Source organism: Pan paniscus, chromosome 11 (genome assembly GCF_029289425.2).
Source record: "Pan paniscus chromosome 11, NHGRI_mPanPan1-v2.0_pri, whole genome shotgun sequence".
NCBI classification, from domain to species: domain Eukaryota; kingdom Metazoa; phylum Chordata; class Mammalia; order Primates; family Hominidae; genus Pan; species Pan paniscus.
Genome location: NC_073260.2, coordinates 92,013,574 through 92,077,419, shown reverse-complemented (window position 1 = coordinate 92,077,419; position 63,846 = coordinate 92,013,574). Strand labels below are relative to the sequence as shown.

The 63,846-nt window shown below is 40.8% G+C and overlaps 3 protein-coding genes and 1 pseudogene across 6 annotated transcripts; 1 reads left to right on the top strand and 3 right to left on the bottom strand.

Moving 5' to 3' along the window:
• Positions 1-3,191: 3,191 nt before the first annotated feature.
• On the bottom strand, positions 3,192-15,184 carry TOPORS (TOP1 binding arginine/serine rich protein, E3 ubiquitin ligase). The gene is made up of 3 exons (XM_003830102.5): positions 14,845-15,184; positions 13,183-13,377; positions 3,192-6,748 (listed from the first exon to the last, which is right to left on the bottom strand). The coding sequence occupies exons 1-3, from the start codon at positions 14,845-14,847 to the stop codon at positions 3,809-3,811; spliced, it is 3,138 nt and encodes a 1,045-aa protein (XP_003830150.3). The 5' UTR covers positions 14,848-15,184; the 3' UTR covers positions 3,192-3,808.
• SMIM27 (small integral membrane protein 27) lies at positions 13,491-15,418 on the top strand. Of its 2 annotated transcripts, XM_055092063.3 has the most exons (3): positions 13,491-14,560; positions 14,645-14,890; positions 15,212-15,418. In XM_055092063.3, the coding sequence occupies exons 2-3, from the start codon at positions 14,846-14,848 to the stop codon at positions 15,332-15,334; spliced, it is 168 nt and encodes a 55-aa protein (XP_054948038.1). In that variant the 5' UTR covers positions 13,491-14,560; positions 14,645-14,845; the 3' UTR covers positions 15,335-15,418. The 2 variants fall into 2 exon arrangements, with proteins under 2 accessions (XP_054948038.1, XP_034823181.1); XM_034967290.4 differs by having other exon boundaries at positions 13,491-14,890.
• Positions 15,419-16,169: 751 nt separating this feature from the next.
• Positions 16,170-37,897, bottom strand: NDUFB6 (NADH:ubiquinone oxidoreductase subunit B6). 3 transcript variants are annotated; one of them, XM_003830104.4, is made up of 4 exons: positions 35,331-37,897; positions 33,410-33,502; positions 21,323-21,367; positions 16,170-16,351 (listed from the first exon to the last, which is right to left on the bottom strand). In XM_003830104.4, exons 1-4 carry the CDS (start codon positions 35,508-35,510, stop codon positions 16,283-16,285), a joined length of 387 nt encoding a protein of 128 aa, XP_003830152.1. In that variant the 5' UTR covers positions 35,511-37,897; the 3' UTR covers positions 16,170-16,282. The 3 variants fall into 3 exon arrangements, with proteins under 3 accessions (XP_003830152.1, XP_003830154.1, XP_034823180.1); XM_003830106.4 differs by lacking the exon at positions 21,323-21,367 and having other exon boundaries at positions 35,331-35,639; XM_034967289.3 differs by lacking the exon at positions 33,410-33,502 and having other exon boundaries at positions 35,331-35,638.
• LOC103783548 (DNA fragmentation factor subunit beta-like) lies at positions 21,378-29,789 on the bottom strand (annotated as a pseudogene).
• Positions 37,898-63,846: the final 25,949 nt, after the last annotated feature.

The following is a 63,846-nucleotide window of genomic DNA, read 5'->3' as shown; positions in this document are numbered from 1 at the left end:
CTTTGTTTCATTAGCCAACCTTTCCTTCTCAAGGGGCTCTCTTCCAAAAAAGGTTCCTCTCTCCCTCCCATTTTAAGTTTCAAAACAAAAACAAAGCATATCCTTTTTATTTTATACCCCTCTAAACTCTATGCTCTTCTAAAGGTGCATCCACACTGAATGCTGAGGAAATCAAGGGTTTTGACACAGGAAAACTCCTCCCTCTCCACTTCCCATTCCTTGCCCCTGTTGGTGGGAATACTGGGAGTGGCAACAGCCTAAACCAGATCACACTTGGGTTCCAGCACCCCAAAGCACCTTCCAAAAATTTTTCTGCATCCAGAGATGTGCTACTGGCTTGCTCAGCATGTCTACATCCTGCACTGGCAGGGGACTGCAATTATTCTTCACAAGGGAAGAATTCCCAGCCAGTGTGGGTTGTCAGCCTGCCTCCTGTAAACCCCTTTGTACACACTGCCCATCTTTACTACAGACTGGATGAGTTAGTGAGGCCTTTTAGATTGGCTAGCCTAGAAATTGGGGAAGATTGAACTCCACTACTTGGACTAGGAGGTAAAAAGTAGTAACAAATTTTCGTGTTGTGAACCTCAGGATCATGATCATGAGTAAGGAAGCATGAATGGTTTAGTTACATTTCTTACATAGATTAAATGACAAGTCACTACACTGAGAACCTGAGGTAAAATAAAATGGCATGGACACTGAATTCAGATGAACATATTAAAAGAATATACTATTATTCTAAAAGTTTATAGATAGTGGAGCTTCTTGAAAGCAGGCCTTAGCCCATTTTCAAATTCTCCAGGTCCCATTCATTCACCCAGTGTTTTAAGCATGTTGGTTATCAAGTAGTGAAGGAGTCTAGCAGTACACTGATACATAGTTTCACAGAACTTTCAGACTAGTGGGAGATAAGGCATTTAGTAATCAACTGCTAATTGTGATGAGTGGTCTGAAGGAGCCTGGAGTTGTTTGAAGCAGTTTTGGGGAGGTGGGAAGAGGGCACACTTTTAACAGAAATCTAGTTTAGCCAGGGTGGAGTTCAGTTTCCAGCAGAAACTGCCATGAATGAAAGCTCTCATGTAGTACGGAGCAGCACCTCCATAGCCCTGGAGCAGCCTAGCGTGGCATGAGCCCAAATGAAGTGACAGAAATGCTGAAGATGGGCCACAGCCTAATTAGGCAGAAATCTATAAACCACATCAGGCTGTTGGATTTTTTGTCTGCTTTTAATATCCTAAGAAAATAGGAAGCTACTGAAGGATTTTAAGAAGCAGATGAAATGAAAATTTAAAAAGATCGGCAGGGCACGGTGGCTCATGCCTGTAATCCCAGCACTTTGGGAGGCAAAAGCGGGCAGATCACCTGAGGTCAGGGGTTCGAGACCAGCCTGGCCAACACGGTGAGACCCCGTCTCTACTAAAAATACAAAAACTAGCCGGGCGTGGTGGTGGGCACCTGTAATCCCAGCTACTCGGGAAGCTGGGATTGGATAATCACTTGAACCCAGGAGGTGGAGGTTGCGTTGCAGTGAGCCAAGACTGTGCCACTGTACTCCAGCCTGGGCGACAGAGTGAGACTGTCTCAAGAGAAAAAAAAAATCTTTTCAGTGCTGCATCACAAATGGATGGGGGAAAGGAGCAGGTGCAGACCAACAATGAATGCAGGCTGACCCATTATGGTAGCACAGATGAAAGATACTGGCTACCCAGATTGGATGTGAATGGTATAGACACAATAGAAATATCATAAAAATCATTAGTGCCAAGGATTTGGCAGCTGAATGAGGGGGGCTGAAGGACAGGGACGAATCAAGACTTGGCAATTTTTGGCTTGAACACCCAAAAGGATGATGTGCCATGTATTGTTTTCATTAAATGTTTAACGGAAAACATGATGTGAAATTACTATGTGGAATAGTGTTTTTAATACTTAAGAAAAATTACATTGTTAACTACAAAGTAATTTCAAATTTAATGTGTATTTCTTGATCAACTATAGTCTTCCCACAATTTCTCAATGTCTGAGCTTAAAAATTGCCATCAATTTTAGATTCTTCTTAAACAATTTTCTACTGTCCTTAGAATAACGGATTCTAAACATGTCCTACCAAGACTGTTCCCACCCTGTCCTTTGTCTAATCCTGCTTTTAGTTCTTGGAATATGCTAGGCTCTTCATCTGCATTTGGATCCTTTGCCAACAGCAATTCCTCCCCCGTTAATGCTGGCTTGTTTTCTGGATTCAACTATTACGTCCAATCATGATTAGATCCCCATTCACTTGTAAGGGAATTATACTTTCTCCTCAGAGAACGTATGATAGTTTATAATGTTATACTTACATAAATATTTGTCTTAACAGTCCATAAGCACCATGAAGGCAGGGAGCATAACTGCTTTGCTCTATTGATAAAACAGAACCGCCAGGTGCAGTGGCTCATGCCTGTAATCCCAGCACCTTGGGAGGCTGAGGCGGGCGGATCACGGTCAGGGGTTTGAGACCAGTCTGGCCAACATAGTGAAACCCCACCTCTACTAAAAACACAAAAATTAACCGGGCATGGTAGCACGTGCCTGTAGTCCCAGCCACTCCAGAGGCTGAGGCAGGAGAATCACTTGAACCCGGGAGGCAGAGGTTGTGGTGAAGTGAGATTGTACCACTGAACTCCAGCCTAGGCAACAGAGCCAGACTCCAACTCAAAAAAACAAAAAACAAAAAACAAACAAAAAAAAAAAAACCCCAAAACTTAGTGCAGAACCTGCCACATAGTAGGCACTGCAATTTCTACTGAATAAAGAATGAATACGGTAGCAAGGCAAAGGCAAACTGAAGGCTGAATTAAGATTTAACTCAAGCTCCACTGTTCAGTGGCAATCCTACATCAGCATAGATGTAATTTTATCATCCCTAAAACAAGATAAAACATAACCACTTTATATAAAAGAACTACCAATGTAAAAGAAGTATGACAAGAGTTTTTCATGTTTATTTAGCAAGTTAAATGCTGTTTTTACTGATAGAAAGCAAATAAGATACTCCTCAAAATCAAAGAAAATAATTAAAACTGTAAAGTATTTGTTCACCTGAAGTTCAGTATTTATGACATAATTATGCCCTTAGCTACTTTCAAGATTTTAACTTTACTAAAATATACTTAAAAAAAAAAAATACTGCATAGGAAAATGTCTGATTCTTGTTTTAAAGTGTTACTGTTTTATTTTTTTTCTTTTGTTGAATACACATTTGTTTTACTGGCAGTCCAGATAAACAAGTATATAAAGGAAATAGTAAATTTTTATTTTGGCATAAGATAAACTGTGCAGATTAAAATGCCTCAATTTACCCTGAAGAAATGGTTTTGAATCATATAAATTTTTAAGAAGAAAAATAAAGACTGTCCAAAGGGATTCTCCTAGCTTATAACACATTTCCAGAATAACTCTCAAAAAAAAAAATTCAAAAATACTCATTGACTACCTTAAAAATATGTCAATACCGTATGGCTTTATGAAATAACTTCTAAAATTTATATAATTTTTCTTATTTAAAAAGGACCCCAAGTTTTAAATAAGCTGCTAGCAGTATCATTTTCTTCACTTAAAAGTGCATATCTTTGAGGGTGGGACATACATTTTGAACAAATAACGATTTTTACAAATTAACACCAAAAAAAAAAAATCACTTAAAATATTGTAAGGAGGAAGAGAGTTTTCACCAAATGTCATCTTTAAATAGACTGCAGTAGATGACACTCTTCCTTTTTCCTTTTTATAACATCATAATTCTCAATGAAATGCTTTGGCAGTTTTAAGACATATCACAGTCTCTACCAAGACATACTGACATTAATGATGTCCGTGGCGATGGCAACTGCCTTGATGGCTCAGTTTGAATAGACACAATGTTACTGGGCTGGTTCTCCAACTCAGAAACAAAGGTGCTCTCTTCTCTTACATCGAGAGTTTGTTCAACTGAAGCTGCCAGAGGTGGAATATTATCTACAGTTTTGTTGGCATTATTCAAGTTGTTAGTAAGTGTGGCAATATCACATTCCTTGTCCAGCACACCAAATTCAGCTTCTATTGTAACTACATCTTTAGTTTCAAATGGTTCCAAGGAAGGAGCCAAAAACTCATTTTGTAGAGGGTCTTGAGGACCACTATTGTCACATTCTGTATCCTCCTTTACTTCAGAATCCTTATCACTGTCACTGTCAATGGTAATTACAACTGGGGAACGTGAAGCATTATCTCCATGGTGTTTCTTATGCTTCTTCTTATGTTTCTTCTTTTTCTTTTTATGGTGTTTAGTTGTATCAGTAGCTTTTCCTTCATAAACTATCTCTACACTTAGGCTCCGGGTCTTCCTTTTTCTCCTTTTGTGTTTTGTCTCTCTGTCTGATGATCGGCTGTCTGAAAAGGTATCACTCTCATTTTTGTAGTTTCCATCCAATTTTGATGAAGATTTTTGGTAATGACTGTCCTTTGCTTTAGAAGCAAATTCACGAGACGGCTGAGCCACTTCGTTAGTACCCTCCAAATGCCGTGTTTTGTATTTTCGTTTCCCTCCAGGCTTTTCATTTCTCACCCGGTCAGTCCCGGTAGATGCAGTCCTTGATCTGTTACTAGACAGGCTCCTTGATCTGTGCCTTTCATAGTAGTAATACTTCCTCTCACTGTGATTATTTTTTTTCCTAGCATTTGTTCTTTCAGAAAAGGACTGAACTCTAAATTCTGGACTTGAAGACTGTCTAGAATAATGAGCTCTGGACAGAGTCCTCCTCCTGTAAGATGATTCGTACCCATCCCTGTCCTTGTTTCTACTGTAATAAGTATACTCCCATTTGTATCTGCTTCCATAATTATTTCTTAAATAATAACGATCTCTATTTCTGCTCCGTGATCTTCTTTTACCATGATCACTGCTACGAGACCTTGATCTGCTTGTGCTTTCACTACTTAGAGACAGAGTTTGGCTTCTTCTGGACCAACTGCTATCTCTAGTTCTTGATCTCTTTTTGTCTCTTCTCCCTCTAGGTCTGCTACTTTCCCTGCTTCTGGATCGTTTACTTTTCATTCTTTTCTTCCCATGATGCTTTCTATGATTCTTCTGATCATGCCCACTTCTACTCTGAGAACGTGAATCTGAACTTCTTGATCTTCCCCTCTTTCTGTGTCTATGGTTATATGGAGAATATACTCTGTCTCCTCTTACAGATGAGTTCAGGTTTCTGGGAGATGACAATGATGTAGATCGTTTCTCTTCCCTCTTTGATTTGATTCTTGTACTAGAATCACAATGACCTTTATTTATTTGTTCATCCTTTCCAAGGACAGAGTGTGGAGATGAGCATCTGCTAACATCGCTATCACCAGAACTGTAAGATTGCTCCTGTTCTTGTGTCTTCACTGTCTCCATTTTCTCATAAGAACCTAAGTCCTCAGAATCAGAGGACAGTTCAACAAGTTCTGGGGTCCTCTCAGCTAGTGGTTTAACAAACCCAACAATGACACAATTATCTGAAGAATCATCACTGTCATTATTTAGGTCGTCATTGGTTTGTACTCCTTGTATCTGAGATGTGGTTCCTCCTGTGACAAGTTCTTCATCTGAACTGTCAGAAGTATTTAAAAGAGAAGACATAGTAACGTGTACCTGCTCTGAGCTTGAGTAAGATGGTCCTGGAGTTTCATCATCCCATGGTGCCTGACTAACAGTGGCTACATTAATATCCAGCTCTTGGGTCTCAGCCTCATCTGGAGATATTGTTATGACTGAAGAATCAGAATGGCTGCCTTCTTCGTATGAAGGAGCAGGGCAATCATAATTGGCATGCTGGTCAAAGGCTGCCATGTTAAAAGGAGATCGGGCAAAACTGATAAATTCATGTATAAAATGCTCAGTTCGATTAAGTAAAAATGGTCTTAAATCAGACACAAATGCCTGACTCTCCAAGTCATAGCGAGTAACATTACTCATGATAATATGCTGGACAATATTCACTAAAGATCCATGAGCTCCAAAAAGAACTGTAAGTTCACGTTTTAACCAGGGAACTAATCTGTGAAGGCAAGCTGGATTTCTACGGAAAAATTCAGCTGAAATATCCCTGTAGCGGCCACCATCTTCAATATTTCTAACTCGAGCACCAGCACGATAAAGAGTTCGTCTAAAATTAATAATATCTTGTTCTTGAATTTTCCGCAAAGATCTTTCATCTGCCGTAGTTGGCCTCCTTACTGCAATCTGTCTCATAAATTGAGGAATTTCAACATCTCTAGGTCTTGTTGAAATGCCTAATCCTTCAAACAGTACTCCACTATCTGGTGGAGTTGTTGTTCTTCTGTTCACAGGACCACTAGGTGAATAAACAGAAGCATTTCGTTCCCTTGTCATAGTTGTACGGTAGCGAAATCGTCGATCAGGGGTGACAAAAGAACCATTATACGAAGGCCTTAGGACATACTCCTTGAAGTCATCTTCTGCCCTCACAGAATGGAAAATAGAATCAAAGGGCTGTTTACATAGTGGGCATTCAGCTTTGTTTTTTGACCACTCCTGTACACAGCGAAAACAGAACTTATGTAAGCAGCGATCTAAGTAAGACACATTATCAAATCTATCCAAGCATATAGGACACTTAGAATCAGGAGATGCATCAGCTGGTACTGTCTGTTGCAATTTGCTAGTGCCAGCTTTAGGTGAAAAGTTGTCCATTTTAAATTCCTTAGCAGCTGATGCCATTATCTGTAAAAGGGAAAGAAATATATCAGTAACCTGATAATAGAGGAATGACTAAATAGTCTCAACAAAAATGCAAATAAAGACCTTGAAACATATTTTGGTGAAAATACTTAAGTGACCCATTACTTTTGTTTTATTTTATAAAGGGGCACTGTAGCATAGTAATATAGTGCTTAAAGCATAAGCTCTGAAGTCAGATTTCCTAAGACTGAATCCTGATTCCATACTACCAGCGTGACTATGTGCCAGTTAGTATCTCTGTGCTTTAATTTCATCTGCAGGTCAGTGATAACAGAATCTGCCTCACAGGGTTTGTGAAGATGTAAAAAGCCCTTAGAAAAGGCACCTGGTACATAGTAAAGCTCTCAAATATTATGTAACATCCTATTATTCTTTTTAAAAATAATTTGAGAAATATCTGACATATAAAAAAAAAACTACCAAATACCCATGTATCCACCACTTATGTTATGCCCCTTATCTTCCCCTACTATCACTCTCTAGAAAACAAAAAACAAAAACACCACACTCCTCAGTTGATGTTATTTCTATGCATGGCTTTATACCTTTCATATACATATGCCACTAACAATACAGACTACTTATTTATCTGTGACATTTTGTATGTACTTTTCTAAAACAACTTTGGTGACATAACTTACACACCAGAAAGTTCACCTGTTTAAACCAATCCTGTGATTTTTAGTGAAAGATTCTTTTTTCAACCTTAGAAAGCTAATTTTAAAAAGGGAGAGGAAACTTTTAGTGAAGATTAAATCATAAATGAAAAAGCAGCCAAGAGGCAGTGCCTGGCTCACAGTAGGTGCTGAGTAAATGTCAGCTGTTATTATTACTTCACTATTATATTCAGTTAATCACTCATTCCATTCAGCATTCCTAATAAGCCTTCCTTTAGCTTTTTTCTTTAATCCAAAAGTCAGGCCACAGAATATCTTGAAATCATGTTTTTGGTCCCCTTCGCTATTATCCTTTCCCATAAGGATGACTAGAATATTAAAGATTAGTTTGTTTTATCAGTTTACATTGGCTCAAAACTTTGCTAGAGCTGAAATCTAGTATGCGTTTTGGCTTTATCTCATAAACTCCAAAGCTGCATTTTATACTAATCATTTTGAGTATATTGACTATTGGGGAGTCAGGCGCGGTGGCTCATGCCTGTAATCCAGCACTTTGGGAGGCCAAGGCAGGCAGATCACCTGAGGTCAGGAGTTCAAGACCAGCCTGGCCAACGTTGTGAAACCTTGTCTCTACTAAGAATACAAAAATTAGCCAGGCATGGTGGCAGGCACCTGTAATCCCAGCTACTTGGGAGGCTGAGACAGGAGAATCGCTTGAACCCAGGAGGCAGAGGTTGCAGTGAGCTGAGACTGCACCACTGCAGTGGGTGACAAGAGTGAAACTCTGTCTCAAAACAAATAAACAAACAACAACAGAAAACTACTAGGCCCTTGGTTTCCCAGGGCCTAATATTCATCTTCCACCACCTCCTTCATCACAGGAGGTTCCATCACTAGTCAACTGGGGTCAAGTTAATCAAATAACAGAATTGTAATTTTCTAAATAGACTCATTGGCCTTAACAAACTATAAGAAAAACCAATAAACAAAACCCACAACAAAACTCATGACTGAAATACAAGTATTCCACCATAGCTTTCATATTAAACCTGCTCACTTTAGGGCATCTTGGCTTTCTCAGAACCATAACGTAATAGAGAATCAATTAATGCTAAATAAGCGTTTCTTCAGGGGTCCAGGTATGTCTAGTCTTCTATTTACTGGACTGAAAATGCAAAAAAAATCATCACTGTCCTGGAAGGTCTGGAAAAGCAGGATTATAAATACATAATACTGCTTTTTTGTTCATAAACAGTCTAAAACCCTAATACTGCACAATCTTCTCAGCATTTCCCTCTACTTTAACATTTTTTAATCTGCCTACTCAAGAAATTTAAAGAAACACATAAAAATAAAAACCTTTCAGTTCAGAGACTGTGTGTGTGGTAGAGGGAAGGAACAGAGAAAAGTTGGGAGGGAATCAAAGAGGTTATCAAAAGATCTGGACTGAAGACCAGGCTTCACCTAGAACTAGCTCTAGTTAATGTGAAGAAAACCACATTACTCTAGACTTTAGTTTTCTCCTCTATATAATGAAGGGATTACTGGACTTGGAAAAAAGACCCGTGAATTCCAAGTTAATACATTTTATCTTCACTTAGTTCTCTGAAATAGAATTTTAGTGTTTTCTGAACACTTCCAGTTCACATAAAAATTACAGCTGAAAATGAATTTATTAAAGGGAACTATTAGGTAGTAAACTTGAAGTTCAAATAAAATAAAATCTCAACAAAGTATGATTTTTTTAAAAAATGAAACCTTACCCTTCCCTTCTCTAGTTTTATAAGCCTGTTAACCACTTTGACAGTAAAAGGTGAATGAATGACTGGTAATGTCCTCCATAACAGGTTAAAAAATAATAATAAATTAGAATTCATTCTTGTATTTCTACACAGGAATCATTAGCTGAAAAGAATAATCTTAGCCGGGCATGATGGGCACACCTGTAGTCCCAGCTACTCAGGAGGCTGAGGCAAGAGGATTAACTGAGCCTGGGAGGTCCAGGCTGCAGTGAGCCATAATTGCACCACCTCACTCCAGCCTGGGCGACAGAAAGAGACCGTTTCAAAACAAACAAACAAACAAACAAACAGTCTTCATCAGAAACATCAAAGAGGCGGGGCACGGTGGCTCACGCCTGTAATCCCATCACTTTGGGAAGCCAAGGCAGGAGACCCTTGAGGCCAGGAATTTGAGACAGCCTAGGCAACAAAGCGAGATCCAGTCTCTATTTTAAAAAAGAAAGAAACATCAAACAATTGGAATGCATGTAGATCATCAAATAAGTAATTAGCTCTTCAAAATCACCACTAAATACTAAATTAAAATGTTTTTTAAAACGCAAATGAAGTCGAACATATGACCCGGCAATTACACACCTAGATATACCCAAGGGAAACGAAAACTTGTCCACACAAAAAAACTGTATATGAATATTCACAGCAACTTTAGTCATAATATCTCAAAAGGAGAAACTCAAATACCCATCAATTGATTAACAGATTAATAAAATGTGGTCTATCCATACTATGGAATTTTATTTGGCAATAAAAAGGAACAAAGTACTGGTACCATGTTGTAACATGGATGAAACTTTTTATTATGCTAAATGAATGAAAAAAAAATTCACAAGAACCCACATACTGTATGATACCTTTTATATGAAATGTCCAGAATAGGCAAATCTAGAGAGATGAAATGAGGCTGGTGGCTGCTGCTGGGGCAGTAAAGAGGTTTATTTCTGGGGTGATGAAAATGTTCTACAATTAATTATTGTGATGATTGTACAACTCTGTAAACATACTAAAAAATCATTGACTTACAAACTTTAAACGGGTGAACTTTATGGATGGAATGTAATCTTTTATTTTATTTTTTGAGACAGAGTCTTGCTCTGTCGCCCAGGCTGGAGTGCAGTGGCGCGATCGTGGCTCACTGCAAGCTCCGCCTCCCGGGTTCACACCATTCTCCTGCCTCAGCCTTCCCAGTAGTAGCTGGGATTACAGGCGCCCGCCACCACGCTCGGCATTTTTTTTTTTTTTTGTATTTTTAGTAGAGACGGGGTTTCACCGTGTTAGCCAGGATGGTCTCGATCTCCTGACCTTGAGATCCGCCCGTCTCGGCCTCCCAAAGCGCTGGGATTACAGGTGTAAGCTACCGCGCCCAGCCCGGAATGTAATCTTAACAAAGCTGTTTAAAAATACAAATTAAGGCATAAAAACTGGGATGACTAGATACAGATTAAGAGTGGTTGATTTGCTGGCCGGGCGCGGTGGCTCACGCCTGTAATCTCAACCCTTTGGGAGGCTGAGGCGGGCAGATCACCTGAGGTCGGGAGTTCGAGACCAGCCTGACCAACATGGAGAAACCCCGTCTCTACTAAAAATACAAAAATTCGCCGGGCGTAGTGGCGCATGCCTGGAATCCCAGCTACTCGGGAGGCTGAAGCAGGAGAATCGCTTGAACCCCCCGGGAGGCGGAGGTTACAGTGAGCCGAGATTACGCCACTGCACTCCAACCTGGGCAACAAGAGCGAAACTCTGCCTCACACACAAACACACACACACACAAACACACAAGAGTGGCTGATCTGCAAGAGACGTTCTGAATTTAAGTAGCAAAGGTAGACCCGATGAAAAACACAGTGCTTCAGGTTCTGTAAGAAGCCTGTGTTACGGGTTTTCCATCCTAGCACTCTAGGAATTAGGACATTTCCTCACAGGAGACAATCAGTTCCTCCAGTCACACTTCCTAAACTGTCTCCCAAATCCTAAATGAAGTTCACCATCTTTAGTATAAACTGATTAAGCCAAAACTTCCCTTTCCCGAAAAATCCTCAAATCTGGCTTTAACAAGGATAATAACAATTCAGGGAAATTTCGCATAATTAATATGGACACACATCTAGGGAAAATGGATGGGGGAGATAAAGAATCAGGAAGCTCGAATCTACATTTCAGGAGACTGGATATTTGAAAAACTGCACAATGATATAAACGAAGTATAACTGCTCTGTAGAATTAAAGTCAGACTTACTACAAAAGTCATCTATGGCCGGGCGTGGTGGCTCATGCCTGTAATCCCAGCACTTTGGGAGGCCGAGGTGAGCGGATCACAAAGGTCAGGAGATCGAGACCATCCTGGCTAACACGGTGAAACCCTGTCTCTATTAAAAATACAAAAAATTAGCCGGGCGTAGCGACGGGCGCCTGTAGTCCCAGCTACTCGGGAGACTGAGGCAGGGGAATGGCGTGAACCTGGCAGGCGGAGCTTGCAGTGAGCCGAGACTGCGCCACTGCACTCCAGCCTGGGCGAAAGAGCAAGACTCCGTCTCAAAAAAAAAAATCAATAAAAATCAAAAGTCATCTATGGCATACACTGTATATAAAATTTAATCATCTGCTGATTACATTTGCGGGAGTGATGTTAATTCTGCTGCAGAGCCAAGGCTGAGAATCGCCACCACTTAGTAGGTGTGTAACCTGGAGGAAGTTTTTTCTCAAAATCTCACGTTTTCTCAATTCTAAAATGGAATTGAAAAGGTGGTTGTGTGACGGGACATATTTCATAAAAACCCTTAGCACAGTGCTTGGTGCACAGTAAGAACTCAACAGTGTTCTCTATGTTACGTGAACACGAAGTGAATTTCGGTAGCTCATCACCCATAACTGATTATATGGGTCCAGACAGAGGATAGTTTATAACAACAAAATAATCATCATACTTAATATAATTATTATACTTAATATTTCTAGGCAAAGTGACTAAAAAGGGTTCACGAGTAGATGAAATAGAAAGATCACCCAAGTATTAAAAATAAATTGGTTCCTACCTCTCGCCACCTTAAAGAAATCACTGTACCTCTCTGAACTGCATTTAATCAACTCCAAAAGAAGATACAAAAGTCATAGGATCTCAGTAGATCCTATCAAATTTATCCAGATCCTATCAAATTTAATCCAATTCCAGCAAAAAGAATTGGCTGGGAACCGTTCGCCTCTAAAACCACTCATTCCAGACAAGTATGATTGATTTTAGCTGATTGTATAGCTTTCTTTGCATTTCATGGACAAAACCCAGAAAGCTCTCACCACTATTAACTTAAATCTTGGGCAGCTGTTTCTTAATTTATCTTAAATAATCTTGAAAATTACCTATCAAAAGGTCTACTCCGTTTTCCTCTTAAATCACTATGTGGCTCATCTCAGCACTGCCCCCTTCCTGCCTACAATCAGCAACCCATGAGGAAAGCTGCAGTAACTGGATGGATGAACAAGTCACGGGCAATTTCTGCTCAGAATGTTTAACACAACACAGACAAGTCCCACGTCCCAAAGCCACGGTGATAGTCGTTTACTTTGGTTCAGAACTGCCACTAGACTAAGATAAGCACCATGAGCATTACATAACCACAACGAACTTAAATATTGTTATTCCCATTTTACAGACAGGCTCAGGGACTTAAGGGACCTAGGCAAGGTCACATATCCTGTAAGTGGTGACGCCACGATTCAGTCTCATTGCTTTTTTGCTTTTCCCTGAGACCAAGCTCTTTCCAGTACACGGCCAGGCTCGCGCCGCTCGGGAGCGCTTGTGGGAAGCGCAACCCTCGCCTGCCCGCACCAATCCACAGGTGCGCGCAGGAGCCGCTCGGAGGCCCTGGCCCTGGCCCGCCGAGGCCCGGACAGCCCCGCAGGCCATGACCGCAACCCTCGGGTCCCGAGGCGCCGCTCCAGGCGGGAGCGCCAACTCGCACGGCCCTTCCGACCCCCGCGTCCCATTGTTCCGAATCTCACTCACCTCGGAGGATGCCGGCGCAGGCCTGGCTGGGGCGCTCGCCGCGAGCTCCCGGCAGCCCAGAAAGCTAGGTCGGTGACGGCAGGATCCGCGAAGGCGTACCCGGCGACTTCTCCGCCTACCCTCCGAAGCGGGAGCAGGCGGGGGCGCTTCACCCTCCTCGCGAGACAGCGGAGACCCCAGCGGCGGCTGCGACCCCTGTGACGCAAAGGGCTCATCACCAATGGCAGCTCGGAAGCAGGGCAGAGAGCGAGACCCACCCCCCAGCTCCCGCGCATCAAAACACAACACCCGCCTTCACCACGCATGCGCAGCAGATGGACGCCGGCCTCGGGGGCGGGGCTCAGCGCACCGGCCCAAATGCGGCCCCTCCCCCGCCGCTCCAGACCCGGGAGGAGGGCAGCGCGACCCTCCCCATCTTGTTACTGGTACTCAGCCACTGGGGACACTGACTGAATGTTCGCCCCTAACTTACCCGGAAAACACGAGAACTAGTTCGATGTCGTTTCAACCTTACCAAACTCTGCGGAAACTTAGGAAATTATCTTTAGTGTCTAGATAGGGGAATTGTTAGATGGACTTGAAGTCTCTCACCTCCTGTTGTACGCCTCCCGGAAGCAACACCAGGAGTCCAACGGGATCCCAAACCAGAGCCCAACCAGTATCCTATAAAGTCTTCAGAGAGGGATCCCCTCCAGGCTGGGGAGAAACAGGACAACCTAACAAAACAGGGCCTGGACTCCTCCCTAAACAGACCACGTTTTTCTCCGCTCTTCCCCTTCCCACTCCCTGAAATCTAGACTAAAACTCTTTTAAGATAACTGCGAGGTATAAAGAACGTCTAGAGCCTAAGCGGCCCGTTGCCAGATTCTACTCCTCAGGCCTCAAATGTGAGCGCCCCAAACATTCTAGAGCTGAATCTGGTACGCTCGCCCACCAAACTGCCGTGCTCGGGGCTTAGTATCTCACGCGCGGCAGTTCAAGAACATCAGACACGCTCAACAAACACTTGTTGCTTGACTGATACATTATGGCGGGTAACGCGTCCCACGTATTTCTTCTTAGAGATATACATTAAGCTATACGTTTCTGAAGAATGGCTCGATTTACAGGGGTTCCCACAACGATTTGTCACATATAAAAGAGTGGGTGGTATTTTTACGTCAAAGATGAACAGGCGAACGTCCATCTAAATCGTGTGGTATCAGATGCGGGGAGGCGTGGGGGAGGGAGCGGGGGAGAAAGCGTTAATTCTTCCAGCTTTAGAGCCAGACGTAATATTTAAAACGTGGATTGTTTTTCAAATAAACTTTTAAATGGACACGACAGCACCTTATCCTGCATTAATACTGCATTGCAACTAGAAAGAAAACCAGTGGAGGTACGCCTATCTCCTATCTCTCTAGTTGGCCAAAAAAAAAAAAGCAATTTTTAACATTTTCTCGTTTATTCCCGTCTCTAAAAGGCGGGCAAGGCCCCCGATCACGTGATACCGCCCCCCAACTCCGGGCGGAAGAGGCCAGCGACAGCGCTGCACGAAGCGAGTGGGCAGGCGCTCCTGCCCGGCTAAAAGATGGCTGCTGGCGCCGGGCAGCCACCGCCTGGGAGGTTACTGTAAGGCCCGCAGCTCCCGCCAGCTCCCGCGGACTGCTGCCGCCTCCTTACCATGAAGCCAGTAAGTCGTCGCACGCTGGACTGGATTTATTCAGTGGTAAGTCCCGGGGATCGCGGGCCCCCACCGTGTCGACTCACTGGGCCCGCAGGCGGAAAGGCCCTATTTCTTCAGCACCCAGAAACTCCAAAATCCATTCCTGAATTAAGCATTTCACTCCCTCACCTCGACTCCGCCTCTTCCTGGAGGATACGATCTTCCGCTTCTTACGTAAGGGCTGCTGGGTGTACCCGCCACTGGAACCCCATTTATTCGACTTTGTTACTTTAATTCCCACCTTAGCAACGGCAACGGTAACCTGACGGGGGCGAGGGGAAATATCAGGTAGATTTCACACCTCCTTTGCGATTTTTGGTTTAGTTGCTGCTTGCCATCGTTTTAATCTCCTGGGGCTGCATCATCTATGCTTCGATGGTGTCTGCAAGACGACAGCTAAGGAAGAAATACCCAGACAAAATCTTTGGGACGAATGAAAATTTGTAACTCTTCTGGATTTAATTATCTGAAAATACAGTTCTTTCCCTCATGCTTATGTAGATATAAAAATAAAATTCATAATGCAAAGTTCCCAAGTTTATTTTTGCATTATCCTTTATAACAAGCACTAGTATGCAAATTTTTCACTTAGAGATTTTAGTATTTTACATTCTCATGACAAAATTAACAGCAACCTAGATCTGACAGTCTTGAGTGTCAGATCATAGTTGGAATAAGCTTTTCAATCAAGTTTCTAAATTCTTCAAAAATGATTCGGAAAGCTTTTTTTTTTTTTTGAGACGGAGTCTTGCTCTGTCGCCCAGGCTCAGTGGCACTATCTCGGCTTACTGCAAGCTCCGCCTTCCGGGTTCACACCAATCTCCTGCCTCAGCCTCCGGAGTAGCTGGGACTACAGGAGCCCGCCACCACGCCCGGCTAATTTTTTTGTATTTTTAGTAGAGACGGGGTTTCACTGTGTTAGCCAGGATAGTCTCGATCTCCTGACCTCGTGATCTGCCCGCCTCGGCCTCCCAAAGTGCTGGGATTACAGGCATGAGCCACTGCGCCTGGCCGGAAAGATTTCCTTAAAACAAAAGTGCATGGAATTGCTGTTCTTACATTTGTTTATTGTGATATTTCACTGTTGCATACCCTGATACCAAATTAGTGTAAGTACTGTGTAAGAAAAAAAAAAAACATGTAACTACTTTTCCATACCGTTTTCCAAGTCAAGAATGACCAGAAAAAGTAGGTAGTCTCTCATATTTGTTTAGCATGTCCACTTTTTACTTATTGTTAAATTACTCAGAGTCTCAAATTGTACAATGCTTGAAAACAAATATGACAATTTCTGAGATTAAACTTTATTAAAGTTACTTTTCCAGAAAATTCAGTAAATATGGTAATATAGGAACAAACTTAGGCTCATAAGCCTTTTAACTTTTTACATAATCTTTAATGATGTTGATCAGGAAATTCTTTCATTGGTGGAATTACTTCTCCAGTCTCCAGAATTGTATCACCCTAGGAAAACAAAGATACAGTTAGTACAAAAATCTTAAGTCTACAGAGGTGATAGTTCTATTCTGTTCTATGTTCATCAGATCTCACATGGAAAATGTACTTGAGTTCTGGCATTCCCTTTAAAAGGACCCTAGACAAAGTAGAAGCTGACTAAATCTGAACAATCAGTATTCAAAATTTTAAGGTATAGTGAAATAATAGGGAAATTTTCACTCAGAAACAAAATAATCAAAAAGGGCACGAAAACTGTGTTCTCTTAAGTGATAAAGGGATAATCTTTTATTTTGTATGACCCCAATAAATGGAGGCCCCAGAAAGAAGTTGCAAGGAAACATCTGCAGTTCCAGATAAGGAGGTAATGTACCCCCAGCAACTGAATGTGTTACGCAATCACCAGTTTTCTGATTGGCTTACATACTGAATACAGAATACAAACTTTGGCTAGGCAGCTGGTCCAGGTGTCTTTTCAATTCTTGATATAGATGTGGGCAAAAGGCATGGGCATTGAAGCCAGAACCAAGTGGTAAGAATCTTGGAACCTCCACTGACAAGCTGTATAGTTTTAAGACAGATTATTCAATTTCAGTTTCAGCCATGTGTTTAAGATAGATTCTGTTAGCCTGCCAGTCCCTGAATGACTGGGAAGAGTAGAATTGTCCCCATACCCACCCCAATCCCTGCCATTCCCTGACCTGGTACTGCTCAGGATTATAATCCAATGAAAAAATAAATATGTTTATGCCATTATACATTTGGGCAACAATTTGTTAGTACAGCTAGCATTATCCCAATAGAAATCATTGCCTTGAAGTGGCACTAATGCTGCTGTAATAAAAATCAAGCTATAGGGCACTGGCTTAGCAGTCTGGTAGCAAAGATAAAGATGGAAACAAAAGGCAGTGGCAAACTATTTAGCAAAATATCTCCTATAACTTGGAAGCTGACTGCCTAATGAACTTGAGGTTCTAGAAGAAGTAGCTGGGAAAAAAAGTTATAGTATGTGTTTGGATCCTTGGGATCCTTGGATGCCTTGGGAATGTACTTTAAGAAACATGAGCTCAGGCAAAAAGTGGCTGATTTGAGAGGCGACATAAAAATGGAGAGGAAGAGAGAACACTGGTGCACGCTAGAGACTTTCTGTTCCTGACCAAAAAAAAAAAAGTTAATAGAATCTAAAAATTTGGGCCAGTCATGGTGGCTCATGCCTGTAATCCCAGCACTTTGGGAGTCCAAGGCAGGAGGATTGCTTGAGGCCCAGAGTTCAAAACCAGCCTGAGCAAGAGTAGGACCCTGTATCTAAAAAATAAATAAAAAATCAGGACCTTGTGGTATTGAAAAATCACACTACTTCAGAATTCCTAAACAATAAGTTAACACAAGAAATCTGAGCAACAGAAGCCCAATAAAACTCAAACAGAGGGACACAGCCCTATGGCAAAGATCAGTTTAAAATGAAGGTAGCCTTTGAACCAGTCTGCCTCAGATGGCCTCCACATAGCTGCCACAGAGGTGAGAGAGGCAGATGCATAAGGACAAAGAAATGAGACAAGCTGGTAACTGTGTATAGGAAAAACAGATACTAGCATGAGAAACTGACTAGAAGTAAACACATTAGATGTCTACCAAATATTTTTCTTTTCATGCTTCTAAATGTTAAGGGAAATGGATGGACAAACCAAACATACAGTTTACAAAATCCTGCCAGAATGTCTGAAATTAAAACAACCTCTAGCATTCAACCTCCTGCAAGCAGGTGGCAGATTCTGAAGCCCATACAGCCCCTAAGGAGGGCATGCTTCCCAATACCATTTAGATGTGGTCTAGGTAGATAATGAAAAGAACAAACCCCCTGGACAGAGCCAGGAACCAGGAAGAACTATGGATAAAGGTGTTCTTTCAAGAAAACAAAATCAGTGCCCATTCAAGTAATTTCTCACACACGGGTTAGGAGTGAGATTTCAGGATTGCCAAGAACCAGTGACTACTATGCTATCCAAATTCTACCACTGAACAATGGGTGTGGTTGGGGGCAAAGGATACAGTTAACTTATCTTCTTAGTTCACTGATCCTCAGATCAACAGAAGTCATATATAAACCTGACATACTATTTTACATCATCTGGAGATCATGGATTTGGGGCCGGGTGCAGTGATGGAATGGGACTTTGGGATTTCTCCCTAAGGAGAAAGACTAAGTGTGTTATGCATGGGTAAAGAAAGAAGCCAAGAGCTGTTTGGTGACTAGAAAGATGGAATGTAGCAGAAACTCCATGAACAGGGGTCTGGGAAATAGCAAAGAGCACACAGATAATATTTGGGAAGATGAGAGTGAGTTTTAGCTAACAGAATTTGAGCAGAAGTGATGTAAGCTACTTCTAAGCTTAGATCCTAAAAATCATCCCCTGAGACATCCTGCCGTATCTTTGTATCACAATCTTGGAACCTCATATTCGACAGGCATGGCTGTAAGATTGAGGAAGATCACCTGATCCACAGTAGTCTGTGATGTCAACAAGAAATAAACCTCTGTTTTGTTAAGCCATTGAGATTTGGAAGTTTGTTATTACTTGTCCTATTCTAAACATATATACAATGAGCATTCTTCAGTTCCTCAAAAGGGGTCATGGCACAGAAACAAGAAAGAACCACAGTGGCAAAAAATACAGAAATATGAGAAATGCTACAGGATCCCTGATATGGTCTTCTGAATAGAGCTCTCCTTTTCCTTTGAACAGTAAATGGCAAAATAAATTAACATTTAAATGGAATAAATGGAAGGCTAAATAAATATAAATTGCCCAACTGGAAAAACCAGCAAGATAATTTCCTATTTTGAGACTACCTAGTCTGTAACACACATCAATGTTACACAATAAAATAAAAGGAGAAATCCCCTACTTTTTTTTTTTTTTTTTTTTTTGAGGCAGGGTGCTCTGTCGCTAAGGCTGGAGTGCAGTGGCGCAATCTTGGCTCACTGCAACCTCTGCCTCCCAGGTTCAGGCAATTCTTGTGCCTCAGCCTCCCCGGTAGCTAGGATTACAGGCGTGTACCACCATGCCCAGCTAATTTTTGTATTTTTATTAATAGTAGAGATGGAGTTTCACCATGTTGGCCAGGCTGGTCTCAAAATCCTGACCTCAGGTGATCCACCTGCCTCCGCCTCCCAAAGTGCTGGCATTACAGGTGTTAGCCACCGCGCCTGGCCCCCACTTTTTTTTTTTTTTTTCCCGAGACAGAGTCTCACTCTGTGACCCAGGCTGGAGTGCAGTGGCGCAAACTCTGCACACTGCAACTTCTGCCTTCCAGGTTCAAGCAATTCTTGTGCCTCAGCCTCCAGGTAGCTGGGATTACAGGCGTGCACCACCACACCTGGCTAATTTTTGTATTTTTTTTTAGTAGAGATGGTGTTTCACCATGTTGGCCAGGCTGGTCTCGAACCCCTAGCCTCAAGGGATCCACCCACCTCGGCTTCCCATAGTGCTGTAATTACAGGCATGAGCCCCCGATACCCCCCTACTTTTTTTTTTCCTTTTTCCTTTTTTTTTGAGATGGAGTTTCACTCATTTCCCAGGCTGGAGTGCAGTGCCACGATCTCAGCTCACTGCAACCTCCGCCTTCCAGTTTCAAGCAATTTTCCTGCCTCAGCATCCTCAGTAGCTGGGATTACAGGTGCCCGCCACCACGCACGGTAATTTTTGTATTTTTAGTAGAGACGGGGTTTCACCATGTTGGCCAGGCTGGTCTCGAAGTCCTGACCTTGTGATCCACCCACCTTGGCCTCCCAAAGTGCTGGGATTACACGCGTGAGCCACCACGCCTGGCCCCTCCCCCAACTATTTCTTAAACCAGCGTTCCAACTGGGACCGCTGGCCAGTTTTGGTGGCCCTTCCTAAAATTCCCCTGTTGCAACAGATAATCATTACTGTGACTAAGTCATTTGATTAAAGCAAGAATCACGCTGTTTTGTTATTTAAATTGTGTACTTTTGAGTTATGATAGTTCATTATCTGTGACTAGAAATAGACAAGAACATAGTATATATTCTACTATGCTAAACAATAACCTCACAAACAGCTAGTAAATACCAACTGACTACTGAGTCACCTTTTAATGCTAAAATAACTCATTTCAAATTAGTACTATAGCTCACATATTCATAGTATAATTTTTTTTTTTTTTTTTTTTTTTTTTTTTGAGACGGAGTCTCGCTCTGTCACCCAGGCTGGAGTGCAGTGGCGCAATCTCGGCTCACTGCAAGCTCCGCCTCCCGGGTTCACGCCATTCTCCTGCCTCAGCCTCCTGAGTAGCTGGGACTACAGGCGCCCGCCACCACGCCTGGCTAATTTTTTGTATTTTTAGTAGAGACGGGGTTTCACTGTGTTAGCTAGAATGGTCTTGATCTCCTGACCTCACGATCCACCCATCTCGGCCTCCCAAAGTGCTGGGATTACAGGCGTGAGCCACTGTGCCCGGCCCATAGTATAAAATTTAAAACACCCATTAGTGGATATTAAATTCACAGATGGAGAACTTAAGGTCAAATCTTGAAAATGAGGTACAAAGCCATAGGACATGAGAGTTTGGAATTAATAACAGAAATTCAGTTGCTGTCACCATGCATGGATGTTTGCTTAGGCTCATGCCCTAAGCTCTTTACCCAACATGAAACAGGACACAGTGAAAAACTTTTGGTACTTTCAACTCCCTTTAGGAAAATCAAGGTCACAAAACACGTTTTACAGCCAGGTTGAAAATAAATGTGCTCACTTCCCATTTGAACTGTAATTGTTACCTCACAGTATTTCTTCCTGTTTTTTGTTTTGTTTTGTTTTTTACAAGAATACACAAAACAGGGACTTAAACCGAAAGTGAGAAGGAAAGAACATTTTAATCTAATAATTGCTTGGAAAGGGAGGAAAAGGAGAGAGAAAAACAATAAACAAAAGAAAACTCAGAAGTGTTAAGACTTACAGGGAATATTCTGGACTTCTTTTCAACTATGCCATATGGTTTTTCCTGTAATAAAAGTTAACTCTGTGTTAATTATGGTGTTAAGAGTTTCTTCTGAAAATAAGAAATAGGTCATACCCCAAATTTTAACTTAAGCTCCAAACTTTCACAGAACTCCAGATTCACATATCCAACTGTTTACTCAACATCTCTACTTAGCTATCAAATAGGCATCTCAAACTTAACCAGGTCCCACACTTAACTTCTCCCATCCCCAAACTGTTCCTCCCCATGTCCCCCATCTCAGTAAATGACACTCTTATTCCCCCAGTTATGAAAGCCAGAAACCTTGACTCCTCAGCAGAGCCTGTTAATTCTATCTTAAGAATATACCCTGAATCCAACTGGTTCTCATCACCAGCCTTGTCCAAGCCTCTATCATATTTTCACCTCAACTACCACAACAGCACCTACTAGCCTCCCTGCTTCCACTTGTGCCCTCCTATGCAAATGAAAAGTCTATTCTCCACACTTCAAGGCAGAGTACACTGATTCTTTTAAGATATGTCACTCTGCTCAAAGTTTCATAATTCTTAGAGAAAAAGCCAGTCTTTTCTCCCTCACTTACTCTACTACAGCCACAGTGGCTCCATTCCTAGGAGTCCAATTCAGTCAAGCCTGCTTGTGCCTCAAGGCCTCTGTACTTCATGATTCCTCTACCTGAAATGCTCTTCTCCTAAATACTGCTTGACCTGTATCTTCATTTCATTTATGTTTGTCTTCAAAGATCACTTCCTCAGAGAGGCCTAATTAAAATAGCAAGCCTTATCATTCTCTAGTTTTTAACCTGCTTAATTTTTCTTCTATAGACTTGTTCTCCTATAACATAATATACCTCTTTGTTTATATATTTATTACCAGTCTCTAAAACTAAACATGTCATGAGGGGAGGGACTCAATCTGCTCTGTTCACTGCTGTAGCCTGGTCTTTAAAACAGTGCCTTGCACATAAGAGGTACTACATAAGTAATTGTTGAATACATGTACTTTTTATGCGTATACATCTGCACAAGATACCACTGCCCAAAATTTAAAAGATTATTGGCATGATATGAGGCATAGAGAACTGGAACATGAGAGAAACTCAGAATACAATGTGAGCACTTTAAAATGTCTTTACGTGCTAAAAGGCAAAAAGACACTGAAAAGTCATCTGAGAGATGCAGAATTCAATTAGGCAGCAAAGGAGTGAGCTGAAGCAAACTGGTTGCAATCTTATTGAAGATGCAATCCTTTACCTACCAAAATCAAGAGAAAAAGTAAGGTAAGTGAGTGGCTCTGGGACCTCTACTGACACAAAATGTTTAACTAAATATGTCCATCTACGGCTCAGGAAAAATCACCTGGAAGTGTGAACCCTCAGATAAGCAACCACATTACTGTATTAAATTATCAACCTAGTGACTGCAGTTTGTTAAATTTGCTTCTCTTAGAAATGTCTTTTCGATCCCAGAAAAAATGTAGTTAAATTTAGATATGATAAAGTAAGTTAAACCCAGAGTATAAATAAGTGAATGTGTCAACTTTTAGAAGTTCTGAAAACATTGCTACATTCCATACATTCTGTTGATTTGAGTTTGTAATGTGTAAGATAATCTGGCTAACAGAGGTTTTAAAAAATTAGGTTTAGGATTCTAGTTAAAATGCATAATTGATTTAGATTTGTGATTCTAGGTTGAAAAAAATTACTTCTTAGAATCATAAATTTACCATATAAATACTTCGAAATAAAATTGAACACACAAAATGTATAAATACAATTTAAAATATTTAACAGAATTTAGCTATGTTTGTAAATGGAATTGTTTCAGAAGAGTTCAACTTCAATTAATCCAAAGATAGTAAAAACAAAGGAGATTATTCTTATTTTACTAGATGCATAGTTTAATAGAATTTTAAAACTGAATTTAAAGAATTAGGAAAAAATTATGTTTTTATATTTGAAACTCAAGAACCAAATATTAATCTGTATTTTAAGTCACTGTAACCAGTTCTTTCTGCACATAAAAATCACTCTTGGATGTTAAACTTTCACTGACAGAAAGTAATATATTTTCTTCTCTAGGGTCTTACATGCCAAAATAGTGAAAACATAACAGATGTATAATGAAATGAAGTAGCCTTTTTATGAACATAAACTTTTTTAAAGCCCATCAACAACAGAAATACAAACTATTCTCTCACCCTTAGATATATAAATTGTTAGCCCTTTTTAATAGTTGTAGAGAGAGTTTGTGTTGGTTTGTAATGTGAAAATCCCCTAACCCAACTCTAATTCCTCTTAGAACTAATAATCTCATGTTTCTAACACATAAGACAGGCCATGTCCACTTGGACATCTCCAAAACTGCCATGGCAGCACACGCTCCTAAAAAATTCACTTTTTTTTTTTTTTTTTTTTTTTGAGACAGAGTCTCGTTATATCGCTCAGGCTGGAGAGTGCGGTGGCCCAATCTTGACTCACTGCAACTTCTGCCTCCTGGTTTCCAGCAATTCTTCTGCCTCAGCCTTCTGAGTAGCTGGGATTACAGGCACATGCCACCAAGCCCAGCTAATTTTTTTGTATTTTAGTAGAGATGGGGTTTCACCATGTTGCCCAGGCTGGTCTCGAACTTCTGAGCTGAAGCAATCCACCCGCCTCAGCCTCCCAAAGTGCCAGGATTACAAGCATGAGCCACCGCACCCAGTCTAAAATATTCACTTCTATCCCATCATCAGAAAGCCCTCCAATACCCTACTTGTAATTTCCAAGGCTAGAGATTTTGCAGTCATAAATGACTGTGAACTTTGGTTTTATCCCCAACTTAATCAACCACCAACTTCAGGTGTTTCTTCCTTTAGAAGTGTCTCTGGCTTTATTTTTCTTCTTCATCCCTGCTATCTTCACCCTAACCAGATTCTCAACTGACATCTACTAAAACGCAATGGCCTCCAGCTGATCTGCCCTGCTGTCAGAACTTTCTTCCCTTCAATTCACCATCCATTTCAATGTTTTTCTTTGTTTTTCCTCAATGTATCACATTCATCAAGTCACTCTCCCATTAAAAAATGGAAAGCTTCCCATTGCCTAACACATGCAGTTCAACTTCTTCTATCTAACTTTCAACACCTTCCATAAATTGGTCCCAGGCTACCTAGTCAACAGACCTTCCATTCTAGTCAGCTCCTCGGTCTTAGGTACATACGGCCACGTTCATTACTGACTCCATATGTTTGCTTCTAACAGGAATTAACTTTTTTCCTCCATACTCTTTCCCAAATTATACCTATCTTCCAACTTTACTATAAAGTCTTTGAGGTCAGGAATTTGGTCTTGTATATTCTTTCTATAGCAATAAAGGAAGAGGACATGCTAGGCACTCCGTACTTGTTAATCAAGGGGCTTAATCTGCTTAGTACACGGAACAAAGACGTCAGCAACCAGAATTTTAAAGAGTCTACACAATCAATAGAGAACACAATCAAAGAGAATAAGTTATGTTGGGGGCAGGGGTGTTCTGAAAACCCCCCAAAATTTTGGTTGTTTCACTCTTCTGTCAATAGGCTAACAGAAAGCCAACATTCACTGGATTATCTATAATTTGTTAGACAGTCCTTAACTTCTGTCTTTATTCTGAAATAATTTTAAACTTACATAAAGCTGCAAGAATGAAAATAATTTTTTCCTTGAATCACTTTAAATTGCTGACTAGTTTATTACTCTAGTATACTTCCTACAAACAAAGACAATATTCTTAAAATAATTACAATACAACTATCAAGATCAGGAAATTAACACTCATACATTACTATCTCTACCTGATCTAAAAAATCCATTCAAATCTTCTCAATTGTCTCAATAATTGTTTGGACTTATCAGAAAATCCCCTTACATGACATGTTCTCCATTGACTGTGCAGGCTCTTTAAAATTCTGACTGCCAACACCGTCACTGTTCTTACAGATAATGCAATTATGCCTATTAATGAAGAATTGCATTTAGTTGGCATATCTCTTTATTCTTCCTCAATCTGGAACAATCTTAAAGCTGTTCTTTAACATTCATGATCTTGACATTTCTGAAGGTATAATGCCAATAATGACGGAGAACAGCCCCTCAGTTTGGGTTTATCTTCTGTTTCCTCATATGAATTTAATCAATAAATTACATTCAAGTTATGCACCTTTGGCAGGAATATCACAAAAGTAATGCTGTGTTCTTATTGCAGCCTATCAAGTAACATAATTTCAGTTTGCCCCATTATCAATAATGTTAATTTAGACCCCTTGACTAAGGTGGCGTCTGCCAGATTTCTCTACTACAAAGATACTCTTTCTCTCTTTGTAACAAATTAAATACTTTGAGGATAAGTATTTTAAAATTAGTATTAGCATCCTCTTTTTTTTTTAATTTTCTTTTTTTGATTGAGATGGGAGTCTCACTATGTCACCCAGGATGGCTGGAGTACAGTGGGCAGCACAATCATAGCTCATTGCAGGCTCCACATCCTGGGCTCAAGCGATCCTCCTGCTTCAGCCTCCTGAACAGGTGGGACTATTGGGCTCTTTTTTTTTTTTCTTTTTTTGGAGGGATGGGGTCTCATTATGTTGCCCAGGTTGATCTCAAACTCTTGGCCTCAAGCAGTCCTCCCACCTCAGCCTCCCAAAGTGTTGGGATTACAGGTGTGAGCCACTGTGCCCAGACTAATGTTAGCATCCTTTGATGTTCCTTAGCTGAATTAAATATTACTATGATGATTCTCAAATGGTAATTTTTCTAATTCTATCATTCAGCAAATTATTGCATCAAAAAGCTTTCTTTTCTACCCATTTATTAATTCACTTATTTATATCAGTTTGCACTCATGGATTTTCATTTTATTCAGGTGACTATCATCTATTACTATCATTATTTATCTTGAAGTTCAAACTGCCCAGGCAGGAGTCCTTGCAAGCTGACTCTGTGTCCTTTGAAATATGTTCCCATCATTCTTTCAGCACTTCTTTACTTTCTGGCACAATAATATGTTCCAAGCTCATCTTATACTTTCTCTCCTCCCGCCCTAGAATTGCCCACTGCTCTGAGCTCTGGGTCCTTTCAGTGCATAACTGTATTTAGAAAATAAGACCTAGCTTCTAAGTGTGCTAATTACTAAGGAGTGGCCATGTTTCCAGGTCCTCTCAGTGGACATAGCTAGAGAATATGTACACAAGAACACGCATGCACACATCCACATTTACATCTATATCTATTTCTAGGTCTATCAATACATTTTAAAAACCATGAGTTCACACCAGTACCTCCAATTTCATTCTACCACCACAAACTTTTCTTCCTTTTCACATACGTAACTCCCTTTTCCGGCAGTGAGAATCCTGTGTACCTTTATCATCAACATATGTACTCACAGGCATACCTCACTTTATTGCACTTTGCTTTACTGCACTTCACATATATTGTGTTTTCTTATAAATAGAAGGTTTTAGCAACCCCGAGACAAGCAACTCTATCAGTGCCATTTTTCTTTTTTCTGAAAAATCTTTATTGCTTCTGCTGATTACACAACAAATGTAAAAATTCAAATATTACACTTTTTTTAAAAGTACATTATAACATGTCATTAAATAAATGCCCATTTCAAAAAAATTCAAGTATCATAAAATACATGATTTAGAAAATGAGTCCTCTGTAATCCAGTCCCACCCCCATGTCCCCCAGGATTACTGTTCAGATCAGCGTTTCCTTCCAGATTGTCTCTGCGCACTCACCACCTGCACTGCTGACATGAGCTCCATATTATCTGAGATGATAGTAACTCTGATAAATGGAGCAGGAGCAGGGTTCAGCTGACAGTGCACTGAACAGCTTCCAGTTTCTACACAGAAACACTTTCTTCATAAAAGCTTGAAACTGCAACATCCTTTTGCACTACGTAAATGTATCAAGTTGAATCATGAAATTAACCATCGCTCACCATTTCTGGCCTAGAAAAACGGCAGTTTCATGTGGTTCGACATAATAGCTATGGCCCTATTCATAGACATTGGGAGGTTTCCTACTTTTTGCCATTATAAACAATTCAGCAGGCCAGGTGCGGTGGCTCACGCTTGTAATCCCAGCACTTTGGGTGGCCAAAGCAGGCAGATCACCTGAGGTCAGGAGTTCAAGACCAGCCTGGCCAACATGGCAAAACCTCATCTCTGCTAAAAATACAAAAATTAGTCAGCCATGGTGGTGGACACCTGTAATCCCAGCTACTTGGTAGGCTGAGGCAGGAGAATCACTTGAACCCAGGAGGCAGAGGTTGCAGTGAGCCGAGATCGCGCCACTGCACTCCAGCCAGGAGACACAGTGAGACCCTGTCTCAAAAAAAAAAAAGAAAAAAATTCAGCAGTGAATGTCCTTTTATGTTCTTTATGGAGTACAAACATCTTACCCGCAAAGCATGACACCTCTCTTTTGGGAATTTAGAACAGTCAAGAAGGATGGAGCTGCCCATTTGCCATGGAAATGGAGAGCCAGCAGACAGCTGATGCATAAACAACTTGTCCCTCAAACAAGAGTGGCTAACTTCAGCCATGACACCGTTTTAGTATGGTGACCACACCACATGAGCAAACCAAATACTGGTAAAACCAGAGAACAGAAGAATTCCTCAGCTCAGGACAATTCTTATCCCTACTGACGACTCACAAGACATCCAGTGAGTACCCCAAGGTTGTCCTCTGGAAGTTGGGCTGTCAGAAGGTACAAAAAATGATTCAGGCCAGGCACGGAGGCCCACGCCTGTAATCCCAGCACTTTGGTAGGCCGAGGCAGGTGGATCACCTGAGGTCAGGAGTTTGAGACCAGCCCGACCAACATGGCGAAACCCTGTCTCTACTAAAAATACAAAAATTAGCCAGGCATGGTGGCACATACCTGTAATCCTAGCTACTTGGGAGGCTGAGGCAGGAGAATCACTTGAACCCGGGAGGCGGAGGTTGCAGTGAGCCAAGATCGCACTACTACACTCCAGCCTGGGCAACGAAAGTGAAACTCCATCTACAAAAAACAAACAAACAAACAATGATTCAGAAATGTACTGAAATCAGATTTGCCGGAAATATTTTTTAAGGTTTTTTCCAGGAGCTACTGGAGTGACCAAAAAAAAAAAAAGGCACCTGTTAAAATTATGCCCACGACAGGCCTCGAACAAAGACGAGAATGTGGTGTGTATATGTCACTGGTGCTTTCGCACAGGCCACTTCCTCTTCAACCTTGTCTGGGGTTTGTAGATTCTGTTCAGGTCATAGCTGGTTTTGTGGGTGGTTTTCTTATGGCAGACAACACTAATTTTAGGTTCTCTGAGGTAGAAAGCAGGCCATAAAAATATTCCCAGTCCACTTCTCTTCCATCTTGTTCTTTAACTGCTTCCACCAGTGTAGGAATGATGGTGCGTTTTTGTTTCCACTATGTGATCCAGGTTCCAGGTCCTGAAGAGGAGCCTGCTCTCCCTGTTACTGTAGGGGTTGATGGAGTATCTCGACAAGCAGCCGTCCATGTCGAAGGGACCCTGGCAGGAGAACTAGCCTTCCGGTGTGCAGAAACGGCTGCCACCCTTGGCTCCTCTGTTGTATAGCTGCCGTCGTACTGCACAGACTGGAGCTTCTGGCACATGGAGCGGAGGACCCGCAGGAATTCCTCCTGAGCCTCTGCACCCACCATGGAGGAGCAGGAGCTCACCTCTCTCAGGTAACTCCGGATCCGGCTTTCACAGCTGTATCTCAGATAGCCAGACTTATTCCAAAATCGGGACTCCAAGCCTTCAAACCACAGCGGGTCCTCAGCCCGGGTGTCGGCTGCGACGTTCTGGCTGACGTTGTACAGGAGGTCGGCCAGCAGTCTCTGCCTCTGCGGGGGCCTGCTCATCACACAGTAGCTGCCGGGCGGCCTGGATGAGCCACGCGTGCGGCTGGCGAAAAGCACTGAGGAAGCACCCGATGTCACTCACATAGCCCTGCCAGGCCTGGCGTGAGGTGAGCAGCACCAGCTCGGCATTGTCGAGGACGCTTCGGTCAGCTCCATGCCATCCTCGTACGAGGGAGCTAGAAGCAGAGGTAGCCCTTGCGCAGCATCTCCCGGCAGCTCCTGCCCGCCATGCCAAACTTCCTCGGGCTGCACAGGGCCCGCAGCTTCACAGTCTTGTGCTTCTGGAGCACTGCAGATGTACTCAACGCCTCTGGGCCCCGCAGGCAGTGGCACCCGCTGGCCAGCTGCTCAAGCCGGTCCAGGCCCCAGTCACAGGGGTCTACACCGGGTGTGCTCTGCAAAACTGGCATGGGCCGGGCACCGATCCCAGAAACTCAGTGCCATCTTGCTAACAGCATGTGTTCACTTCACGTCTCTGTGCCATATTTTGGTAATTCTCCCAATATTTCAAACTTTTTCAGATGGAGTCTCGCTCTGTCACCCAGGCAGTGGTGCGATCTTGGCTCACTGCAACCTCCTTCTCCCAGGTTCAAGGGATTCTCCTGCCTCAGCCTCCCCAGTAGCTGGGACTACAGACGTGCACCAAGCCCGGCTAATTTTTGTATTTTAGTAGAGATGGGGTTTCACCATGTTGGCCAGGCTGATCTTGAACTCCTCACCTCAGCTGATTTGCCCACCTCAGCCTCCCAAAGTGCTGGGATTACAGGTGTGAGCCACCATGCCTGGCCTCAAACTTTGTCACTATTGTTATATTAATATTTGTTATGGTAATCTGCACTCAGTGATTTTTGATGTTAACTACTACAAATTTAAGGGGCAACACAAATCACACCCATATAAGATAGTGAATTTAATGAGTAAATGTTGTGTGTTGTGACTGTTCCACCAACTGGCCATTCCCCACCTCTCTCCCTCTCCTTGGACTGTCCTATTCCCTGAGACACAACAATACTGAAATTAGGCCAATTTAATAACACTACAATGACCTCTAACTGTTCAAATAAAAGAAAGAGCTGCATGTTTCTCACTTCATATCAAAAGCTACTTGGTAGGCTGAGGCAGGAGAATTGCTTGAACCTGGGAGGCGGAGGTTGCAGTGAGTCGAGATGGCACCACCGCCCTCCAGCCTGGGTGACACAGCAAGACCTTGTCTCAAAAAGAAAAAAAAAAGATAGTGATTCCTCTGATGGATCTAGGCAAAGAAAATGGAAAATCTTCTGGGAAAGAATTTACTATCCTATATGCCATTAAGAAGATTTATGATTAACAGGAGGAGGTCAAAGTATCAACATGAACAAGAGTTTGGAAGAAGTTGATTTCAACTCTCGTGGATGACTTTGAGGGGTTCAGGAATTCGGTGCAGGAAGGAACTCGATGTAGTGGATATAGCAAAAGAACTAGAATTAGAAGTGGAGCCTGACCATGTGACGGAAGTGCCTCCATCACATGATAAAGCTTGATAGATGAGAAGGTGCTCCTTTTGGATGAGCAAACAAAGTGGTTTCTTGAGATGGAATCTGCTCCTGGTGAAGATGCTATGAACATTGTTGAAATGACAACAAAGAATTTCGAATATTACATAATCTTAGTTGATAAAGCAGCGGCATGGTTTGAAAGGTCTGACTCCAATTTTGAAAGTTATACTGTGGGTAAAATGCTATGCTATCAAACAGCATCTCATGCTACAGAGATATCTTTCGTGAAAATAAAAGTCAATCGATGTGGCAAACCTCAGTGTTGTCTCATATACATTTATATATATATGTATATATATGTACATATACTTATATATGTATATATGTATGTGTATATATATATGTATATATGTGTATGTATATATATGTGTGTGTGTGTATATATATATATATATATATATTTTTTTTTTTTTTTTTTTTTTTTTTTTGAGATGGAGTCTTGCTCTGTTGCCCAGGATGGAGTGCAGTGGTGCAATCTCAGCTCACTGCAACCTCCGCCTCCTGGGTTCAAGCGATTCTCCTGCCTCAGCCTCCCAAGTAGCTGGGATTACAGGCACCCACTACTACACCCAGCTAATTTTTGTATTTTTAGTAGAGACAGGGTCTCACCATCTTGGCCAGGGTGGTCTTGAACTCCTGACCTCGTGATCCACCTGCCTTGGCCTCCTAAAGTGGTAGGATTACAGGCGTGGGACGCCACGCCCCGCCTGCTATCTTATATTAAGAAATTGCCACAGCCACTCCAGCCTGCAACAACCATCACCCTGATCAGTCAGCAGTTATCAACATGGAAGCAAGACCTTCCACTAGCAAAAAGATCATACACAGTCACTAAGGCTCAGATGATCATTAGCATTTTTTAGCAATGAAGTTTTTGTTTTTTTCTTTTTCTTTTTTGAGACGGAGTCTCACTCTGTTGCCAGGCTGGAGTGCAGTGGCACGATCTCAGCTCACTGCAACCTCCACCTCCCAGGTTCAAGTGATTCTTCTGCCTCAACCTCCCGAATAGCTGGGACTACAGGCGCCCGCCACCATGCCCAGCTCATTTTTTTTATTTTTAGTAGAGGTGGAGTTTCACCATGTTGGCCAGGATGGTCTCGATCTCTTGACCTCGTGATCCACCCACCTCAACCTCCCAAAGTGCTGGGATTACAGGCATGAGCCATCGTGCCCGGCCTGTTTTTTCTTTTTAAGGCAGCATATCAACCAGGCACCTAGGCCAGAGTGCAGTGGCGCAATCACAGTTTATTGCAGCCTCGACCTCCTGGGCTCAAGCAATCCTCCCATCTCAGCCTCTTGAGTAGCTGGGATTATAGGTGTGGACCACTACATCCAGCTATTTTTTTTTCTTTTTTTTTTTGGAAACATGGAGTCTCACTATGTTGCCCAAGCCGGTCGAACTTCTGGCCTCAAGCAATCTTCCTACCTTGGCCTCTCAAAGTGCTAGGGCTACAGGTGGGAGCCACCACACATGGCCCAGCAATAAAGTATTTTTAAATTAAAGCATATACATCGTTCTTTTACACATACTGCTATTATACACTTATACCACAGCACAGTGTAAACATAACTTTTATATGCACTAGGAAGCCAAAAAATTTGTGTAACTCGTTTTGGTGGTCTAGAACCAAAGAATACTTTTGGAACTGCATTGTTCTACAACCAATTCTGAAATATCTCTGAGGTATGCCTGTATTTGGCCAATCTCCCTATATATAACCCATCTCCTGTCACCACAACCACATCCCAGCATTAATACCTGCCTTGCCTCATTCAGGTTCTGACATCTTGCTCTGAGTTACCACTTGCCTCACTGCCTCATACCATCCTTCTTCCAGATGTCCTCCCTCTGCTCAGGTACCAATATCCTATACTAGGCTGTTGCCACTGTTGCTCCCCAAACAGATGTGCTCACCCTCCTCCCCTGCAACCCGCTGAGGATCTAACACCCCTCTCTTGGTATACGAATGCCCTCCTCACTCTTTTGTGTTCCAACACTTCAGGCTACGCAGTCACCACTGCTCCCTCTGCCACGCCACTTCCCAAAATGCATGCCCTTCTCATTCTGCCTGGGATCCAACACCCTGCACCAGACCAAGCCTTTAAAATACCACAACTGGCTCAGTTCCATCAGCCCATGCAAGATCTGTATCAGTGAAAAAGTGCAGGCATCTGGACATCCTGAGTTCTAAATAAATAAAAATTGTGAAGAATCAGATAAAATGAAGGGAACAGAAATTGGGTGATGACAAAGATAAGCTTTGTCTATTTTGAATTTTTACCTTATATGAGATACAGGTTTTTAAAAAGGAGCAGAATTGTTTTCTCCCTTCCTATTCATGACCCCAAATTTACCCTAGTATTATAAGCTCACTACATTCTTATCACTTAAATACTAATTTCTATGGGGAAATCCATTTCAAGTTGTAAACTAGTGACAATATTTTTTAAAAACTATACCCAATTATGTAACTTTCATTAAACCTTTTACCTAAGAGAATTTAAAGTACTTCAAAATCTGTTTATAAGTGGCAGATTATTTCCACTAAGTAGGGTAAGATAGCCACAAAGAAAGTAATTTTGGACAATATTAAAAATAAATTCTGAAAAGGACATACTTACAGACACATGATACTTCATGTAATAATGAATAATCCAGACAGGTACAAGTACATGAGTGAAAACAAAGATACTCTTTTTGTATACCCCATGGACCTGGGGGAAAAAACACATACACAAAATAAACATATCCCATTTTTTATATTTATGGCAGAACAAAAGGCATCAATGATGTAAGAATGCCATGACTATTTTACAAAACTCTAAATGGCACATATTTTCTTATAGTCTGTAGGTAACCTCATCTACTCAAATATTCTTAGTAAATGCAGAGTCTGCTAGAAGATACCTACAAAGTCCAGACCAAAATGCTTAAGCAGTATTTTGCAAGACTATAACAAGGCATTTATAGATTTTTTAAAGACTTCTAAAAATATCCTTATTATAAGTTTGTTAAAGATAAAATATAGCAAAATAATGAAAGAATAATTTTAATGTATTTAACCAGAGTAATCAAACCTACAGAATTTTTCAGGTATAGTCATCTCCCTTATTTATTGACCAATGACACTCACATCATTTTAGGTATAAGGCAGACAACCTTGACAACGCCAATGCTGGAAAAAGGACGTTTTACATACTAAGATGGGGTGTCCCAAACTCACTCCAAAATGCCCTCTGCAACACTATTTTAAAAAAGAACTAAAAATGGAACTTTCCCATGTCTTCCAACTTGATTAAAAAACACCTATCCATTCAAGGAAGGGACAATCCAGAATCTAAGAATTATAACAGATATGATTATAAAAGAATAAATTAAAGTAAGGTAAGGTGAACTTCGACACATTATTATTTATTTACTTCCTTATATCACTTGCTGATGGATGGGATGTCAACTTTAAATCAGTGACTGCCAATATTCCGATAATGTCAGGGATACAAAGGGTGGGAGAAGAGTTGAATTTTACCATCATAAATAAGTATCCAATACCACTTTCTCAGAAAAATTTTCAACAATTCTATTGCACTAGACTTTGTAGCACAGTAAGAAACAGATACATGTTGATTACAATATGAACTCATATTCAATTCCTAGCTCCCTGACCACCAGCAAATCACTGAAGCTTTGTAGGCCTCAGTTTCTTCACATTTAAAATGAGGATTAGGAATATCTACCTTACAGGAATAAAGAAATGAAGTAACACATGTAAAACCCTCAGTAGAGTGCCAAGCACACAGCAAGCACCCGTGTGTTACGTAGTATTGTTACTACTATTATCCTGTCATCAGTAAGTGTTGCAGGTAACTCAAAGCAATTCTGAGATGTTTATCATCCATAACAGTCCTCAAGAAAATACCCAGAGGCCTTGAAAATAAAGTTCTTGAATGAGTGATTTTCTTCAAAGCCCAAAATGTCATTTTTTAATGAAACTCTGTGTTAAAAGTACAGAACGGTAGTTTAGAAAGGTAGCTCTTGAATGTGACTCACAAGGCATACCAACAGGACCCTGTCTTTTACGGGGATCACATGGGGCTGTACTATCAGCTAGGGGCTGGCTGTGCCCTCTGGTGGTTGGATACTGTGTTACTTGGTCTCTAGAACCTCACACTTAAAAGTTAGACAAGTGTCCTCGAATACTTAAATCACAGAATTTTAATTCTAGCGAGTCCTTGGTTATTATTCTGAGGGAAGATTTCTACAGTCAAAAGAGAATCAAATGTGCAGCGTCCTGGAAAACCTAAGTATTAAAATTCGCCCCCGTCTCACTGTACTTGACAGTAAAAGGCATGACTCTCTCAAAGCCATACATATTCCTGGACTCCTGCCTCCCGAGACTCCAGGAGGACTCTCGGGACTGGCCAGTGTCCCAGAGCACTGAGCGTTATCAGTCCTTGGTGTGGCTGCAGGGAGCGGACGTTCAATGTTCAGGCTGCCGGCAGCAGTGGGGTGTGTTGGGGGGGACCGGAGAGGTCTGTCACTCACCATTTTCCTCCAAGGGGATTTATTCTCCAAAAATTTATTCCAGAATTTCTCCATAGGCCCCATCTTCTGTGGGGGCAGCACCGGCTCCCGAGGGCTCAGCTCCTGGTCCTTCAGCCATCGCCTTCTCAGCTCTCGCAGCTGCTGCAGCCGCAGTTTCTCATCCGGAGTGTACCCCGTCATGTCGCCGCTGGTACCAACGCAAAAGGACACGGCGCACCCTCGAACTACGGACTAGTTACTTAAGCGCGCTCCCGCTCTGCAAAGCGACCTTGCGGGAACGCCGAGCGCCGCGCGCGGTTATTACGTCACATCCTGGTTCCGCCTCTGCAGGGGCCCCAGATTCCTCGCGAGGAAAGCAGTGTCTGGGCACGCACAAAGGCCTCCACCTCCAGTTCTCTCTACGCCCACCTCCGCTATACCCGACCAAATTAGGACCGGGTGGGGACAAGGAGTACTCGTAGTTGTGGGGCCTGAGGAAAGTGACAGATTAGACGAAAGTATGCTAAATTAGAGGACTGGAGGTTTTGCTAAGGAAGAACTTGTATGCTGGAAGGAGGAAGGATAAGCATAAGTGTTTCAGTGAATAGCTGGCCAGATTCAAAATTATTTGCTTGCCTCTCCCACCTTGGAATGACCTAGAGAGTGTATGAAAATAGTTACATCCCAGTTCAAATCCCAGCTATGCCAGTAACTGCTGAAGTGCCCTGGGCAGCTGTCTCATCTGTCCCTCCATCTGTACAGGAATAGTGAAAAGAGTAGCTTAATATCTAGCAAAATTGCATAGATGAATTCATGCTTTCACCCAAAAATGCGTGTGGTGAAAATATGAAAGAGCATGCACGACTATTCAGCACGATTCATAATACCAAAATATTGGAAATTACCCCCAAATTCCTAAATAAAGGACTGCTTGAATAAATTGTAGTACAACAGTCAAAAGACAGCATTACAACGAATTAGTTTAAAAATCTTAATTGACTCTTATTCGTGATTCTAGAATCAGAAAACACCTCATTCTATAAAGTAGAATGAGTGTTCTGATCAGCTGAGCAGAGGCGGTTGGTTTTATTGCCAAATAGGGGCTGAAGAAAGCAGAAACCGAACAAAAAGTGGACTCATCGTTTCAAAGTTACTTTTAGGGTTAAAGCAGAAGAAACTTCCTTGTTTCACTGACTCAGACTTAAGGGAATTTCCTATTTTTTGGGAAACTGGCCCATTTCAAAGTTCAGTTTGATTGTGTGGTACTTAGCACAAACGACTCCATTCTGGTTTGGTCTGGTCTGCTGGGGCCTAGTGCGTGAAGCTAGTCCAAAACAGTGGCTTCCCAAAAACTTTCACACAACAAAGCAATGAAATGCTAATACAATCGTCAAAAGTAATAAGGAAGAACTCTATATACATCTGTGGTGTGACCTCCAGAATACATTACAAAGTGGAAAAAAAATGGATAGGAATTTATACAGTATGCTTTTACCCAAAAAGAGAAAGATGGTGGTAATTTCAATATATATACATATTTTCTTAAATTTTCAAAATAATGGGAATGAAAACAATTGAGGTTTTTAAAGATGTTACCTATGGTGGAGGAAATAAATAGGATAGAGGAGACAGGGATAGAATCTAGACATCTCTGGAAACATCTTACTTCATAAATTTGACTTTAGAACCAAGTAAATATTTCATATTGTGAAATTAAATTTAGCTTAAAGATGTCTCCCTGTTTTGAGTCCTTATATAATGAACTGCAACCCAACTTAGTATGCAATTTAACTCACAGCCTAACTTAGGAATATACTTCTGTAACAAATAACTGAGTCTCAGCCAATCATCACAGGTGGTCAACTGATCAGCCCATGTTCAAATAAGGCAAAGGCCAACCTGTAGCCAATCAAGCTGTTTGTGTATCTCATTTCTGTTTTTTTTTCTATGCGTGCTGCCTGGCCTCTTTGTGGAACGATACTTTCTGAACCTCCTCTGGTTCTGAGGGCTGCCTGATTCTCAAATTGGTCATTGCTCAATTAATTTCTGCTAAATTTAATTTTTCTAAAGTTTTAATTTTAACAATATCATTACAAAACAAAATTAAATTTACAAAAAGCAGTCCATAAAAATCAAGTAAAAACCAGTAGCTCTTAATTGGTCCACTTGGTGGCATAATCTCAAAGGTACACATCATTCTAAATACAATAGCCCTTGTAACAACGCTGGGGTTAGGAGTGCCAGTCCCCTCCACTTGGCACAATCAAACATCCACATATAACTTTCGACTCTCCAAAAACTTAATAGCCTACTCTTGACCAGAAGTTTTACCGATAACATACAGTCGATTAACACACATTTTGTATATGTATTATATGCTATATTATTACAATAAAGTAAGCCAGAGAAAATAAACTGTTATTAAGAAAATCATAAGGAGGCAAAGAGAGGGGTTGGTCTTGCTGTCTTGGGGTGCCAGAGGCAGAAGAAAATCCACGTATGATGGACCCTCGAAGTTCAACCTGTTTTTTTCAAGGATCAACTATAACTTTAAACCATTGAATTATTGTAAATCCACTGAGAGACAACCCGCAAAAACAAACAAAAAAAAACAACTTAAAAAAAATCTTGGCCAGGCGTGGTGGCTCACGCCTGTAATCCCAGCACTTTGGGAGGCCAAGGCGGGTGGATCACAAGGTCAGGAGATCGAGACCTTCCTGGCTAACACAGTGAAACCCCGTCTCTACTAAAAATACAAAAATTAGCCAGGTGTGGTGGCAGGCGCCTGTAGTCCTAGCTACTCGGGAGGCTGAGGCAGGAGAATGGCATGAACCTGGGAGGCGGAGCTTGCAGTGAGCCGAGATCGCGCCACTGCACTCCAGCCTGGGTGACAGAGCGAGGCTCCATCTCAAAAAAAAAAAAAAATCTTAAACTGTTCTAAATAATCATATTGAGGATAGTGGTGTTGATCATGGTATTGTTAATCTGACACTGAAAATAACTGTTTAGTGAGTGTTGTAAAAACTGATCTTTTTTGGTATGGGGAGACATGTATATAAATTGTATGTGTTTAAGTAAAAATCCTATAGTCAAATTGTGAACAGGAAGAATCAGTATGAACTCATATTGTATTTTATCTTTAAAAATGTATATAATTTTGTCTTAGCTCTACCTGTTGATAATGGCCTAAAAGAAATTGGCAAACCAGTAATCATGAGCATCTTTTGTTCTTAGGTTGTGATCTCTCATGTACATTTTCCACTGAAAGGAACTAGGACTGCTTGAAGCAGCAGTTCTCAAAAGTTTTGCTTCCAAGACTTCTTCAAATTCTTAAAAATTGTTGGAGATCCCAAAGAGCTTTTGTTTATGTGGGTTAAATCTATTGATGTTTACTGCATTAGAAATTAAACATTTTAAAGTAACAATATACTCATTAAAAAATTAGTGAGAAGAGTGCCATTGTTTTACATTTTTGTAAATGTCTTTAATGTCTTGCTTCATAAATGACAGCAGAATTGTTATAACTGCTTCTGCATTCAATCATAATGTAACACATCGTATAGCCTCTGAAAATCCCCATGTATATTTGTGAGAGAATGAGACTTTATAAGGGTAAAATAAAAAGGGCAAACAGTCAGTCGTCTGTATCTGTGGGTTCCACAATTACATATTCCGCCAACCACAGATAGAAACTATTCAGGAAAAAAAACAATAAAAAGTAATATGAATTTTAAACAATACAGCCTAACAACTATTGACAGAGTATTGACATTGTATTAGGTATTATAAGTAATTGTAACTGAAACACAGGTTTAGTCACTCAACACTTGCAGAGTCCAGTTAACAAGAGCGAGGTCTGGTATAAAGAAAGTGACTTTGTATTCCAAAGCTAGCTTAGGGGAAGAAGTATGGGCTTCCAGCCTCAAAGGTACTGCTCCACTTTTGGAGCAGAAAGTGGGTACTTTCGAAAGGCAGGGGAGACAGCAAGTGGGTAGGAAGTCCACATGCTAGCTTGGCACCTTATCTACTAGGCAGTCAAGTTGGCATCTTTATGGGCAGAAATAAGTTATAAAAATGGCCAAAAACTTTCCCGGTGGGAAAGAGTTTCTCATCATGTATACTTTGGGTTGTAAATCGACTGTTACCTCTTGAGGCAATCTCCTGGTGGGTGAGAGTTTGTTCTGGAGCTTCTGAGTACAAAGTTAGATGAACTTGCCCTGTAGGGAGTGTCTGGTGAAGGGGAGGTAAAAGGTTATAATTGCATTTCAAACGGGCTAGTAGGAAGTGGAGAATAGCAAGAAACAGAAGAGAAAAGAAGAAAACTAATAAAAAATAATAACTCATTCTCTTTTTCTTAGAAAAATGGGGATACCCAGTTACATAACCTAGAGATGATTTAAAGTATATGTGAGGATGTGCATAGGTTATATGCAAATACTACCCCATTTTATATGATGGTGCTAAACCAAACTAAAATCTGGCCCGAGAAAGTCTCCATACTTGCATACTTGAGTTCTTACTTAGGAATTGCAACCTAACTTAATAGATAAGCAAACTGAAAAATCTAATGGAGACATACGTCTGTAACAATAGCTGCATCTCAGTCAATCACTGCAGCCATACTTCAGCCACTCACAGGTGGCCAACTGTCCAAACCAGGTCTAAATAAGGCAAACGCCAAGCTGTAACCAATCTGGCTGTTTCTGTACCTCACTTCTGTTGTTGTTTTTTTTTTTTTTTTGTATTTCAGTTTCCTTTTTCTATTCTTAAAATCTCTGCAACTGTGCAGAAATAACTCTCTGAATTTGCTGTGATTCTGAGGGCCCAATTTGCGAATTGCTTTTTCCTTGATCAATTAAACTTTGTTAAATTTAATTTGTCTACAGTTTTTCTTTTATCAAGGGAGATGAGCATCTGTGGATTTGGGTATCTGAGAGGGGTCCTGGGACCCTCAGTATCCTTGGGGACATGGATACTGAGTGATAACTCTTACTATGAAAACAATCTTGACATCACGGACCCCATAAAAGGATCACAGGGACTCTTAAGAGGACCTGGGCCAAACTTTGAGAACCTCTGCCTTGGAAAAATGGCTAACCCCAGGCCTGGGTCGGATTAGGAAACGTAAAGAAAGCCTGGAACATCTTATCACGTCGGAAAGCAGGGAAGTTTTAAAGGCCAGTAGGGTTATGTCAAAAGGATTTGGGAGCCAACTTAAATAGGTTCCCACTGGTTAAAGATGGGAAAATTTGAGCATCGACAAGTATAATAACTTCAGTGGATTGAAAAATATCAAATATATTCACATACATGAATTCATAATGATTTTTTAAAACCTCACTTGTCACCTTTGGATGATGTTAGGGAACTGTGATGTTGTAAAATATATATTTGGTCTTCTTCCCATTTCCTGGCACATAGCTTCTAAAATCCTTGGAATCTCCAAAGTGATGTGTCTTTTTGTATGCTAATGATTCATGACTGGCTTTCCCTGGATAGCCTCAGGATAAGAATTGGTCACTGGAAACAATAAGGCATAATTACAGGGTTGGGGCTTCCAGCCCCACCAACTCAACTTTTGGTGAGGAGAGAGGGCCTGAAGGTTGAGTTCATTACCAATGGCCAATAATTTAATCAGTCATGCCTGTTTAAGGAAGCTTCCATAAAAATCCAAAAAGACTGGATAGCTGAACATATGGAGGTTCCTGGAGGGTGGCAGAGACGGCATGGAAACTCCACACCCCTTCCCACATATCTTGCTGTGTGCACCTCTTCCATCTGACTGTTCTTCTGTAGCCTTTGTAATATCTTTTACAATAATAAGCCAGAAAATGTGTTTTCCTGAGTTCTGTGAATTGTCTGAACAAATTAATAAAGCCAGAGCAGGGCGGTCATAGAAACCCCAATTTATAGCCGATTGGACAGAAATATGGGTGAGAACTTGTTACTTCAGATCTGAAGTGGGAAGAACTCTTGTGGGGCTGAGCCCTCAACCTGTGGGTTCTGATGCTATTGTCAAAGGTGTGTGAATCAGAGCAACTCCATCTCAAATAGCTGGGTAAAATGAGGCTGAAACCTACTGGGCTGCATTCCCAGATGGTTAAGGCATTCTAAGTCACAGGATGAGATAGAAGATCAGCACAAAATACAGCTCATAAAGACCTTGGTGATAAAACAGGTTGCAGTAAAGGAGTGGGCCAAAATCCACCAAAACCAAAATAGCGACGAGACTGACCTCTGGTCATCCTTACTGGACACTCCTACCAGCACCATGACGGTTGACAAATGCCATAGCAACGTCAGGAAGTTACCCTATATGGTCTACAAAGGGGAGGCATGAATAATCCACCCCTTGTTTAGCATATCATCAAGAAATAGCCATTAAAAATGGGCAACCAGCAGCCCTCAGGGTTGCTCTGACTATGGAATAGCCATTCTTTTATTCCTTTACTTTCTTAATAAACTTCCTTTCACTTTGCACTGCGAACTTGCCCTGAATTCTTTCTTGCACGAGATCCAAGAACCCTCTCTCGGGTCTGGATTGGGACCTCTTTCCTGTAACATATTTCTCTGTCCTGCAACACTGTCTCCAGGTAGATAGTGTCAGAACTGAATTGAATTAGAGGACACCCAGCTGGTGTCTCCTGCAGAATTGATTGCTTGCTTGAGGTCAGCTGGTCGGGGGGCGGGGAGGGGAGGAGAACACCCCTGCTTCTGGTGTCAGAAGTGGGTTGTGAGACTATAGTGTGAGAAACTGAATTTGTTTTTCCTCTCTATTCTTCAGAAGAACTAACTCGTTTTGAAAACTGGCAAGGAAAAAAAATCAAGCATTTTTCTAGGCTCTCTATACAAATTGCATCTTAAAGTAATAAAATGATTCATGAGGGGAAATTTCTTCAAAGAATCATTAAAAAGCTAATGAAAGAAAAGGGGATGGCACAGTTAGAATATCACCATTTTGCAACCGTTAAAGTTTATTAGTAAATCAATGCAGTGGTTTATCCGTCAATAGCTGCAAACATCTCAAAAAGGGACCGACTGCGCCTCCTGGTGGAAAGCTGCATCATTGCCTGTGAAGTTGCCTTGCCAAACAAACATTGAACCTGAATCTGATCAAGTTTCTAGATCTAACTAGTTATTTAATAACAGAGGAGCTCCTTATACAACACCAAAATGATACACTGAGATAAATCTAGATTGTAGGAACTGCATATAAGTGACTCGGTTTCTTATAAAATATATTGAGTAGAGGAGGAGCCAAGATGGCCGAATAGGAACAGCTCCGGTCTACAGCTCCCAGCGTGAGCGACGCAGAAGACGGTGATTTCTGCATTTCCATCTGAGGTACCGGGTTCATCTCACTAGGGAGTGCCAGACAGTGGGCGCAGGCCAGTGGGTGCGCGCACCGTGCGCGAGCCGAAGCAGGGCGAGGCATTGCCTCACCTGGGAAGCGCAAGGGGTCAGGGAGTTCCCTTTCCGAGTCAAAGAAAGGGGTGACGGACGCACCTGGAAAACTCGGGTCACTCCCACCCGAATATTGCGCTTTTCAGACCGGCTTAAAAAACGGCGCACCACGAGACTCTATCCCACACCTGGCTCGGAGGGTCCTACGCCCTCGGAATCTCGCTGATTGCTAGCACAGCAGTCTGAGATCAAACTGCAAGGCGGCAGCGAGGCTGGGGGAGGGGCGCCCGCCATTGCCCAGGCTCGCTTAGGTAAACAAAGCAGCCGGGAAGCTCGAACTGGGTGGAGCCCACCACAGCTCAAGGAGGCCTGCCTGCCTCTGTAGGCTCCACCTCTGGGGGCAGGGCACAGACAAACAAAAAGACAGCAGTAACCTCTGCAGACTTAAATGTCCCTGTCTGACAGCTTTGAAGAGAGCAGTGGTTCTCCCAGCACGCAGCTGGAGATCTGAGAACGGGCAGACTGCCTCCTCAAGTGGGTCCCTGACCCCTGACCCCCGAGCAGCCTAACTGGGAGGCACCCCCCCAGCAGGGGCACACTGACACCTCACACGGCAGGGTATTCCAACAGACCTGCAGCTGAGGGTCCTGTCTGTTAGAAGGAAAACTAACAAACAGAAAGGACATCCACACCGAAAACCCATCTGTACATCACCATCATCAAAGACCAAAAGTAGATAAAACCACAAAGATGGGGAAAAAACAGAACAGAAAAACAGGAAACTCTAAAATGCAGAGCGCCTCTCCTCCTCCAAAGGAACGCAGTTCCTCACCAGCAACGGAACAAAGCTGGATGGAGAATGATTTTGACGAGCTGAGAGAAGAAGGCTTCAGACGATCAAATTACTCTGAGCTACGGGAGGACATTCAAACCAAAGGCAAAGAAGTTGAAAACTTTGAAAAAAATTTAGAAGAATGTATAACTAGAATAACCAATACAGAGAAGTGCTTAAAGGAGCTGATGGAGCTGAAAACCAAGGCTCGAGAACTACGTGAAGAATGCAGAAGCCTCAGGAGCCGATGCGATCAACTGGAAGAAAGAGTATCAGCAATGGAAGATGAAATGAATGAAACTAAGCGAGAAGGGAAGTCTAGAGAAAAAAGAATAAAAAGAAATGAGCAAAGCTTCCAAGAAATATGGGACTATGTGAAAAGACCAAATCTACGTCTGATTGGTGTACCTGAAAGTGATGCGGAGAATGAAACCAAGTTGGAAAACACTCTGCAGGATATTATCCAGGAGAACTTCCCCAATCTAGCAAGGCAGGCCAACGTTCAGATTCAGGAAATACAGAGAACGCCACAACGATACTCCTCGAGAAGAGCAACTCCAAGACACATAATTGTCAGATTCACCAAAGTTGAAATGAAGGAAAAAATGTTAAGGGCAGCCAGACAGAAAGGTCGGGTTACCCTCAAAGGGAAGCCCATCAGACTAACAGCGGATCTCTCGGCAGAAACCCTACAAGCCAGAAGAGAGTGGGGGCCAATATTCAACATTCTTAAAGAAAAGAATTTTCAACCCAGAATTTCATATCCAGCCAAACTAAGCTTCATAAGTGAAGGAGAAATAAAATACTTTACAGACAAGCAAATGCTGACCGATTTTGTCACCACCAGGCCTGCCCTAAAAGAGCTCCTGAAGGAAGCGCTAAACATGGAAAGGAACAACCGGTACCAGCCGCTGCAAAATCATGCCAAAATGTAAAGACCATCAAGACTAGGAAGAAACTGCATCAACTAACGAGCAAAATCACCAGCTAACATCATAATGACAGGATCAAATTCACACATAACAATATTAACTTTAAATGTAAATGGACTAAATTCTCCAATTAAAAGACACAGACTGGCAAGTTGGATAAAGAGTCAAGACCCATCAGTGTGCTGTATTCAGGAAACCCATCTCACGTGCAGAGACACACATAGGCTCAAAATAAAAGGATGGAGGAAGATCTACCAAGCAAATGGAAAACAAAAAAAGGCAGGGGTTGCAATCCTAGTCTCTGATAAAACAGACTTTAAACCAACAAAGATCAAAAGAGACAAAGAAGGCCATTACATAATGGTAAAGGGATCAATTCAACAAGAGGAGCTAACTATCCTAAATATTTATGCACCCAATACAGGAGCACCCAGATTCATAAAGCAAGTCCTGAGTGACCTACAAAGAGACTTAGACTCCCACACATTAATAATGGGAGACTTTAACACCCCACTGTCAACATTAGACAGATCAACGAGACAGAAAGTCAACAAGGATACCCAGGAATTGAACTCAGCTCTGCACCAAGCGGACCTAATAGACATCTACAGAACTCTCCACCCCAAATCAACAGAATATACATTTTTTTCAGCACCACACCACACATATTCCAAAATTGACCACATAGTTGGAAGTAAAGCTCTCCTCAGCAAATGTAAAAGAACAGAAATTATAACAAACTATCTCTCAGACCACAGTGCAATCAAACTAGAACTCAGGATTAAGAATCTCACTCAAAGCCGCTCAACTACATGGAAACTGAACAACCTGCTCCTGAATGACTGCTGGGTACATAATGAAATGAAGGCAGAAATAAAGATGTTCTTTGAAACCAACGAGAACAAAGACACAACATACCAGAATCTCTGGGACGCATTCAAAGCAGTGTGTAGAGGGAAATTTATAGCACTAAATGCCCACAAGAGAAAGCAGGAAAGATCCAAAATTGACACCCTAACATCACAATTAAAAGAACTAGAAAAGCAAGAGCAAACACATTCAAAAGCTAGCAGAAGGCAAGAAATAACTAAAATCAGAGCAGAACTGAAGGAAATAGAGACACAAAAAACCCTTCAAAAAATTAATGAATCCAGGAGCTGGTTTTTTGAAAGGATCAACAAAATTGATAGACCGCTAGCAAGACTAATAAAGAAAAAAAGAGAGAAGAATCAAATAGACGCAATAAAAAATGATAAAGGGGATATCACCACCGATCCCACAGAAATACAAACTACCATCAGAGAATACTACAAACACCTCTACGCAAATAAACTAGAAAATCTAGAAGAAATGGATACATTCCTCGACACATACACTCTCCCAAGACTAAACCAGGAAGAAGTTGAATCTCTGAATAGACCAATAACAGGAGCTGAAATTGTGGCAATAATCAATAGTTTACCAACCAAAAAGAGTCCAGGACCAGATGGATTCACAGCCGAATTCTACCAGAGGTACAAGGAGGAACTGGTACCATTCCTTCTGAAACTATTCCAATCAATAGAAAAAGAGGGAATCCTCCCTAACTCATTTTATGAGGCCAGCATCATTCTGATACCAAAGCCTGGCAGAGACACAACCAAAAAAGAGAATTTTAGACCAATATCCTTGATGAACATTGATGCAAAAATCCTCAATAAAATACTGGCAAACCGAATCCAGCAGCACATCAAAAAGCTTATCCACCATGATCAAGTGGGCTTCATCCCTGGGATGCAAGGCTGGTTCAACATACGCAAATCAATAAATGTAATCCAGCATATAAACAGAACCAAAGACAAAAACCACATGATTATCTCAATAGATGCAGAAAAAGCCTTTGACAAAATTCAACAACCCTTCATGCTAAAAACTCTCAATAAATTAGGTATTGATGGGACATATTTCAAAATAATAAGAGCTATCTATGACAAACCCACAGCCAATATCATACTGAATGGGCAAAAACTGGAAGCATTCCCTTTGAAAACTGGCACAAGACAGGGATGCCCTCTCTCACCGCTCCTATTCAACATAGTGTTGGAAGTTCTGGCCAGGGCAATCAGGCAGGAGAAGGAAATAAAGGGTATTCAATTAGGAAAAGAGGAAGTCAAATTGTCCCTGTTTGCAGACGACATGATTGTTTATCTAGAAAACCCCATTGTCTCAGCCCAAAATCTCCTTAAGCTGATAAGCAACTTCAGCAAAGTCTCAGGATACAAAATCAATGTACAAAAATCACAAGCATTCTTATACACCAACAACAGACAAACAGAGAGCCAAATCATGAGTGAACTCCCATTCACAATTGCTTCAAAGAGAATAAAATACCTAGGAATCCAACTTACAAGGGATGTGAAGCACCTCTTCAAGGAGAACTACAAACCACTGCTCAAGGAAATAAAAGAGGATACAAACAAATGGAAGAACATTCCTTGCTCATGGGTAGGAAGAATCAATATCGTGAAAATGGCCATACTGCCCAAGGTAATTTACAGATTCAATGCCATCCCCATCAAGCTACCAATGACTTTCTTCACAGAATTGGAAAAAACTACTTTAAAGTTCATATGGAACCATAAGAGAGCCCGCATCGCCAAGTCAATCCTAAGCCAAAAGAACAAAGCTGGAGGCATCACACTACCTGACTTCAAACTATACTACAAGGCTACAGTAACCAAAACAGCATGGTACTGGTACCAAAACAGAAATATAGATCAATGGAACAGAACAGAGCCCTCAGAAATAACGCCGCTTACCTACAACTATCTGATCTTTGACAAACCTGAGAAAAACAAGCAATGGGGAAAGGATTCCCTATTTAATAAATGGTGCTGGGAAAACTGGCTAGCCATATGTAGAAAGCTGAAACTGGATCCCTTCCTTACACCTTATACAAAAATCAATTCAAGATGGATTAAAGATTTAAACGTTAGACCTAAAACCATAAAAACCCTAGAAGAAAACCTAGGCATTACCATTCAGGACATAGGCGTGGGCAAGGACTTCATGTCCAAAACACCAAAAGCAATGGCAACAGAAGCCAAAATTGACAAATGGGATCTAATTAAACTAAAGAGCTTCTGCACAGCAAAAGAAACTACCATCAGAGTGAATAGGCAACCTACAACATGGGAGAAAATTTTCGCAACCTACTCATCTGACAAAGGGCTAATATCCAGAATCTACAGTGAACTCAAACAAATTTACAAGAAAAAAACAAACAACCCCATCAAAAAGTGGGCGAAGGACATGAACAGACACTTCTCAAAAGAAGACATTTATGCAGCCAAAAAACACATGAAAAAATGCTCATCATCACTGGCCATCAGAGAAATGCAAATCAAAACCACTATGAGATATCATCTCACACCAGTTAGAATGGCAATCATTCAAAAGTCAGGAAACAACAGGTGCTGGAGAGGATGTGGAGAAATAGGAACACTTTTACACTGTTGGTGGGACTGTAAACTAGTTCAACCATTGTGGAAGTCAGTGTGGCGATTCCTCAGGGATCTAGAACTAGAAATACCATTTGACCCAGCCATCCCATTACTGGGTATATACCCAAATGACTATAAATCATGCTGCTATAAAGACACATGCACACGTATGTTTATTGCGGCATTATTCACAATAGCAAAGACTTGGAACCAACCCAAATGTCCAACAATGATAGACTGGATTAAGAAAATGTGGCACATATACACCATGGAATACTATGCAGCCATAAAAAATGATGAGTTCATATCCTTTGTAGGGACATGGATGAAATTGGAAACCATCATTCTCAGTAAACTATCGCAAGAACAAAAAACCAAACACCGCATATTCTCAATCATAGGTGGGAATTGAACAATGAGATCACATGGACACAGGAAGGGGAATACCATACTCTGGGGACTGTGGTGGGGAGGGGGGAGGGGGGAGGGATAGCATTGGGAGATATACCTAATGCTAGATGACGAGTTAGTGGGTGCAGCGCACCAGCATGGCACATGTATACATATGTAACTAACCTGCACAATGTGCACATGTACCCTAAAACTTAAAGTATAATAAAAAATAAAATAAATAAATAAATAAATAAAATAAAAAATTTAAAAAAAAATATATATATATATATTGAGTAAAAAGAAAGGAGAGAGAGGAGAATCTATAGATTAAAAGAGACAGAGGGAAATTTAAACATTACCTCGATATATTAGGAAATTGTCATTAATTTTTTTGTATATGATGATTTGTGGTTATATTTTTGAAAGGAAGTTCTAATCTCTTAGAGATCTCTTCTGAAATATTTATAGATGAAAGGGTAAGAGGTCTGAAGTTTACTTCTGAATAATTGAGAAAGGAGGAAGAAGGCATAGAGAAATAAGACTAGTAATAAGTTGGCAACTGTTGAAGCTATCTGATAGCTAAATGGGGGCTTATGATAGTCTCTCATATACTATTTTGTAAATATTTAAAAATATTCTAAATAAAAAAAATTTTTAAATTATGCCTTGAGGCTGGGCACAGTGGCTCAAGCCTATAATCTCATTGCTTTGGGATGCTGAGACAGGAGGATTCTGTAAGCCCAGGAGTTCGAGACCAGCCTAGGCAACATACTAAGACCCACCCCGACCCGCCCCCCCCCCCACCGTCTCCACCAAAAAAAAATGCCTTGAAGTAGTAACTAAACTGTGTATTTAAACTATTACTAATCCTCAGTCTGTCTTATTACATTTTGGACTAAAATTTTGCAAACTACTTACATTGGAACTCTCAACTTTGTTATGGTGAGATCTGAACAATTGATACTAAAGGGAGAGTAAGCCCCTGAGTGCTTAAACATCACAGGAAATACTATATTTAGGTTCCCAATTGTTACCGAGTGCAGGCTCAGCTGCTCACCACTTGCAAAGCCAATAACAAAGATGAACTACAGCTAAAGGAAAGTTACTTTATTCCAGAGCTAGCAGTGGAAAAATGGCCAAAGCTGGTGCCTTAAAGAAACCGTTTCAGCTTTCTAGGTCAAGGGTAAAGGCTAAAGGGGAGTTTGGTATGATGGGCATGCAGGAGTGGTGATAGGGGTCAGCCTATGTGACTTGTTCTGATGACTATCTTGAGCTGTTGCCCCATCTGGTGTGTGGGCTAGTGCCATCTCTGGGACAGCCAGGTTGCAAATTAACTGCAGCCTTGAAGTAATCTCCAGGTGGGGGAGAATCCCACAGTAGACTGAATTGCTTCAAGATTTAGTCTCTGGAACTTCTAAACAAACACGTAATTAGATAAGGGAAACACTGTGCAAGGGGGTGCCTGGGAGAAAGAGTGAGAGCAAAGACTATTATCTCGTTGTTAAAGGCAAGACAAGGAACGGGCAGGAAAGAGAGAGAGAAAAACTTTTAAAAACAGGACACTTAGTTACACAATGAGTCATTTGATAACCCAAATGTTTCCTTTGCGAGTGGAGTTAAATACATTTAGTATTTCTTGAATTTGGAACCATCATTCTGGCTTACTCTGGGAAATTACTACATCCCCCCCACTCCCCACCACTACCACATTTGAAAATAAACATAAATAAAATCAATATTGCTTAGAAAAATATACCACTGGCTACTGATGACCACATTTCCATCCTTTCTCACGTATCTCTGGCTGTGAAATTCATGAGGCTGAGTTGAATAAAAAGGGAGCAGTGAGAGACCGTGTTCAGCTTAGCGCAAGCAGAAAATGTGGACTCACAAATTCAGATAGTCTGCAAGACCTGGGTAACTACTGGAGACATTCCCACCAGAGGGCACTCTAACTTGCTGAAAAATTATAAATACAGGTAAATTGCATTTTATCTAAGGCCTCAGTAACCAGCCCACAAAACTCAAAGGAGCTAAAGCACAGTGGGCAGGGAAGAGATGGGGCCAGGAAATAAGATGAGGAGGTGTCTTCTGTCAGTAAGGTTATGTCTTCAACTTTGGATCTGTCTAATAAGGGTCTACACCTCCAGCTATGTTTTTAAAAGCCAGTAGTGTGCTTCATTTGCCCCCTGGCAGAGTGTACTAATTGGGGCACACAGGCCGTGGATTTCAGAGGCTGTGGAGAGAAGGCAGATTTGAGTGCAAGACCTCCCCGTCAGACTGAGTCTGCAACCAGGAATGGAGACGGGAGTTCCACATCCAAGTTCCCTTTCCATCTTTGTCCTATCTTCACTTTAAGCACCATTTGTCCCACATAATTGAAAAAAAGATTAATTCCTCCAGAAATCCCTTTATCTCCCTGTAAGATTCTTTTTTTTAGCAAAAACAAAACAAAACAAAAAAAGATATATATATATATATATATATATATATATATATAAAACGTCACCCAACCACACAAGACATTATTATTTTCAAGGGGACAAGGAGGCAAACTTGCTCATGTTGATCAGAAAAATCTGTGAAGATGCACAAGCGAGGGCATTCTCTTACAAATCCCTACTGTGGAATTTTCTGGTCAGTGTTTTGGAGATACACAGAAACTAATGGCATCAGCAATTCATGGTGAAGTTTGCTACTTACAGGGCAGACGGTCACACACAGTGTACCAGAGACGGAGTTTTGAGCTGCACCTTTAGTTGAATATTAGTTTCCATCTGGGGAGCACAATGGGCTTGACTACCACTGTCTTCTTATCCTTCTGATATTAGTAGAGCAGAATCACTTGTCTGACGTCTTAAACATTTAGTAGTCTAAAACAATATTCATTTGCTCAAATTTGACTTCTAGTTGGACCCCAGCACTCTCAGTGGCAAGTGGTGCGGTGCCAGTGAAACTCTCTTCAGAAAGAGCAACTGATTGGCCCGGCGCAGTGGCTCACGCCTGTAATCCCAGCACTTTGGGAGGCTGAGGGGGGCGGATCACGAGGTTAAGAAATCGAGACCATCCTGGCTAACACGGTGAAACCCCATCTCTACTAAAAATACAAAAAAATTAGCCGGGCGTGGTGGTGGGCGCCTGTAGTCCCAGCTACTCGGGAGGCTGAGGCAGGAGAATGGCGTGAACCCGGGAGGCGGAGCTAGCAGTGAGCCAAGATCGCTCTGCACTCCAGCCTGGGCGACAGCTAGACTCTGTCTCAGAAACAAAAGCAAAATAAAACAAAAGAAAGAGCAACTGATTAAAATCACTAACTTTGTAACACAGGAGCCCTCGAGTTCTCTGCAAGAGTTTCTGAACTTTGTGTTTTCATTTCAATGATGATTTTAAAACTCTGGCATGAGTATATTCTAGATCACTTGGATAACCACCTTATAACCAAATACCCAAACCGTATGAGTGTTTACAATTATGTGGGAGCCAAGAGGAGGCCCTGTAATGTTCTGGCACTTTATATGAATAAAGGTTTCATAGTCGTTCAGATGTAGGGAGGTGGTGAAGACAGTCACCTCGTAGCACACTTCACATGACACTTCCTTTAGTAGGTGAGGTAATAAATAGGCCAAATGGAAAAGCATTTATTATGACTTTTAATTGTTCTAATATTTTATGACTATCGCAACTTGGAGGGTGCTATGAAGCAGATCAGCTCTTCAAAACAATGAATTGGTTCAAATGATTGTCATTATTTAAAAGGAAAAATAGAAAAATGCCCGTGACTCAAATAATGTTCCAGTGTGTTCAAAATCAATGCAATACACAATGAAGCATAAAATCTCCAAATGCATCTTTCCACTATTCAACCCATACCATTGTTTTTGTTTTATGAAAACATTATTCCTTGAATTTTATTAGTTTTATGTTTTTGTTTGCACTTAACTTGAAAATTAATTTCAGTTTTATAGTTGAAACAAACTATACACTGAGTGTATATGTAATTTGATGCTTATGAACACTTAACTAAAGGAATAAAAATAATTTAACACTGGAGATATGCAATAATTTTTTGCTCCTCTAAAAGGGATTATTATATTATTTAACTTTGAAAAACACTGTTATAACATCATATAAGTTTATTTTTTCTATAAAGTTATTAATAATCAACAGGGAATAAAGAAAACCAGAGTAGGCATATAATCAAAAGCTCAGCTGCACTACCTTTTAGGGACTAGAATGACAACTAACTTTGTAGGATCTAATTTTTTTTCAAAACACATTGTTAGTATTATTTTTAGTTGACAGATAATCATTATATATGTGGCAGGGCATGGTGGCTTACGCTTGTAATCCCAGAACTTTGGGAGGCCAAGGCAGGAGGATTGCTTGAGGTCAGGAATTTGAGACGAGCCTGGGCAATATAGTGAGACCCTGTCTCTAGAAAATAATAATAGTAATAAGTATATATATGTATGGGGTACAATATAATGTTTTGAATACACTGTAGAATGATTAAATCAAGCTAATTAATATATCCATCGCTTACTAATTTTCTGTGGTGAGTCATTAGAAATTTACTCTCTTTGGCTGGGCACAGTGGCTCACACCTGTAATCCCAGCGTTTTGGGAGGTTGAGGCGGGAGGATCACTTGAGCCCAGGCGTTCAAGATCAGTCTGGGCAACATAGTCAGACCCCTGTCTCTACAAAAATAAAAAAATAGCCCAGCCTGGTGGTGTATGCCCATGGTCCCAGCTACTTGGGAGGCTGGGATGAGAGGATCACTTGAGACTGGGAGGCTGAGGCTAAAGTGAGCCATGATCATGCCACTGCACTCCAGCCTGGGTGACAGAGCGAGACGCTGTCAAAAAAAAAAAGAAAAGAAAAGAAAAAAAGATTTATTCTTTTAGCAATTTTGATGTATACACTATTTTAACTGTAGGCACCCTGCTGTGTAACACATCCCACAAATTTATTCCTCTCGCCTAACTTAAATGTTGTACCCTTTGACAAACATCTCTCTGTCTACCCACTCCCCCTTACTCCCAGCCTCTGGTAACTACCATTCTACTGTTTACTTTCATGAGTTTGACTTTTTTTAGATTCCATGTATATGTGAGATCATGTAGTATTTGTCTTTATTGCCTGGTTTATTTCAGGTACTATAACATCCTCTAATTCATTCATGCTGTTGCAAATGACAGGATTTCCATATTTTTTAAGGCTGAATAGCATTCCATTGTGTATACATACCACATTTTCTTTAGCTATTCATTCACTGATGAACACTTAGGTTGATTCCACATCAAAGGCTATTGTGAATAGTGCTGCAATGAACATGGGGGCGCAGATAAAAATCTTTTCAACATATTGATTTCAATTCGTTTGGATATATATCTAGAAGTAGAATTGCTAGATCATATGGTAGTTCTATTTTTAGTTTTTTGAGGAAAGATCTAGTATTCTTAGATGTAAGAGATTATTCTTTAATTTCAACCTAGTAAATTACATTTCATAATGATGCATCTCATGGAATCTCAGAGGTCAAGTGTTTAAGCCTAAAATTTTCTAAAGTCTTCCAGAAAGGGATGTTTTCTTTTTGTTCTTCCTTTCCTTCTTTTCTCTTTTCCCACCATGAGTAACTAATTTTGTCTTTTTTCACCTTAGTTTTAGTTGATTTTCTTGGTTGAAAGATGGCTTTTGGAGGGAAAAAAAGTGGGATCTGAATCATTTCAACTGATTATAATACAAATTTACATAGTAATTGATACAATTTGCCTTCATTTTTTACTTCATAGACGTGACTTAAGAGTCTTAAAAGTCTTCACTATTAGTAAAAAGTATTGTTGAGCATTGTATATAAATGCGGCTGTCTTCTGTTTATGCTTCCAAAATAATTTCTTTCAAAATTGGAGTCAATCCTCTCAAACCATGCTGCTGCTTTATCAACTAAGTTTATGTAACACTTGACATCCTTTGCTGTCATTTCAACAACGTTCATAGCATCTTTACTGGGAACAGTTTCCATCTCAAGAAACCACTTTCTTTGCTTATCCAGAAGAAGCAACTTCTCATCTACCAAGCTTTATCATGAGATTGAGGCACTTCAGTCACATCTTCAGGCTCCAGTTCTAATTCTAGTTCTCTTGCTATAGCCACCACATCTGCAGTTACTTCCTCCACTGAAGTCTTGAACCCCTCAAAGTCATTCATGAGAGTTGAAATCAACTTCTTCCAAACTCCTGTTCATGTTGATACTTTGACTTCCTCCCATGAATCACGAATCTTCTTAATGGCATATAGGACAGTAAATTCCTTCCCAGAAGGTTTTCAATCTACTTTGCCCAGATCCATCAGAGAAATCACTATCTATGACAGCTGTAGCGTTACGAAATGTATTTCTTAAAGAATAAGACTTGAAAGTTGAAATTACTCCTTGATCCATGAGCTGCAGAATGGACGCTGTGTTTGAAGGCATAAATACAACATTCATTTCTTTGTACATCTCCATCAGAGCTCTTGGGTGACAAGGTGCATTGTCAATGAGCAGTTATGTTTTGAAAGAAGTCTCTTTTTCTAAGCAGTAGTTCTCATCAGTGGGTTTAAAATATTCAGCAAACCATGCTGTAAAGAGATGTGCTGTCATCCAGGCTTTGTTGTTCCATTTATAGATCACAAGCAGAGTAGACTGAGCAAAATTCTTAAGGGCTTCTTAGGGATTTTCAGAATGGTAATTAGCAATGGCTTCCACTTAAAGTCTCCAGCTACATTCGCCCCTAACAAGAGAGTCAGCCTATCCTTTGAAGCATTGAAGCCAGGCATTGACTTCTCTCTAGCTATAAAAGTCCTAGATGGTATCTTCTTCCAATATAAAACTGTTTGGTCTACATTAAAAATCTGTTGTTCAGTGTAGCCAACTTCATCACAGATCTTAGCTACATCTTCTGGTTAACTCGCTGCAGCTTCTACATCAGCACTTGCTGCTTCACCTTGCGCTTTTGTTATGGAGAGGGCTTCTTTCCTTAAACCTAATGAACCAATGGAGAAACAGCCAGTTGGTGGAGCAGTCAGAACCCACAGAACATTTATCAATTAAGTTTGCCATCTTCTATGGGTGCGGTTCATTGCACCACAAAACAATTAGAATAAGTAACAACAAAGATTACTATGAAAGATCACCATACCAGATATAATAATGAAATAGACTGAAACATTGCAAGAATCACCAACGGGTGACACACAGACATGAAGTGAGCATATGCTGTTGGAAAAATGGTGCGGAGAGACTTGCTTGCCATACAATTGCCACAAACCATTAATTTGTAAAACATGCAACTTACGTGAAGTGTCATAAAGTGAAGCACGATACAACAAGGTATGCCTGCATTTGACCCAGGAACTCTGGCCTGTAGCTTCAAATCAAAATCCCAGGCTAGGCAGTGGCTCACACCTGTAATCCCAAACTTTGGGAGGCTGAGATGGGTGGATCACTTGAGGCCAGGAGTTTGAGACCAGCCTGGCCAACATGGCGAAACCCCGTCTCTGCTAAAAACACAAAACTTAGCTGGGCATGGTGGTGCACACCTGTAATCCCAGCTACTCGGGAGGCCGAGGCAAGAGAATCGCTTGAACCCAGGAGGAGGAGGTTGCAGTGAGCCTAGATTGTGCCACTGCACTTCAGCCTGGGTGACAGAGCAAAACTGTCTCAAAACAAGCAAACAAACAAACAAAAAATCCCACTGATAGTTTTCAAGGCTCTTAGTAACCTGCCTTTATTTTGCCGACACCACTTAATTTCACCCTCTTCCCCTACCTCAACCCTACATTATGGAGCAATTGCATTTCTGTCCCTCAAAAATATCACCGTATTCACTACCGTCTCCTTGAGTTCTTCCTATCTGCCAGCAGAGAGTCTTACCCAAGTCCTACTGCCTCTGTAAACTTTGACCTCCGTGGCTCAGTGATTTTTGCTTCTTTTGCCCATCTAAAGGCTTCTTTGTCTGTTAAACCTATGCCAAGTTTTGCTTTCACAAATGGCTCAGGTGAAAAATTTATTCAACATCCCACTCTGCATAGCTTGAATATACCTGAAATATCTATTATTTGGAAACAGGCACATCCATATCTTTGCAGGACATCTTGGAATAGAGTTCATTAAGAAGTTTAATTAGCAGGAAATGATGTATGATAACATTAGTAAATGTCTGGTGGCTAAACTGACAAGGCCCTGTTTCCAAACTTCCCATGTGGTGAACACCTCACACTGCACTCACCATGGCTAAAGCTGTGGGAAGCACCTCTTTTCAAGCCTCATCATTTCCAGCCACAGCCTGCCTCTGACTCAACAAGAGCAAACTCTGTCAAACAGAGTGTTGTGGTTTTACTTACAGCTGTTCTGCTGGATGTTTTCGGTATTTATAAACCATGTGCTTGCTCTTAAAACTAGCAGAAAAGAGTTTGAATGCTCACATGTGTCTCTGAAGAAAATCATTGCCTTTCTCTCCTATTATCTTCTTTCTTTCTTCCAGTTTCTTCTCTCCTGTCTTAATCAGGGTAATTAACAGATAACTCCAAATTTTCATTGGCCTAAAATGATAAAAGTGTATTTCATGTCCCCATCACAGTCTATTGCAGGTTATGGGGATTATAGTGGAGGATTAGGCTCTACTCAGACATTCAAGGACGCAGGATGATAAAGGGTCCCATGGTCTGCCTGAGCAATGACATCCACCAGATGTGGGTGGGAGACAAAAAAAATGGGGGACGATGTTGGATATTTTAGGAGCTAGAACTGCAAGTCTCCCATCCACATTCTATTTGCCAGAACTCAGTCACAGGGCCCCACCTAACTGCAGGGAATGCTGGAAAATGTAATTTAGCTATGTTTTCGGGAAAAGAACAAAATGAGTTTGATGAACAAACCCTTCATTCCATTTGGCTAGGGAGAGGTTTATATATACGTTTCCTTGGAGGGCTAAGGAAGGGTATATGCAACCAGTCCACAGAAACATCCTTTGACATCTCATACATGCCAACAATGTGTTTGATGGGTCATACACAGTCCAGTTACATCTGTAACAAACATCTAGATCCTATATAATATACCGTCTTGTATAAATCTTGGATCGTCTCACATATACATTTGTTAATTCTTCAATGAGACTTCACAGTTGAGGGGGTGGCAGTGAGAGGAGACAAGCTAGAAAGGGCTGTTTTCCATAGGAAGGGAAAAAAGAAAACAACTTAGTTTTGGAAACTTAATTGAATGTATATCCACAGAACATGATATTACAAAATTAATCAGTGCGGAAAGTTGAGTGGAAAGATACTTATTTCTGAGCAAAAGATTGTATTGGGGACAGTTAGTTTGGGTCTAGAGGCATGAAAACGCATATTTTAAAGACTCAAATGTAAGGTCTTAAAGGATGCACTCATAGTTTGACAATTAGGAGATTCCACTAGATGGCCCTGTTTCAAAACGCTGCAAAGCTGGAGATGTACAGCTTCCTGGTAACTGCAACTCTCAGACCTTTTCAAGTATTTAGGGCACTTTGTTATCAACTGTAGTTGATTTTTCTAAAATACTATTGATGTGGCAAATTTCATCTTTTAGTATGACATGGAAATGTTTTGGTAAAAGAATTTAGCCCAAAGTTTTCTCAACAGAGTATTTCGTTCTGAACAAAGCATTTAAAATGAACAACCTGCACTGAAATGACAGCCTGTCCCCCAAAGTGCAGAATCAGCAGTGATGTTGCAAGAGTTCAGGAAGAAGCTGGAGCTGTAAATTTCCCTTGCTCCAAGTGGATTTTAAAGCCAACACAGAATCTGTCCCCCCTCCCTTTTCTAGCTCTATTTTAAGACACACATTTCAAAGTCCTAGGTTATTCCGCTATGTTATATGGATTTTGACAACTCCAAATAAGTCTAAACCACCCAATTAAAATATTTTCTGAAACTAAAATAGGATGATTATAATAAAAAGCTACAAACCCCGTATTTATTAACTAGGGCCTGGTAGTTGTCCTTATTAGACATCTCCAGAATTGCTGACGAGATAGAACAGAGAATGCTAGTGTCTCTTTTTCCTAACTGTGCATTCATTAACACTGGCATCCTTTGTGTCAGGTATTGGCTCTCAAACCTAATAGGAAGTTTATCCAATTAAAAATTAAAGACCAATGGTGGGATCTTCCACCACTTCTGCTCTCATCATCGACTCCTGCAAATTTGATAGTGGCAACATTGGTTTATTCCCAGAAACAAAGGAAGCCAACAGCAGAGCCTCCACTCCTACCATCCATCAGGATTGTTCCTGTATGTAAATGGAGGCCCCACACTACACTCAACATTATTAAACGGTTCTTTTGTTTTTTTTTTTTTTGAGACAGAGTTTCACTCTTGTTGCCCTGGCTGGAGTGCAATGGCATGATCTCAGCTCACGGCAACCTCCGCCTCCCTGGTTCAAGTGCTTCTCCTGCTTCAGCCTCCCCAGTAGCTGGGATTATAGGCATGCGCCACCACGCCCAGCTAATTTTGTATTTTTAGTAGAGATGGGGTTTCTCCACGTTGGCCAGGCTGGTCTCAAACTACTAACCTCAGGTGGCCCGCCTCGGCCTCCCAGAGTGCTGGGATTACAGGCATGTGCCACCACACCCAGCTCATTATTAAACAGTTCTAAGACACATCCACAATTGTAGATGAGAAATCAGAGTACTACTTTTGGCTAAGATAGTCTCCTACCACTACTATGGCTATCTAGTTATCTTGGATATTATGTTGAAAATACCTTCCATCCCAGTTCTTCCAGATTTATAGCAGTCATATATTTCCTTATCCACTAAAACCTAAACCAAAAATGTTGCACATTTGTGTGTGCTTTTATCTGTGTGTGGGAGGTAGAATAAGGAGTCCAGAGAGTTGTGGGATTAAATTTGGCTGAGCTAATATGTATGTAATTCTACCTCTGGCTATGATGAACTACCAGGGACTGGATTTACCTTTCTACCCCCAAACAACTAGAAAATCTGACAAAACATATGAAGCAATGTTTTTAAGACATTGGACAATATGGGATTATGATCCCCACCAGAGGGAAATAAATGAAGTGAGCCCTACAATTTCCCTGTTTTTCTGCTTGAAGAAGTTTTTAGGTTGCAGTGCAGGAAGAGAAAACCCAAACAGAGCACAGCAGTCTCAATGAGTTAGAGACTGAAGTTTTAGGAGGCCAAAGCAGCTAGAATTTCCTTCAGAGAGGAGGGAGCTACAGAGGGAGAGAGCAGAGCTCTGAAGTCTTCCACTCAGTAGTGATCTGTGCATGAGTCAGAGAAAACTACCTGAGGCCAGAGAAAGAAGCCTGAGAAATCACTACAACAAACAATGCCAAGCATGCAAAAAAGCAGGAAAACAGATCCATAATGAGGAAAAAATAATTGGTAGAAAAAAACAAAAATAACAAAGATAATGGAATTAGCACAGAAGGATGTTTTAAAAAGCTATTACAAATATGCTCCATATATTCAATAAGTTGGAGGAAAGCAAGAATGATCAGGAGAGGAATGAGACAACCTACAGAATGGGAAAAATTTTTTGCAATCTATCTATCTGACAAAGGTCTAATAGCCAGTATATACAAGGAACTTAAGTAAATTTACAAGAAAAAACAAACAACCCCATTAAAAAGTGGGCAAAGGATATGAACAGACCCTTCTCAAAAAAGACATACATGTGGCCAACAAACGTGAAAAAAAGCTCAACATCACTGATCATTAGAGCAATGTAAATCAAAACCACAATGAGATATTATCTCACACCAGTCAGAATGGTGATTATTAAAAAGTCAAGAAACAATAGATGCTGGCGAGGTTGCAGAAAAATAGGAACACTTTTACACTGTTGGTGGGAATGTAAATTAGTTCAACCATTGTGAAAGACACTGTGGCAATTCCTCAAAGATTTAGAACTGGAAATACCATTTTTGATCCAGCAATCTCATTACTGGGTATATACCCAAAGGAATAGAAATCATTCTGTTATAAAGATACATGCATGTGTAGGTTCACTGCAGCACTATTCACAATAGCAAAGACATGGAATCAACCCAAATACCCATCAGTGATAGACTGGATAAAGAAAATGTGGCACATATACACCATGGAATACTATGCAGCCATAAAAAGGAATGAGATCATTACCTTTGCAGTGACATAGATGAAACTGGAAGCCATTATCCTTAGCAAACTAACGCAGGAACAGAAAACCAAACACTGCATGTTCTAACTTATAAGTGGGAGCTGAACAATGAGAACACATGGATACAGGGAGGGGAACAACACTCACTGGGGCCTGTTGGGGGAGGGCAGTGAGGGGAGAGCATTAGGGAAAACAGCTAATGCATGCTGGGCTTAATATGTAGGTGATGAGTTGATAGGTGCAGCAAACCACCATAGCACACGTTTACCTATGTAACAAACCTGCACATCCTGTACATGTACCCCAGAACTTAAAAATGATAATAATAAAAACAACAAAAACACATAAAAATATGTGGGGTGTAGTTAAAGCAGTGCTCAAAAGGAAAGTTATCATATTGAAGAATAATATTTAAGAAGAAATGACTCAAATCCATGATTTAAGCTTCCACTTAAAAAATTATTAGAAGAAGAACAAATGAAACCTGAAGTAAGCAAAAGGAAATAAATGAAGATCAGAAATCAAAGAAAAAGGGAAAAGAAAGGTAATAGAGAAAAAAAAAACAATGAAACCAAGTGTTGTTTCTTTGAAAAGACAAAAAAGTAAACCATAAATTTCTAGTCAGACTGACGAGAAAAAGTAGAGAGATCACAAGTCGCCAATATCAAATGGAAGAGAGAACATCACTACAGATCCTGCAGATATTAAAAGGAAAATAAAAGAGTGTTATAAACAATGCCATGCCAATAAATTCAACAATTTGGATGAAATGGACAAATCCCTTGCATGACAAACACTCGCAAAGCTCATACATTAACAAATAGATAACGTGAATAACCCTATATCTATTAGGGAGATTTAATTTGTAGTTTAAAAACCTCCCACAAAGTAACCTTCAGCTCCCGGTGGCTCTACTGGTGAATTCTAACAAACATTTTAGGAAGAAATAATACCGGTTCTACACAAACTCTTGAGAAAACCAAAGATGAGGGAACACTTCCCAAATCATTCTACAAGGGAAGCAGTACCCCAACATCAAAACCAAACAAAGACATTACAAGAAAACACAGTCACAGGCCATCATCCTTCATAATATAGATACAAAAAGTCTTTAGAAAATTTTAGCAAATCACATCCTGCAGTACACAATATGATAACATCAGGACTACATAGGGTTTATCCCAAGAATGCAAGTTTGGTTGAAAGTTCAAAGATCAACTAATGGAACTTACCATATTAACATAGGAAAAGAGAAAAACTGTATAATCAATAGATGGAGAAGAAGTATTTGACAAGATTTAACACCCATTCATGATTTAAGAAAAACCCAAAACAAACAAAACAAAGACTCTCTCAGCAAACTAGGAAAAGAAGGGAACTTCCTAAACCTGGTAAAGAGTATCTACAAAAATTCTACAACTAACATCTTTTTTATTGTTTTCTTTAAGAGATGTGATCTTGCTATGTTGCCAAGGCCGGCCTCAAACTTTGAACTCCTGGGTTCAGGTGACCCTCAAGCCTCAGCTTCCTGAATAGCTGGGACTACAGGTACACGCCACTGCACCAGCTATTAACATATTTAATGAAGAAAATCTTAATTCTTTCCCTTAAAATTGGGAATAAGACAAAGATGCCTGCTTATTACTACTTCTATTTAATATTGTACTGAAGGCCCTAGCCATCACCATAAGGCTAAGAAAAGAAATAAAAGATATACAGATTTGAAAGAAAGAACTAAAACCATCTTTATTTGCAGGCCAATAATGCTACTAGAAATAATGAATTTAACAAGATTGTAGGATACAAGATCCATATATAAAAATAATTTATATTCATATATACTATAATGAACAATTGGAAGTTGAAATAAAAAATACAATTCACAATAACATCAAAAATATTAAATACTTAGGGATATATTTAATAAAACATATTTAAAAGCCACACACTGAGAAACTATAAAACTTTGCTGAGAGAAATTAAAGACCTGTATAAATACAAAAAGCATATTTATGGATAAGAAAACCAAATATTATTAAGATGACAATTCTCTGTAAATTGATCCATAGCGTCAACACATTTTCATTCAAAATGCCAACAGGTTTCAAATAGACATGGCACTTTTGCAACTCAGTAATAAGAAAAAAAATACATGATTAAAAAATTTTTTAATCTCATTTTTATAATAGGCAAAAAATTTGAATAGACCCTTTGATAAAGTACAGTTTTGAATGACAAATAAGCACAGAAGAGATGCTCAACATTATTGGACATTACAGAAATGCCAAAAAAAAACACAATGCAACTTATCATTATTATTATTATTTTTGAGGTGCAATCTCACTCTGTCACCCAGACTGGAGTGCAGTGGTGCGATCTTGGCTCATTGAAACCTCCGTCTCCTGGGTTCAAGTGATTCTCCTGCCTCAGCCTCCCGAGTAGCTGGGATTACAAGTATGCACCACCACGCCCAGTTAATTTTTTTGTATTTTTACTAGAGACGAGGTTTCACCATGTTGGCCAGGCTGGTCTCAAACTCCTGACCTCAAATGATCCACCCACCTCGTCCTCCCAAAGTGCTGGGATTACAGGTATGAGCCACCATACCCGGCCCCCCAGTGCAATTTAAAAAGAATGATTATACCAAGTATTGACAAGTAAGTAGAGCAATTAAAACTTTTTCTTCTTCTTTTTTTTTTTGAGATGGCGTCTCGCTCTGTCACCCACGCTGGAGTGCAATGATGCAATCTCGGCTCACTGCAACCTCTGCCTCTCGGGTTCAAGCGATTCTCCTGTCTCAGCCTCCTGAGTAGCTGGGATTACAGGCGTGCACCACCACACCCAGCTAATTTTTGTATTTTTAGTAGAGACGGGGTTTCATCATGTTGGCCAGGCTGCTCTTGAACTCCTGACCTCAGGTGATCCGTCCGCCTTGGCCTCCCAAAGTGCTGGGATTGCAGGCGTGAGCCACCGCGCCTGACCCAATTAAGACTCCTATACATTGCTGGTGGAAATGCAAAATGGTACAGTCACTTTGGAAAACAGTTTGGCAGTTTCTTAAAAAGTTGAATGTATATTTACCATATGAACTGGCAATTCTATTCCTAGATTTACCATGAGAAATTACAACATATGTTCACACAAAAATTTACACTCAAATATTTATAGCAGCTTTATTTGTAATAACGAAACCCTAGATACAACCCTAATAAATTAGATGGTAAATGTATTAACTAATGCGGATAAGTCCATATAATGGCATACTTCTCGAAAATAAAAAGGAACAACCTACCGATACAAGCAACAATAT

Coding starts and splice junctions, on each gene's coding strand:
- SMIM27 (XM_055092063.3), top strand. CDS start 14,846: ATGAAGCCAGTAAGTCGTCGCACGCTGGACTGGATTTATTCAGTG. Junction 14,891..15,211: donor TGGACTGGATTTATTCAGTG/GTAAGTCCCGGG, acceptor TTTTTGGTTTAG/TTGCTGCTTGCCATCGTTTT.
- TOPORS (XM_003830102.5), bottom strand. Junction 6,749..13,182: donor CTGCGCCGGCATCCTCCGAG/GTGAGTGAGATT, acceptor TCCCTTTTACAG/ATAATGGCATCAGCTGCTAA.
- NDUFB6 (XM_003830104.4), bottom strand. CDS start 35,510: ATGACGGGGTACACTCCGGATGAGAAACTGCGGCTGCAGCAGCTGCGA. Junction 21,368..33,409: donor ACATGAAGTATCATGTGTCT/GTAAGTATGTCC, acceptor CTTTTATTACAG/GAAAAACCATATGGCATAGT. Junction 16,352..21,322: donor AGAAGTCCAGAATATTCCCT/GTAAGTCTTAAC, acceptor TTGTTTTCCTAG/GGTGATACAATTCTGGAGAC.